At 37.6% G+C, this 72089-nt stretch overlaps 1 long non-coding RNA gene across 2 annotated transcripts; it reads left to right on the plus strand.

Moving 5' to 3' along the window:
- The first annotated feature begins 14243 nt into the window (after positions 1–14243).
- On the plus strand, positions 14244–32753 carry LOC145522361 (uncharacterized). Of its 2 annotated transcripts, none has more exons than XR_014066000.1 (4): positions 14244–14450; positions 17306–17426; positions 22236–22428; positions 32454–32753. It is a non-coding gene; the product is annotated as an uncharacterized LOC145522361 (long non-coding RNA). The 2 variants fall into 2 exon arrangements; XR_014066001.1 differs by lacking the exons at positions 22236–22428; positions 32454–32753 and adding exons at positions 15790–16638; positions 19278–19863.
- The last annotated feature ends 39336 nt before the right edge of the window (positions 32754–72089 follow it).

Genomic DNA, 72089 nt, shown 5'->3' on the forward strand with positions numbered 1-72089 from the left:
CTGAACTGAACTGAACTGAGAATTTAATGTGTTTCTCAATGACTTACACCATTATATAATTGCCTCCACTGAGGGAATTTCATGAATACAGTGTGATATTACACTGTTGGTCATGTTATATTATACAGTAAATGTAATAGGTCTTTGCAGATGTGAGATATGTAACCAACTGATTATGGGTTGGTCAAAGGGAGATTTCTTTGGGTGGATCTTACCTAATCAGACGAGTGTTTTAAATGAGAGTTTAGTCATTCCCTAAGCTCAGCAAATCCAAGCAGTAAAGACTATCTGCTGGCTTCTTCTAGGCCCTATCTACAGTCAGTGAGCCAGTGTATCAGGGGACCAGTAAAGACATGCCAAAACAGCTGACACAGAAACTTAGAGGTGACAAATACGGTTGTTTCAGGCTCAAAGTTTATATTATCGAGCTACACAGCAATAAGAACTAAAAATAATGCTACTATATGATCCAGCAATTCTACTACTGGGCATATATTCTGAGGAAACCATAATTCGAAAAGACACATGCATGCCAGTGTTCATTGCAGCACTATCTACAACAGCCAGGACATGAAATCAATCTAGATGTCCTTCGACAGAAGGATGGATAAAGAAGATGTGGTCCATATATATAATAGAATATTGCTCAATCATAAAAAGGAACAAAGTTGAGTCATTTGTAGAGTTGTGTATGGACCTAAGAAACTCATACAGAGTGAAGTAAGTCAGAAAGAGAAAAGCAAATATCATCTATTAATGAATATATGTGAATCTAGAAAAATGGTAGAGAGAACTTATTCGCAGAGCAGAAATAGAGATGCAGACTTAGAGAACAGACTGGTAGACGTGTGAGGGAGGAGGATTGGATGAACAGGGAGATTAGGATTAACCCATATGCACCATGTGTAAAATAGATAGCTAGTGGGACGCTGCTGTATAGCACAGGAAGCTCAGCTTGGTGTCTTGTGATGACCTAGATGGGTGAGATGGGGTGTGGGAGAGAGGCTCAAGAGAGAGAGGATATACATATGGCTGATTCACTTCATTATACATCAGAAATTAACACAACATTGTAAAGCAACTATACCTCAATTAAATAACATAATAGAAATATGTAGAGACACACATATAGACCATTTGCTTATTTGCTACAAGTTTTAGGCACACTTAAGTAAATTTCTTCAGAACTGAGATCACTTAATGCAAAGTTATCTGCTGATTGAATAAAATATTATACACAGAAGTAGAAATGAGTTCCTAATTATTAGCACAGAAAGTTCTCTTAATCAAATGAACCTCTTTGTCAAGCAAATTGTCTTCTCTCTGTGTGTTCTTTGACAGAAACCACAGGCTCTCTAAGGAGGGAAAATAATCCTGAATCCACCTCTGATCTTTGAAAATCCTGCACATTAATAAGAATAGTGACCACAAACTCTGACTCTCAGGATATTGCCGAATGGCTTTCAACTGACCAAGTTTTTAAACAGTTATGAGCAGTACGTTTGCAAACTCTGGAAGTCTATGAATTATAAATGTTCATAATGGAGAGGGAGGTTCATAGATTAAAGCAGTGGGATTTCCTCAGGAGCAAATTAAGTTTTTATGCCCACACCCCAAAACCTGACCACTTTATCCATAGAGCCTTGGAATCATCTTACTCATTTTTGATATTATAACATATATGTTGTCTATACATGATTGTTGAAAGCAAACATTTAAGAATTTATATCTGCTTCTTGAATGTCAAGTACCTCCTTTCACAATATTTCCTTTTTCTTACTTCTTTAGAAATTTAATTTTATCTAAGTGATACTTTGATAGTCTTCATTGTTTTCAAAGACCTGGCATTCTGAAAGACACAGGACATGTATCTCTCATCATTACCCATATTGTTTGCACTTGAGACTTTTCTGCTTAGATACTAATTTTTTCATTCTAATTTTTACTTCTCAAAATGTGCAGCCAGGACGCATGATATCAGCATCTAATGGACCCTCTGTTTCCCATTTGGAGAAGTGTTCTTTTCAGAAAAGTAGTAATAGGAAGAGCGATTTCCTGCCAAGTGTAGCTAGTTTTCCTGAAGGAGGGCATGGCAGCCTACTCCAGTATTCTTGCCTGGAAAATCCCTTGAACAGAGGAATTCAGAAGATCCCTCTGAAGATCCAGAAGATTCCACAGAAGATCGCTGTGGACTATAGCAGGCTATAGTCACAAAGAGCTGGGTCACAGGGTCACAAAGAGCGAACAAGACTGAAATGACTTAGCACGCGTGCACACATGCAGCTCGTTTTGACTCCTACAGGGTTTGACACTGAACCAGTTGCTTGTTTAGGGGTATTTGATTGAACACATTCAAGTCTTCATTGCCTCATCTCTAAAGTACTGGTGATAACGACTGTCCTGACCTTTGAGTATGAGAAAATTCTAGTGAAAATGCATTTCTCGATTTTTATATAAAATGTATTTGGTTGGACCATACTGAATTTCAAGATCTGTGTTGTATGTGTGACTCTTTCAGTAACACAGTGCCAGGACTCAATGTTTATCCTGTGAATAAATAGATTTTTCATCTTCAGAGACTCTGTAGGCTCCTTCCTCCCCTCTATATTTCAGTGCCCTCAGTAGCAGGAGCATCTTTATCCCCATTATATCACATTCCAGAGTCCTCTCTCCGGCCACAGGTTTCACCATTTCAAGATTTCTCCTTCTTGTTTGAGTGTCCCCTCATCATATCTGGGACCTAACTCAGGACCTCTGAATTTGCTACCAGGCAGTGTCCCACGCCCACCTACCACCACCATGGCTTAGTTTACCAAGCCCTCTCCAAAATGTAGCAGAGGTGCAATAATTCCAGCTGCTTCTGGCGTATTTTCTGTGGGTACCATCTAGAATCCTCTACTTATTTCCATATAAATGTTTCCATTTTCTTCCTTTTTTCTACCAGGTTGCCTAGCACTGGAAAAACTGTCATGTAAATGAAAATTAATTTAAGTAGAAGATATATATCTACTAATCACGAGTGCTTAAGGAATTTGTTTGGTTCTATTGGGCTTCCTATTGGATTTTTAACGGTCTGGATCACTTTCCATACTTCTCAAACATTAATTCTTGTTTTAATTTCATTTTTGTATATTTACATAATTCAAATATTTGCATTTTTAATTTCTTCGGGTTTTTATTTGAAAAATTCTTGCTATTTTCACCCATATTTTTTCTTTCCTTTATCAAAGCACTCTAATATTCCCCTAATCTTTGTTTACTAGCATTATTAGCGTCATCCTAACCAAAACCACTGTCCTAATGGTGTATTTTCGATTATCTACAATATTTCACCACAGTTGTTATACCCCAAGAGGAAAGTCCCATTTTTTCTTTTATGACCAAGCAAATATTCTCTGTGACATCCTTCATAATGCCCAGAGACATATCTGAGCATTTTTTTGCGTGTGATTCTCATTTCTCAATCACTGTATGGAATCTACTTATCCATATATTATACATTTAAAAATATACATAAATATAAAATAAGATTAGATACTGAGAGTCGTGCATTAAGACTGAGTTGGCTATATTTCCAGGTTTACTGCTCTCAAGTCCTCCTTTCATGGCAATTATTGTCTAAATTAATAGCTTTCAAATTTTATCAGCACTTTTCAACCTTAATCAAGTGCTAATAAATACATTTTGGAGGGAATTGAGCACATTGAATGTGCCTTAAAAATCCTTGTTTCTATGAAAGTTTTTAAATGAGTTTTTAATGAGACCGTTAGCTTAATACTTTTCTTCCAATTTGATTGAATAGACATATTCTTATGGCTAAAAACAATATGTCCTCATTTGGACAACTTAGTACAGGTCACTATTTAGACAGGTGCCAATCTACCTATGATCTGTCTTGAGGCAGACACCACCTGCAGTAGACATCATCACTAAGGGAAGTGATTTCTTGTACAAAGAGCTCAACTCCATTTTGAAAAATTTTTATTTTATATTGGAGTACATGAAACTGTTAGTCTCCCAGGCACATCTGACTCTGCGACCCCATGGACTGTAGCCAACCAGGCTCCTTTGTCCATGGAATTCTCCAAGCAAGAATACTGGAGTGAATTGCCATTCACTTCCCCAGGGAATCTTCCTGACTCAGGATTGAACCTAGTCTCCTGCAGCAGCCAGATTCTCTACCATCTGAGCCACCAGGGAAATCCCATATTGGAGTATAGTATATTTATACTTTCAGATGTGCAACAAAGTGATTTAGTTGTACATATACACATCTCTTTTTTTCAGATTCTTTTCCCATGTAGATTATTACGGAGTATTGGGTATAGTTCTGTGTGCTATATAGTAGGTCCTTGCTATTATCAATTTTGTATATATTAATGTGTATCTGTTAATCCCAAACACCTAATTTATCCCCCTCTACCTTTCCCCTTTGGTAAGCATAAGTTTGTTTTCTATGTCTGTGAGTCTATTTGTGTTTTGTAAATAAATTCATTTATATCTTTTCTGTAGATTCCACATGTAAGTGATATTCTGATATTTGTCTTTCTCTGTCTACCTTACTTCACTTAGTATGATAATCTCTATATCCATTCATGTTGCTGCAAATGGAATCACCTCATTCTTTTTATGGCTGAGCAGTGTTCTACTGCATATGTATATATACCCCATTCATCTCTCAATGGACATTAGGTTACTTCCATGTCTTAACTATGGTAAATAATGCTGCAATGAACATGGGGGCTCATATATTTTTTTGAGTTATGGTTTTTTCTCAGATATATACCCACTAACTCTAATTTTGATGTCAACTTTTATCCCTCATCCTTCCTTACTACCTGTTTTGCTTACATGTAAGCAAGTTTATTAAAAAGTCTCAGTTCCTTCCTTTCTTGTCAGTGGTAAGTACAAACCACACCAGCCCCATCCTTCTAGGCACAGAAAAAATTCTCATCCCAGTGCCATCTACTAGTCAAGATAAAATTCCCAAACGGGTTTCCTACCCCAACTCTTCCAATCCTTTCTCCATCCATCTTGGGAAGACTGACCTTCTCTCCCCACAAAGCCTCTTCATGTAAACAATAAACATTTTCATTCCCTCTTAAAGTGTGTGTGTAGTGTCATGAATCTTAACATCCTCACCAATTTTAGGTTAAGGATTTCACTGTGTATCTGTGGACTAGTTAAAACATTAGCAAAAAAAAAAAAATTAAACTATTGATCATTACAAACAAAAATGCTTAGGATCATGTTTTAGTACTTATTATAGGCAAGCTATTTGGATGACATTAAAAGCAGCAGCTATTTGTCAGAAGACTTTTTTTAACAAAAATAAAACTGATTTAAGTAAAAAAAAAAAAGCATTTTCTGAAAAGACCATTAATGGTTCTCAAAATTTGAAGACAAGTTAATTAGGGATCACAGAAACCTTACCAATATGTTTGTAACATTTGGCTTTTGATCTCAGACTATTCTATGAATATGGTCTTTTGCACTTGGCTCACTCAGAATTTGATGTCTCTCATTTGCTATCCTGATATATGAGTTCAGGTTCTTCAGATGACAGCAGATTGCTGAATTCCATAGAAATAGGAGCATGAACTCAAATGCCACCAGCGTAAATATGATTACTCTAAATCTCTGTGTAAATCAACTGCATTCTCTCTTAAGTAAGTGTTAAGTGTAGTCGCTCAGTTGTGTCTGACTCTTTGCAATCCTATCGACTGTATGTAGCCTCTAGGCTCCTCCATCTATGGGATTTTCCAGACAAGAATATTGGAGTGGTTTGCCAATTTCTTTTCCAGGGGAATCTTCAGGACCCAGGGATCCAACTCACGCCTCCCGCATTTCGGGCAGGCTCTTTATCATCTGAGCCACAAGAGAATCCCAGGACATTCTCTCTTACTACAGACCAAATTAGGCTAATGTCTTGAAGGATAAGGTCCCTAGCAGAGTCAGGCTTAACATTACTTGAACAAGAGGGAGAGAGAAAGCAGTTTTTTCTATCTGTTTCAGTTATAGAATGGAGAAGGCAATGGCAACCCACTCCAGTATTCTTGTCTGGAGAGTCCCAGGGACGGCGGAGCCTGGTGGGCTGCCTTCTATGGGGTCACACAGAGTCGGACACCACTGAAGTGACTTAGGAGCAGCAGCAGCAGCAGCAGTTACAGAAACCTGACGAGATGGTCCAATTAATCTTCATCAACTCACATGCTCATCTGATGGCCTAATCCCTGCACCAAGGGTGAGGTATCAAAAGTGGCCCATCTGTGGTCAGTTGTACCCTTTCTGCAGCTAGGAATGCTATGCATGCATCCATCATGTGAGAGCTGGAACAGAGACAGGGCGGTCTCAGAGGCAAGAAGTATCTACACAAATGTGGACACTGGGAGAGTCATTTTATGAAGAGTCTCCATCATAATTTAGTGTACTGTTCTCATAAACATTGATCTTTTTCTTCTGAAACAAAATAGATTTCTCAAATTAAAATAAGAAAACTCTGACTCAGAGAGATTTTCAAGAAACCTCTCCTTTTTGACTAATAACTAGTGGACCAAAAATTTATTTCCAAGCTTTTATGATTTCAAGATTGTAAAAGATTTCAAAATGTATCCTCATATACAATGTTCATGGTGTCTTTTAGAGATCTACTGCTTATCTCATGGATGGGGAAAACTCCTATCCTAGCTAATGTATGAGACAAACCACATGTTTAGAATAAGAGTATATTCATCTCAAATTTCAACTATGGATCACAGCCTAGCAGATATAAAAATATAAAATGTGATTCCTCATATGTCCTTTCCTGTGTGTTTCTTAGTTTCTGATCTACAATGTATTCATTAAATAGACATCTTAGGAGATGCATATTTTTAAAAGGATTACACTCTCAAAACGCATTTATTTTTAGAAGAAGTAAAATTATAATTTACTTTTTATGTTTGAGCTACACAAATTTCATTTCTGTTCTGTCTTTTTAAAAGCTATCAATACCTTTTCCTCACAAAGAAATGTTAGTGATCTTTCAATTTCCAAGACACTTATTCTCTATATTTTACCTTAGTTAGTATTCTAGTAATTCATGAGTCGCCATGCAGAGCCAACAAATGATTTTACTTAGCTTAGGTAGTCAGATGTGTCTTCTTGACTGGAACACACATGGCATGATTTGAATATTTCCACCTTCTTCTATGAGCATCTGAGAATACGTTAACTGTCTTGGTAAATTTAGTGAATAGTTTTCATGCTTTTTCCTGTATGCTGTTTCATACATAGAGGCTCTTTGAATAAGAGCTCATGTGACTCTATTTGAAATCGAAATTATAAATAACTGCTATTAATAATTTGAATAAAAGTGTTTTGGCTAAGTTATTATAATATTAAAAACAAAAAAAAGATTTTAGAAGGATGTATTTATTGAAGTATGATGGACATAAAATGAATTGCACCTATTTAAAGTGTGTGAGTTCATACATTTTGGTATGAGTGTACATCCATGAAATCATCACCAAATTCAAAATAATGAACACATTCACCATCCCAAACATTTCCTGAAGCCTCTTGGAAATACCGCTAGAGCCTCTGTACCATTTATTGAAAAGCTTATCATTTCTCCATTGAGCTACTTTTGTGCCTTTGTCGAAAATCATTTTTACATATATATGTGCATTTATTTGGGGAATTTTTTCTGTTCCATTAGTTTCTCTATATATGCTAATAGCACCCTTTTTTGATAGATTAATGTAACATTTCGTTAAATTTTGAAAGAAGATGCTCTTTTTAATCTTTCAATACAGCCAATTACATTAATTTATTTTATGATGTTAACTAACAATATAGTCCTGGAATAAACCACACTTTGCCATAATGTATATTTAATACATTATTGGATTCATTTGCAAAAACTTTCTTAAGATATTTTTGAATATACATTTATGTTCTTTAGGCTTGATTTTATTTCATGTGTATTTTGTAGTACATTATCTTGTCTTGATAACAGAATGTGTCAGCTTCATACTGCTGGGAAATTTTCCCCCCAATATCCATTTCTGAAATGTTTGGTAGAATCACCAGTGAAAATGCACATGCTTGGAGTTTTGTTTTTGTTTGTTTGTTTGTTTTTATATGAGTGATTTTACTAAACATTAATTGAAAATATAGAACTATCTTTTACAGTGAGTGTTGGTAGTTCATGACTTTCAAAGATTTTGCTCATTTCATCTAACATGTCAAATTTATTGGCATAAAATATTCAAAATATTTTGTTATTTTCCTTTTACTAGGTATAGATCTTCTGGTGATATCAACTCTGTCATTTCTAACATGGTGTAAATTGTGTTTTCTTTCTTGGTTTTCTGAAGAAAATGGCAACCCACTCTAGTGTTCTTGCCTCAGAAAGCCCATGGACAGAGGAGACTGGCAGGCTGCAGTGCATGGTGTTGTAAAGAGTCAGGCACGATTTAGTGACTAAACAACAGCAACATTTCTAACACGGAGTAAATTGTGCTTTCTTTTTTGGTTTCCTGGTCAATTTGATAGAGTTTTAACAACTTGCTTTATCTTCTCAAAAATCCAAATTTTAGTTTTTTTGGATTACTTTTTTAATGGAATAGTGGGGGTGCCTTTTTTCTTTCTTTCTTTTTTAACACTAAAAACATTTTGTATTGGAATGTAGATGAACAACAAAGGGACTCAGCCATGCATATGCATGTATACATTCTCCCCCAAACCCTCCTCCCAGCCAGGCTGGTACATAACATTGAGCAGAATTCCCTGTACCTTACAATAGGCTGGTTATTCAGGGACATTGGGAAGGTCATATACACATTGCTATATTTAAAATGGATAACCAAATTTTAGTTTTATTGCCTTTGTCTATTATATTTGTCTCCTTAATTGATTTCTGTCACTAATAGATTAGCTTTGCCTTCTGATCCTCTATGTGGTGTTAATATTTTTTACTTTCTTAAGGTAGAAATGGTGGTCTTTAAACTTGAAACTATCCTCTTTTTCTAATTTGTATACCTTGTAGCTGCATATTGAAATATTTAGTATGTTGTGTTTTCATTAATATTCAGTTAACATAGCTTTTAATTTCCCTTTTATTGTTTTATTCATGGATTATTTGTAATTGTTTTATATTTATTTCAACTATTTGGATAATTTCTTATATATTTCTGTTTATCAATTTCCAGTATAATTCCTTTATATTCAGAGAACTTGTGTTGTATGATTTGAATTTTTTTTAATTCACTTAAACATTTTAGTTTTTTCTTTTTTGCATGTGGGAGGTCAGATTCAGTTCCTTTTTCTCAGTCTTGGTATGAAGTTGAACTCCGTGTAGGGTTTTAAATCACATGAGAAGAAAGTGTGGGCTGAATAAATGTTTACTCTCTATAAAAGTATACACAAGCATTTGTCAATAATGAGTTTTTCAATTTAAATAAATTATAGATTTTTGGAAGAATCTATAAGAACTACTAAAATTATATATTCTTATTTTAGGGAAAAATAAATATAATATACATTTTATTGCCAATGTATTTATTTAGTACTCCTAGATAAATGCTTGTTTAAAGAGCTATGGTTTTCTTTCTTATGGGTGAAATATTTGATTCTTTGCTGACTGAGTCACCAGTGAAGCCCAAAATCTTTCATTTACTACTATTTTAGGCTTCCTAGTTAGCTCAGTGGGTTAGGAACCTGCTTGCAATGAGATGAGGGAGACATGGGTTCAATCCCTGTGTCAGGAAGATCCCCTGAAGGAGGGCATGGCAACCCACTCCAGTATTCTTGCCTGGAGAATCCCATGGACAGAGGAGCCTGGTGCGCTACAGTCCAGGGGGTCGCAAAGAGTTAGACACGACTGAAGCGACTGTGCATGCATGCACTATTTTCGATTGCAGTTTAAAAATCTGATCATTACTTCAAAAGGTGCTTCAATAATGCAAGTGTAATATACACCTTTAGGCAGAACTCCATACAGAGGGTGTTACCATGCACGACACCAATGACTTTAAAGTTCTTGACCTGAGACCTCTGTGCAACACTGTATTTGATCAAAGAACAACTAGGCGCTATTGTCTTCTGTGCATGCTTTTCAATGCAATTGGCCGACCAACCAAAACTTAAGCCCGCTCCATTCCTTAATGTGTTCTCAGCTGCAAACTGGCTTTATAGCTCCCAGCCCACTGGGATGTGAGGATGTGCTGAGATGAGCTGTGAAAGGCACCAAGTCATAACAACATCCACTCGGTAACCTCCCTTCTTACTCTTCAAAGGAAAATCACCTTCCATCCAGCAGTGATCTTGGCCTCTTTTAGTTAGATAAAACTAAAGTACAGTTTCTCCAATTTAAATTCCAGACACAACATTTAGATACTGCCAAGTATAAAGCAACCTTAGTAAAAAAGAAAGAAAAAAAAGCACCATAAATACAGTGCAAAAAGATTGGTTGTGGCCATCATGAAAAGCAGAAAATAAGCACCCTACTCAGTTCATAAACAAAAGCAAACATCCAAGGTCCTGAATGTTTCGGACTGTGATTTGTGGGTTGCTGGTGCCACAATTCAGAAGGACACAGACACTGCCACCCAGGTTCTCATTATTCTTAGCTTCATGTTTTCATTCACTGTCTCCAATTTTATAAAAAACAAGCAAAGAAAGATTGTGGCAACACTGATTAATTGTTTTTATTCCAAAATCACAGATTAAAAAAAAACTTTCCCATCGATGCATGTAGACTACAATGTCTTTACTCTTTAATCCTGAATGTTTAAAGATAATCATCACTTTCTCATGTAGTATGATATTGTTGATGTACTTATAATTACTTTTAGAAGATAGTTTTTAGGGAACGTTTGGGAAATGCATATAAATACTGAAAATAAGCCCAAAGCTACAACTATTTATATTTTCCATCTTCTCCTTGGCTTTATCTTAATGCATGTAAACATTACACATGACCCTACTGTTACCTGGCACATTCAATTTAAATGTTGTCCATCTAGAGGAATTTTGAAACACAATGTTTATTTCATTTTTAGTTGTCCAATGTGGGGGAATTTAGCTGTTTCTAATTACTCACTGTTTTCATAGTCATTTGTTATAAAAATCTTTGAACAGGTTTTTTTCCCCCTTTGACCATGTGTTTCCTTATAAATTTGTTGCTTGTTATTACAAGAAACAATAGATACACACATTTGGATTGATATTGATGCTTCTTGTAAAACTGCTCTCTGGAAAACACAAGACAGTTTATACTGACAACAGTGTTTGAATACTTCAGCTTATCCCTGTCAATACTAGATTGTATCTACTTTATTCATTTTTGCTTATATATAATAGAAACATGTTATAAAAATTATTATTTAGTACTATTAAGGAAAAAATTTTGTGTTTATTTCTTAAATATTTTCCTTCTAGCTATCAAAATATTATTTTATAGCAAGACACCTTAAAAATAGATGAGTACAAGTAAAAATCAATTAGCAATCTCATCTCCAAAAGGTAGATATATGATAAATATACAGACATTAAAAATATATACTTATATAGAAGCACAATACACATGTACATTTGTAGATTGACATGCATGTATGCATGCTTGTTACATACTATGGCATACACTATTTCTAGTGTGACAATACACTATGGGCATTGACTCTTGTTAATGGATTTCCTCACTCAATACTATTTTCATGCTATATGATATTCCATTTATTGTTGTATCTTCATTACTGACCCATTCTCATATCACTTAATGTTAAGTTGTACAATTTTGAGTAGTGTAAATTACATTTCAGTGCAAATTACTATCTGTACACACTTACATATATCTTTGGTTAATTCCTTAGAATAAATTCTTAAATGTGGAGTAGCTAAATTGTGGAAAAATTTGCCAGAAGAAAAAATCAGGACTTCTTCTCTCTCTCTTTTATTAGTACTTGTCATCAGGGAAATGCCACAATATTTGTAACACTGGCTCTAAGAAAAACTCACAATGTCATGTGAAGAGAAATTTGAGGAAAAGAAAATAAATAGAGGGGAAATCCTTTTCCCTAAGCCTCCTAGATTAGCATGAAAAAGACATAGACCTACCTATTAATCGTATGTATTAGTCTTCTCAGGCTGCTATGACAAAATACCATAAATTGGGTGACTTAAATAGTGGAAATTAATTTTCTCACAGTTCTGGAGGCTTGAAGTTCAAGATCAAAGTCCACAGGATTTGGTGTCTGAGGAGAGCTCTTTCCCTAGCATGTAGATGACCACTTTCTCACAGTGTCTTCACCTGGCAAGGAGAGAGAATGAGAGAGAAGGGCGAGGGTGCGTGTGGGGGTAGCTGTTCAATCGGATGTGAATATGGGTTCCCGCACTTGTGACCTCTTTTAACCTTAAATACTTGCTAAAGACTGTCTCCAGATACAGCTGCACAGGGGATAAGGGTAGCAACATATGAATTTTGAACGGACATTGTTCAGTCAATAGGACGTAATGTGTATTTTTTCTTAACTTGCACCCCAATGAGACTCTTTTTAATGAGCTTTCTGTGACAAAGAGAAGTCAAGGACATTAACATTTGGTCCCACTACTTTCCATCAACAGATCATGAACAGTGATAAAAGTCTTTATACAGTGCAATTGTTGTGCTTCTCAAAAATAGCATTAACATGGCTATAGTATTGGGACATTGCAAGGAGCAAATTAAATACTTATATGAAATTTCTTAGTACATTTCTTACCGAAGATCATGTACTTTCTCCCTTATTTCATCTTTAGGTGTTTCCTTTGTTCTTTTTAGGTTCCACATTGTTATATAGTTAGGAGATATACTGCATTATATAACACAGAGTCAGAGATTTGTTTAATCTACCATTTGTTCTCTGCCACATATAAGATCATACTCCTTAAAAAAATAAGAAACAAGTGAAGAAAACAAGACAGAGAAGGTAAGGAAAAATATTGAATGAAATTTCTTTAATGCTAATTTTGAGAAGTTAAGCATGATAATTATGAAGGAGTGTAGTTAAAAAAAAAAAACTTGATTTTAGGTATTTGGATTAATTTGACATTTTGGTGATAAAGCAGGGACCATCCCAAGCATGATGGTTATGTTAGCAAGCATGCTGCAATCTGCATAACCCAAGGCATCTTCATTCACGTGCCAAAGGAAACAACTGGGAAATATTGTCCTAGAGTTGCCATGAAAGGACGTTTAGCCTGAGATGAGATCACCCTGCCACCATTCTGAGGAGTGCTTCCGAAAGAGATGGCAGGTGGGAAGTTTGGATTAGGTTTTCTCATGTTGAGAGGGCCTCAGGATGCTATCACAAGTATGAGGAAGAGTCCTTGCCCCGATAGACTTTGCTCAAGCATAAATTCACAGAAAAATAAAACAAAAATCAAACAAATAGCTCAAGAAGGTCAGTGGTCATTTGCTACGTAACCAATCACCTCAAAGTGCAGAAGCTCCCAACTCTATGAGTCAGCAATTGGGGCTTAGCTTATATAGGATGGGTCATCTGTGCTATGTGTGTTTTGGCCAGGATCACTCACAGGTCAGAAATTAGCCAATTGTTGCTGGCTTTTTTTTTTTTAACTTAAAAAAAATTAATCTGTATTGAAGTATAACAGATTTACAATGTTATGTTAGCTTATGTTATACAGCAAAGTGAATCAGTTTTACATATAGATATGTCAACTCTTTTTTTTTTTAGATTTTTTCCCATACAGGCCATTACAAAGTTGTTAGGCAGTTAGAATAGGAAACAGGAGTCCAAAATGGTGGTGGCTAAAGACAAGAAAGGGAAAAGCCCGTGAAAATGAAACAAAGGAAGGTCAAAGGAAGGTCCGAGGACTGGAGTGAGAACTTCAGGTAGAACAGCATTCCTGGCTAAGCCCAATTTACATAGGGCAGGCTCAGGGGGAGGGAAAAAAATACATATAAAAAGCGGAGCCAAATCGCTCTCTCTCCCTTTTTCTCTCCCGCACGCTGGGGCGTTCTTCTCTTCGTGTTTTTGGGTTGACGGTCGGCAGGCCCTCATGCTTCAAGGATGGATTTTCCTGGTATTATCTAAATAAAATAGATATGTAACACTGGATTGTCTAAGAGCTATAACATGATCTGTCCAAGACCCGAGAGCTGTGACCCGCTGAGGGCTCTAATGTCCGTCACTCCAAATCTTTGTTGTGACGTGACAAGAACCGAGGAGCATACACTTGCGTGACATTTATGGTGCCGTGACTCGGATAAAACCTGACTGAAACAGCCTCGGCAGCGCGGCCCCTGCAAGGAGGAGGCCAGGCACAGTAGGCACCCAACTCAGCGAAAGCTCCCTTGGTAGAAGCGGAACCTGAAGAAAACCCAGTGCAAGAGGCCCATCGTGCTGGAAACCGGGACAGCAGAAATCTCATGCGGCTCAGTCTCAGATTACAGATCTCCGGTTAAGGTAAGAGGTCCTCCCTCCTATGGCTGGAGGGACATGCCTAACAAAATCTTAATTCCTTTACAACCTCTCGTTTCTTGTTTCCTCAAACCCCCCGTGAACAAATGGGAGACAGTGGGTGCAATTGAGGGACTCTGGAGAGGTTACTCCTCAGTATGTCCCAAAGGCACTCTCTGCTGGGCCCCAGTAGCTGTTACCCAAGCTGGCAGGACTTCTTCTGTCCTTACTCTTCCTTGTGCCAAGGATCAGGCCAATGAAAACTGTGAGCTCAGATCAGGTAATTAACAGATTCTCGGCAGGCTATGAAGGGGATCCCTTGGCATGTTTTTCCCACCGCTTTTTCCTCCTGTCCTTCAGCTCTCTCCTGGGACTCAAGCCTGGCCAAACCCCATAAAGCTCAGGCTCTGATGTCTCATTGCAAAAATTCAGTGAGAGACAAAGTGATAAGTAAGAGGTGGGATTTGTTAGGATTCAGAGAGAAGCCCACACTTGAGGGTGTAGGCCATTGCCGAAGGCAAGAGCTCCAGCCATGGAATTCGGCCTGGCTAGGCTTTGCCAGCCGGGTGAATTCATATGTTAATGAATCATCCCAATGGTTGGCGGATCATCTCAACCATTGGGGAATCACCAACTCCTCCCTCTTTTAACAGTACCTTAGAGCTGTCCTGCCACGTCTGGGTGTGTCTTTTGGCTTACAGTTTGGGGTTTAAGGTTTACTTAAATTTGACTTGTCATCTTGGATCCGATTGATTTTAAGCAGTTTACGTTATGCCCCTGTGCTATGTCATTCTTTCAAAGCCTGTGCTCCGCCTCCTTCTCTCCTGTTTCATGCTCCTTTCCTCAGCCCCATCTGGGCACCTCTACAATCTTCTGGAGGGGCCACCAAAAATAGCTGGCCCTTGGGAGGGAAATACTGTGTAATATCCAATCCCTCTAGATATTCAGGCTTTCATCTTCCATGTTTCCTACAACATGTGCAACATCAGCATCTCTCAGTGAACCCGCCAGGGCGGGCAACAGGTACACAATGCCTGCCAGAAGTCCATCAGTTGGCATCCCTTCAAAGGCAATTGGGTTTCCAGGGATAATGTTTGCCACATTGGGAGTTAGCCCTGTAGACCGTTTGGGCCCAAACCCCTTAATCCTACCTAGTACTGGTCATGCTGGAGATCTTGGGGATGCCCAACTCCAGTCCGGGGGTCCCAGGAGGTCATCACGCCTTAACCTGCCTAGGGATCTAGTCCTTGAAAGGTTGTCACACCTCAACTTGCTCGGGGATCCGCTAGTCCCAGGGGTTCCAGGAGGTTGTCACGCCTCGACCTGACCAGGGACTCAATTCTAGGGAGGCCGTCACACCTCGACCTGCATGGGGATTCGATCTCCTAGGAGGATGTCACGCCTCACCCTGCCTGGGGATCTGCAACCTGACCCAGGGACGCCTGGCTCTCAGGTTGCAACACTACTGTGTAGGATAAGCTTCAGAAAGACACCCCTAAGGAAGTCCACCCAAAAAAATTGAAGGAAGTCTATTACTTGTGGGACTGTGCCCAGTCTCAGCAATAACTCAGGAGCCCAATGAGAACCCCATTCGTTGCCTTTCTAGAAAGGCTAAAAGAGGCTCTCCAAAAGTTTACCAATCTGGACTTAGACTCTTACGAGGGACAGGTGATTTTAAAGGACAAATTCCTGTCCCAATATGCATCAGATATCAGAATTAAGTTACAACAGCTACAGCAGGAAGACCCTGCTGCCTCTCTAGATGAGATGATCCAGACAGCCACTAATACCTTTTCTAACAGAGAACAGGAGAAGGAGGCCAAGGCCCAGGAGAGGGAGAAAAGGAAAGAGACAAGGCATGCCCAGATGCTGGCCACCCTCCAGGGAAGCCCTATGGCAAACCCTGAGTCCTTGAAGGACAAGGCACGAGGCAAATGCCTAATATGTAGACAGGCGGGGCATTGGGACAAAGAGTGTCCAAACCATGACAAATCTCCTAGTACGGCTTTCCACAAATGCTGTCAACTGGGACATTGGGCGGCACTCTGGCCTCGGGACCCAAGAGCCTCAAGGTCAAGTGCCAAGCCTTCCCTCAAGATGGTTCAAGAGGACTGAAGCAGCCCGCTCCAGCCAGCCCGCCTGTCACAGATAACCATCACGGGGCTGGAGCCAAGGGTACAACTGGATGTGGCAGGTAGGTCCGAAAACTTCTTGGTTGACATGGGGGCTACCTGTTCTGTCCTGATCTCCTACTCCGGAGCCTTCTTCTCCCAAACCTGTACCATTTTGGGTGCTACAGGAAAAGCAACTACTAAAAGAGTCACTCAAGCATTTCTTTGTTGCTGGGATGGACAAATATTTTCCCACCAGTTTCTTGTGGGGAACTCTTCAAAAGAAGGCAGAAGCTACACTAAAACAAGCCTTAACTCAGGCACCTGCCTAGAGGTTGCCAGACCCAGAAAAGCATTCCAACTTTAGGTTCATGAAAGAGAGGGAATAGCCTTGGGAGTGTTAACTCAAAGGTTGGGATCTGAGCCCCAGCCTGTAGCTTACTCATCCAAGAGGCTTGATCCAACCGCCCGAGGCTGGCCCCCTGCCTTAAAATTTTGCAGCTATTGCAATCATGATAGAAGATGCTTTAAAACTATCCTTTGGGGGTAAACTAAGTCTTTTTACCAGCCACCAAGTAAGACAACTCCTAAATGGGAGAGGCCATTTATGGATGTGTAATCAAAGAATCCTCAGATATCAAGTAATGCTGATGAAAAATCCAGGCTTCACTATATCCCCTTGTGAGGTTCTTAATCCAGCCACCCTCCTGCCTGCCCCCAAGGGCTCTCTCCCCTTTCACTCTTGTCTAGAAACCTTGGACCACTGGACAAAACCCTGAGAGGGATTGTTGGAAGATCCTCTGACCAATCCTGAAAAAATCTGGTACACTGATGGAAGCAGCTTCACCTTAGATGAAAAGAGAAGAGCCAGGTATGCAGTAGTCTCCAATTTTGATATCATAGAGGCTAAGCCTCTGCCACCACGTACTTCAGCCCAATTAGCTGAGCTCATAGCCCTGACTCGAGCTTTAGAGCTGGGAAAAGGTAAAAGAGTAGCCATTTACACTGACTCCAAGTATGCCTTTCTGGTGCTACATGCACGTGCTTCTATTTGAAAAGAAAGGGGCCACTTGACCACCCGAGCCTCCCCAATCAAATATGGTGATCAAATTCTTAGACTCTTAGAGACAGTCCATCTTCCCACTGAGGTTTCAGTCTCCCATTGTGAAGGATACCAAAAAGGGAGCATGGAAGTGGCATGAGGAAACCAAACAGCTGATCAGGCAGCTAAGAGAGCAGCATTACAAAACAATGACCTAAGAGGGGTCGCCACCTTAGTTCCACAGACTAGTTTGCCAGAAACTCCTACATATACTGAAGGTGAGACTCTTAAAGCTAAGAGTGAGGGCTTTCAAGAAGATCATACATGGTGGTTGCAAAAGGAGGGACTCCTTTTTCTGCCTAGAAACCTCCAATGGAAGTTGGTTAACTCCTTACACGCCACCACTCATTTAGGAGAAAAGGCCCTCCAGAGATTACTAGAAAGGTCCTTCAGAGGAACAGGCCTCCAAACAACTGTAAGGCAAGTGGTCTCCTCTTGTCCCACTTGCCAATTAAACAACCCCCAAGGAGCTCTAAGACCCCAGCTGGCCCAGCCCACCCGACAACGTGGGGTCTACCCAGGAGAGGACTGGCAGATGGACTTCGCCCAGATGCCAGTTTCTCAAGGATATAAATACCTATTAGTCATGATAGATACATTCACAGGATGGATTGAAGGCTTTCCCACCCAGACTGAGAAGTCTGAGGAGGTGGTAAAAAAACTGTTCCACGAAATCATTCCAAGATTTGGTCTGCCCTGGTCACTACAAAGTGACAATGGGACATTATTTTCTTTTAAGGTCACCCAAGGGGTCTCTAAATCATTAGGCATTACTTATTATCTCCATTGTGCCTGGAGGCCTCAGTCTTCAGGGAAAGTAGAAAGAGCCAACCAATTCTTAAAATCAGCAATAAAAAAGATAACCCAGGAGACCTCCCTGGGATGGAAGGAGGCTTTACCAATAGCCCTCCTCTACACCTGTATTGCCCCCAAGGAACAGATTGGTCTTTGTCCTTATGAGATGCTATATGGGAGACCTTTTGTTTATGTCAATGACCTCTTCCTAGATCCAGAGGTTCAGACCCTCCAGTCTTATACCATGGCCATTGCACAATTCCAACAGGACATATGCTTGTGGGGTATGAACCAGGACCCAAATGATTCTAAGGAGTCACCACTATATGCTCCAGGGACTCAAGTCCTAATTAAAATCTGGAAAGATGGGTCCCCAAAGGCTCAACTTGAGCCCACATGGAAGGGCCCCTATCCTGTAATACTTTCTACCCCCACAGCAGTCAAGGTACCAGGACATGACTCCTGGATTCACTACTCACGAGTCAAGCCATGGAGAAAAACAGAAGAGGACACTCAATACACCTGTGAGGCCCTGAGAGATCTCAGATACCTATTCAGAACTACAAATATGTGCCATTCTAATGAACATCCCCAAAATCTGGTTTCTGGGGATAAGATTTCTCAGGACAGCTCTAAAGAGCCAACACAGTTTGACAGACAGGAGATAAATCTTCTGATCCCTGAACAAGGAGAGACTTGAGCCATCCTGGCGATGGGAATTGAGACTTGGCTAATGCCCCTACTAGTTCTTGTTATACCATATTGATGCTGCTTATGATTGTTCCCTGTAATATCAATTGTCTAACCTGTTTTGTCTCTGCTCAGGTCAACAAGCTACAACATGCAGTGCCAGTTCAACTAAGATATAAAACTATAGCTGACCATGGAAAATATCACTCACTCTTAGATGGACACCGCTATGAGGACTCTGAGGCCTGAGACTAGCAAGAGGGGGAGGCCCAATACCACTCGCCATCCCAGTTCAGCAGGAAGTAGCCAGAAAGACCTCTACGCCCCTATTCCCAAAGAATTGGGCCTCCCATCTCTTGAGGGGGGAATGTTAGGTAGTTAAAATAGGAACAGGAGTCCAAAATGGCGGTGGCTAAAGACAAGAAAGGGAAAAGCCCATGAAAATGAAACAAATGAAGGTCAAAGGAAGGTCCGAGGACCGGAGTGAGAACTTCAGGTAGAACAGCACTCCTGGCTAAGCCCAATTTACATAGGGCATGCTCAGGAGGAGGGAAAATATATATATATATAAAGCGGAGCCAAAGCGCTCTCTCTCCCTTTTTCTCTCCCGCACGCTGGGGCGTTCTTCTCTTCGTGTTTTTGGGTTGACGGTCGGCAGGCCCTCATGCTTCAAGGATGGATTTTTCTGGTATTATCTAAATAAAATAGAGCAGTAACACTGGTTTGTCTAAGAGGTATAATATGGTCTGTCCAAGACCCGAGAGCCATGACCCGCTGAGGGCTCTAATGTCCGTCACTCCAAATCTTTATTGTGACGTGACAAGAACCGAGGAGTATACACTTGCGTGACATTTAGTATTGAGTAGAGTTCCCTGGGCTATATAGTAGATTCTCATATATTTCACAGTGGGCAGTGGGTGAGCAGGGGTGATGGAAGAAACTGAAGCATTTGCTGCTAAGTGCAACAGTCTAGTCAAAATCTTCTCAATATGCTGGTAGCAGAGTTATTGAAAGTGGAGAGAGAGAAAGCGATATCCAATGTACAAGCACCTTTAAAGTCTCTTCATTATACTGGCTCTTGTCCCAAAAGTCATGTGGCCACGCCCAAAGTCAATGTGAGAGAAAAACTCTCCAAGCATCCAACAGCCTGGATTCTGTGTAAAAGGCACAGTGGAGACTATGGACATTTCTTCAGACCACCAAATTATGAATTGGTTTTACTTTTCATGTACAAACCTCAACAATTGTTCAAAACTAGAGCACATATTTGGCACTTCACACATAGTTCTTAAATTAATAATAATGTATTTACTCTGCAGACTTCCCTGGTGGCTCAGACAGTAAAGTGTCTGCCTACAGTGTGGGAGACCTGGGTTCAATCCCTGGGTCGGGAAGATCTCCTGGAGAAGGAAATGGCAATCCACTCCAGTATTCTTGCTTGTAAAATCCCATGGATGGAGGAGCCTGCTACAGTCCATGGGGTCGCAAAGAGTCGGACACGACTGAGCAACTTCACTCACTCACTCATTTACTCTGTGCCAACCACTGTTCTAATTGCTTACCATGCATTATTCTTCCCTAGAAATCCCCAAAATATTCCAAAGCTTACATTATCTTCAGGGTAATCATGGGCATAATGATGGTACATAATATGCCAGCATTCACTCAACTAATGAATGTGGAGTCAGGGCAAGCTTCAAACCAAGTCAAGTAACCACACAATACATGACCTCCTAATAAACTGATCCATTGAAGAAGAAAGGAATGGTGTTTAACTGAAGGAAAGAGGGAGGAGGGAGAGAATAAAGAAGAAGCAAGGAAGGAAGAAAGGGAAGGCAAAAGGAAATGAGGAAAGAAGGAAGGATGGAGGAAAGGAAGTGAGGAAGGAAGAGAGGGGGAAGGAGATGGAGGCAGTCAGGAAGGAAGGAGCAGACTTTCTAGAAGCTTATGCAATTAAACACAGGTTACATTTGAGGTAAATAATCTCCTAGTAGGACTTGAAGTCCAATCCACGAACGTTAATTTTTAGCCCCTGATGGCACAGTTGAACATGATGTAAACTGCTAAAAGTGTGAAGAGGCTAATACCTGCCACATCACTCGGCAGATTGTCTATCCAGGAATCAGAAACCAAAGATTTAGGAGGAACATTTCACTGATACAAGTGACCTCTATTTTTGAGAACCCAAATAAATAAACTGTAACATCATTCTCCCAATATGGAGGATAGGCATTTTGAACACATATATACACACACACACTCATATACACACATATTCACACATACACATATATATTTAATGGCCTAGTGAAATAATTTAGTAAGGAATCCAATTACCTTTCAACCCCAAAAAGAACAACTTAAGTCCTGCTTATTTATGTTTCATATGAAGTTATAAAATGTCTAGATAAAAATCTCAATGGTGAGCACAGACTGCCTGGTGTACAATAGATTTGTGCAGTTAAGATAAGGACACATACAAATTAAAACTAAGCCAAAGTTTCATCCACCCTGTGACTGGTAGAATGGCTAGCATAAGATGGCAAAAGCACTCATATTGTGTGACTCCATTTATTTGAAATTCTAGAAAAGGCAGTACTCTAGACACATAGTATATCTGTACTTGCCAGAGGTGAGAGGTTAGGAGAGATGATTAAGAACAGTGGGGCATGAATTAGATGTTTGAGTGGTAGAAATATTCTATATAATATATGGCTATATATATTTTTCAAAACTCACTGCTTTGCACATTTGAAATTAGTAAATGTTACTGTATGTTTAAAAAATAATGGCTAGTCTTTCCAATAATTATGGTCATTAGAATTTATTAACTATACAACTTAAAAATATACACCCTCATAAGCATTTTTAATTCATATATTAATTTTGAATTAGACAGCAGGTATTTATCCACACTCAAAGAAATCTAAAAACATTTTAAAAAAGGAAACTGAAGTTCTGAGAAACACACAATACAATTAACAGCTTCTGGCTGCTCCTCACTTGGTGACATGTTTGTTGCTATTGATTCATTGAATATGTATCTTTGTTATGTAATTATCAGATACTTGTGCATTCATTTTCTGACCACAGGAAAGTCATGACCAGCTGAACTTAAGGAAATACAACCAAAAGTAGAGTAAGAAGAAAGAGAAAACTACTTTGAGGACAGTGAGTTTTTGCTGCTAAGTGTACTCTCTCCTAACTTCATTCAGAGAGGTTGTTTCCCAGTGTTTTATCCCTAGAATCCAGATATGAAAATTGTCAGCTCCAAGACTATTCCCAGGTAAAAATCCTAAAGTGATTAAAATGCATCTGTGACGCCCCCTATTCTGTGTTCTCCTTCATCATTGATAACCTGCAGGCCTTCACTCCCATCTTCCAGGATCTTTCATTTGCTGCATTTGATCCAAATGAATAAGTGGTATTTCATGATCCAGAACTTTCTTTTATGTTCCAATCCTCAAAATAACGAAAGTCTCCAAATCCTAGGAGAGAATTAAATGACTTCGGTAAATAAATATTAGCTAACTTTTATCCAATGTCAAGAAAGCCAATTCAGCTTTTTGCTCTGAAGGCTTTTCTTTCCACTTCTGTGCTCTGTGATAAAAGGTGACCACGTTCAAAATTAGCTGGAAGGCAGTTCATAAAAGTAGAAATTCTAGGTCTCTGTAAGCCTAGACTTACATGCAAGTCAAGGAAAAGAGAATGATGTTTTCTTTCTCAAGGCACTTGTGTCCTATCACTCAAGGAACCAAAATTTGAATGGTTCATATTTGTATTTGTTTTTTAAAGTGAACAATGCACATAGTCGCTGAAAATGTTGATTATTTGATGACCATCATAAAGCCAGTTTTTATTGGCTGGCTTTATGTCGTGTTATTTCAATATGCTAATTTTCTAACAAATTTAGGATTGCTTTTACACCCAGCGAAGGCTAAGTAACATCATTGTTACAATATGCCAAAAAGGGAAGGTTTAACAGCAATCTTAATAGAAGAAACACAGAAGAATTGACTCACCATATGGTGAATAACTTCAGATGTTCTGTGCTATGTTCATTCACATTCTATTTATTTCATGAGTATAATCAATTTCCTATTAACCATAGTGGAGTACTTAAGAACACAATAAATTTTTATGAAATAACTGATGATTTTTAGTATCAAATTTTGGAGCAAACTGTAAAATTAATCAACCCATAGGCATATTGTAGTTATAGTTAAATGATTTAATTGCTGACTATGAAAAAGTAGCATTGATAAAGATGATTCAAACCATGGTTAATCTCAATTGCAATTTAAAAAGTTGAAAGTAAAGTATAAAACAAATTTATCTCTCTTCTATTTAATTGCAACTTTTCAATATTAATATAGGAAATTATTTACAATAATTTCAAAATAAGCTTAATTTGAATTTGTTTGGTTCTCATGAGACAGTATAATACCTTATTGTACTGCTCAGAACCTCTTCCTACTTCCTTGGGTTCCTGGCAGTGGAAATTCTTCCAGTTACCGAGAGTGAGAGCCTACAGCCCTCAATTTGGTCCCTCAACTCAGGAACATGGCAAAACTGTCCATTAACCAAGTCCAGGTTATGTTCCCTAGGCAGCTTGTCCAATGCTGGATCAGGAGGGTTGTTCAGATCCAGAACTCCTGTAAGATCAGCTGAGGTGTTTTCTGCAACTTCACCTGTGTTCAACTTCTACTTTTGCTCAATATAGATCCCAAGGATATTTCCTAATAATTTCCAGCATGAAAATAATACTTTGGGTGATACAACATTGTAAAGCAACTATACTCTAATCAAAAAACAAAGAAACAAACACAAAACTATGGGTGATATATAGATTTTTATGTTCTTAAGTCTAGCATATAAGTCATGCTGACCCTTCAAATTAAAAGAAAACAAATTAAAATGCTGAATAAAATATAAAATATGATAAGATATTCATCTGGCCAGAAAATGCACAATTCTCTTACATTCTAAGTCAAAGCAAGAATTAAGATAAAAGAATGGAGCTAGTATTCAAGCTTTCCCCAAGAAATTTTTCCAAATAAAGGTGATGTTTGTAATCTTGCAGATGCAAGGGATACAAGAGACAAAATGGGTTTTTCTAGAAGTGGGCAGTTGTACAAAAAAAAAGAGAATGCTCTAGCAAATGTGAGGCTGTTACCCTTAGAAATTCTGGGTTGTTGGATCATCCTTGGCTAGTTAGAGACTGTGATAGAGTAGTGTTTAGGTATATGGGTTTCAAGAGGGTCCCCATCAACTCCAGAATTGGTAAGAGAACTCACTGTGCCTAAATAGTTTGCATAACAGTATTATTTATAATGAACATCTACGTTCTTTCTGGGATTCAGGAATTTGGTATGTAAGACATGATTAGATTCCAATAAAATCCTTGGGCATTGAGTCTCTAATGAGCTTCCCTGCTTAACAACATTTCATAGAGGTGGTCACAATCCAATGCTGGAGGATGTATGCACGTCCTGTGTGACACTTGGATGTTTGTGCCTTCTGATTCTCCTAGACTTTCTCCTATGTGCCACAGCTTTTGCTGATTTTCTTTGTATCTTTGTGATAAATCATAGCTGAGAGCATGACTATCTGCTGTGTTTATTGAGTCTTCCTAGTAAATCATCAAACCCGAGGGTGGTTTTAGAAACTCCCAATATGAGTCTTATTGTGATCTCTCAAAAGCATACATCATCTGTGTAAAGATGAACTAGTTAGAAGTACCAAAGGGAACAAAAGTATCACATCTTCCTCCAACCTTAACATGTTGTTGGTAAAAGAGTTAGAGGAATACATGATAGCATTGGAATCTAGACTAAGAAGAGGTATTGACAGAGAGGCAACATTTAAAGGAATTATAACTGAGATTTCTGACATAAACTCAGCGTTAGGAAGCTGAAACCAGCCCAGGCAGAATGATTATCATTTCCCTGACTACATGAAGAACATTTACTAGTTTATTTAAAAGAGTAATATGAAGTCAACCAATTGTTTTTGTGTACAGCTCCATGAATTTTATCACATGTATAAACCATCACATCAGAATACATGATTAGTTATTTCACTATAAAATATCTCCTGTGCTGTCTTTGTAATTGCATTATCTGTTTCCCAAATTCTGCATGACAATTATCTGTTCTGCATCACTATACCTTTGTTTTTCAAGAATGGTATTTAGTGGCATCTTTTCAAAGAGGCTTATTCCAACCAGCAACATGACTTTCAAAATGTTCAAAGTTGGTGCAGATCCATGTTTCTTTCCTCTTTAATTGCTGTGTAGTCTTCTATTGTATGGGTTTGCCACAATTTATTTAACCAGTAACCCTATGAAGGGAATATGGCTTGCTTCATTTTTTATGGAAAGAAGAAACATAGACATCCATGTACAGGTTTTGTGTGAATATATGTTTTCATTATACTAAATAAATATGTTTTCATATGGTAAGTATAAATTAATCTATAGCATCTAAACTTTCACCAACAATGTATCAGTTCTTTGCCAGCACTGATATTATCACTGTATTTTACTTTGGCCTTTTTAATAACTGTGCAGAGGAATCTCATCATTTTTTTTTTTTTTGTACTTTCCTAATGGGTAATGATGTAGCACATTTTTTTCTTTTCATTACTTATCATTCATAAATCCCTTTGGTGAAGTGTCTGTTCTAATCTTTGCTCTAATTTTCAGTTAGCATCTTACTATTTATTTTTTAGGATTTTTATATGTTATGCATATAAGTATTTTGGAAGATATGTGATTGAAAATTACTCTCTCTCATTCAGTATATTGGCTATTTTTTCTGTTTTTAAAATTTTTGTTGTTGAACTATAGCTGACTTACAATGCTGTGTTAATTTCTGCTATACAGCAAAATGATTCAGTTATACATATACATATCTGTACATTATTTTTTAATATTCTTTGCCATATGTTCTATCATAGGATATTGAATATAGTTCTCTGCTTTATAGTTGGACCTGTTTTTTTATCCATAATTTATATGAACAGCTAATTTATATTATTAACAGTGTCTTTCACAGACCAAGCTTTTGATTTGGATGAATTCCAATTCATCATCATCATTGTCATTATTTTATTACTAGTATTTTTTTTACAAATAGAAGTTTAGGTACACGTGTAGAAAAATCTTTGACTAAATTCAGATCATAATGTGTCTCCCTACTTTCTTTCAAATGTTGTGTATTCTTGTTTTACATTTAAATCTATTAATAAACCTGGGTAAGTTTTTATATAAAATATGAAATTTATTTTATGATTTATTTTTCTGCACATGAATACCCAGTCAGTTTGATTATATTCTTTGCAGCCAAAGATGGATAAGGTCTATACAGTCAGCAAAAACAAGACCAGGAGTGGACTGTGGCTCAGATCATGAACTGCTTATTGCTAAATTCAGACTTAAATTGAAGAAAGTAGGGAAAACCAGTAGATCATTCAGGTATGACTTAAGTCAAATCCCTTATGATTATACAGTGGAAGTGACAAATAGATTTAAGGGACTAGATCTGATAGACACAGTACCTGATAAACTATGGATGAAGGTTCATGACATTGTATAGGAGACAGGGATCAAGACCATCCCCATGGAAAAGAAATGCAAAAAAGCAAAATGGCTGTCTAAGGAGACCTTACAAATAGGTGTGAAAAGAGAAGTGAAAAGCAAAGGAGAAAAGAAAAGATATTCCCATCTGAATGCAGAGTTCCAAAGAATAGCAAGGAGAGATAAGAAGGACTTCCTCAGTGATCAATGCAAAGAAATAGAGGAAAACAACAGAATGGGAAAGATTAGAGATCTTTTCAAGAAAATTAGAGATATCAAGGGAACATTTCATGCAAAAATGGGCTTGATAAAGGACAGAAATGCTATGGACCTAACAGAAGCAAAAGATATTAAGAAGAGGTGGCAAGAATACACAGAAGAACTATACAAAAAAGATCTTCCCGACTCAGATAGTCACGATGGTGTGATCACTCACCTAGAGCCAGACATCCTGGAATGTGAAGTCAAGTGGGCCTTAGAAAGCATCACTACGAACAAAGCTAATGGAGGTGATGGAATTCCAGTTGAGCTATTTCAAATCCTCAAAGATAATGCTGTGAAAGTGCTGCACTCAATATGCCAGCAAATTTGGAAAACTCAGCAGTGGCCACAGGACTGGAAAAGGTCAGTTTTCATTCCAATCTCAAAGAAAGTCAATGCCAAAGAATGCTCAAACTACTGCACAATTGCACTCATCTCGCACGCTAGTAAAGTAATACTCAAAATTCTCCAAGCCAGGCTTCAGCAATACGTGAACCGTGAACTTCCAGACGTTCAAGCTGGTTTTACAAAAGACAGAGGAACCAGAGATCAAATTGCCAACATCTGATGGATCATCGAAAAAGCAAGAGAGTTCCAGAAAAACACCTATTTCTGTTTTATTGACTATGCCAAAGCCTTTGACTGTGTGGATCACAATAAACTGTGGAAAATTCTGAAAGAGATGGGAATACCAGACCACCTGACCTGCCTCTTGAGAAACCTGTATGCAGATCAGAAAGCAATAGTTAGAACTGGACATGGAACAACAGACTGGTTCCAAATAGGGGAAGGAGTCCATCAAGGCTGTATATTGCCACCCTGCTTATTTAACTTATACGCAGAGTACATCAAGAGAAACGCTGGGCTGGAAGAAATACAAGCTGGAATCAAGATTGCCGGGAGAAATATCAATAACCTCATATTTGCAGATGACACCACCCTTATGGCAGAAAGTGAAGAAGAACTAAAGAGCCTCTTGATGAAAGTGGAAGAGGAGAGTGAAAAGTTGGCTTAAACTCAACATTCAGAAAACTAAGATCATGGCATCTGGCCCCATCACTTCATGGCAAATGGATGAGGAAACAGTGGCTGATTTTATTTTTTGGGGCTCCAAAATCAGTGCAGATGGTGATTTTAGCCATGAAATTAAAAGACTTACTCCTTGGAAGGAAAGTTATGACCAACTTAGCCAACATATTAAAAAGTAGAGACATTACTTTGTCAAGAAAGGTCTGTCTAGTCAAGGCTATGGTTTTTCCAGTATTTATGTATTGATGTGAAAGTTGGACAGTGAAGAAAGCTGAGCACCAAAGAATTGATGCTTTTGGACTGTGGTGTTGGAGAAGACTCTTGCAAGTCCCTTGGACTGCAAGAAGATCCAACCAGTCCATCCTAAAGGAGATGTGCCCTGGGTGTTCATTGGAAGGACTGATGTTGAAGCTGAAACTCCAATACTTTGACCACTTCATGTGAAGAGTTGACTCATTTGAAAAGATTCTGATTCTGGGAAGGATTGAGGGCAGGAGGAGAAGCGGACGACCGGGGATGAGATGGCTGGATGGCATCACCGACTCAATGGACATGGGTTTGGGTAAACTCTGGGAGTTGGTGATGGACAAGGAGGCTTGGCGTGCTGTGATTCACGGGGTCGCAAAGCATCGGACTCGACTGAGCGACTGAACTGAAGCACACTTTATTGAAGATACTATCCTTTCTCCATTGAATCACCATGCACCTTTGCCAAAAACAATTTGGCCATATTTGTATAGACTTATTTCTGGACTCACTATCATTTTATTAGTCTGTGTGTCTGTTTTTACTAATGCCTAATTGTCTTTGTTGCTATCACTGTAGCATAGCTTAAAATAACGTAGTAAAATTTCTTAAACTTTATTGTTTTTATTTGTCAAGTTTTTTTTAGCTGTTCTAGTTCATTTGCTTTTTAATTTAAATTCTAGAATTAATTTAATTGTATTTGTAAACAATTCTACTGGCAATTTGATTGTTATTGTGTAATTCTGTCACTTTGGGTAAAACGTCTTACGTATTGCGTGTTCCAATCCATGAACATGGTATATCTATCCATTTATATATATCTTCTTTGACTTTTTTTCATGAGTGTATATACTTTCTGAATGCAAATCTTGCACAAATGCAAATAAATCTAATAAAATATTGAAATCACACAAAGTATGTATTCAAATTATAATCTAATTAATTTAGAACACATAAATAAATTAGAAATAGAGAAAAAAAAGTAACCCAAGAAATGCAGAAAACCCCAATCTTAGTAATTAAATAACACATTCCTCAATGTTATGTTATGTTATGTTCAACGAGGTATTACAAAGGAAACTTAAAAAAAGAAACATTAATTTAGACCTATCCATGATACTGTACACAAAAACTAACTTAAATTTTAACTTAAACTAAAATTTAAGCTAAACTAAAGTTGATAGCATAATGTCTACAAAAGCTACAAAAAATTTAGAAGAAAACACAGAAGAAAATCATTTTGTTTCTAAGCAATTCTAGCAAGCAAATATAATTCTTGCAAATGAAACCCAAAGCTCAATATATAAAAGAACATTTGTTAAATTTGAGATATACAATTTTTAAAAGATTTACATTTCACTATGAATATTTTCAAATCAATGATAAAAAAAAAGCAATTTAAAAATGGGCAAAGTCTGAATTGTCATTGCACCAAGTAAGTTATATACATAACCAATAAACGGAATAAAAGATGCTCAATTAGGGAAATGCAAATTAAAACAAGTTACCTTGTCACATGTCTTAGGATGAGCATATTCATAAAGACAGATGAAGATTTGGAGAAAATAGTACCTTCATACCTTGTTGGTAACAATGTAAGATGGTAGAATCATTTTGTAATCCATTTTGTCTTAAAGCCATTTTCTTAAAAGTTTAAAAATAACTTACCATACATCCCAATGGTTCTACTTGTAGGTACATACTTTGAAAAATGAAAATATACGTTCACACAAAGACTGTGCTGGCACATTAACAGCAGCATTGTATCTAATGACTGACAATTTGAAACAACCCAGATGTCACTAACTTTTATATGGATAAGAAAATGTGGTCATACAATAGAATATTTTTCAGCAATACAAAGAAATCAAATGCTACATGCTATAACCTGGATGAACCCAATAAAGCATAAATCTAGATGAATGAAGCCAAACAAAATATTACATATTTTATGATTCCAATTACAGAAAATGTTCAACAGAAGAAATCTGCAGTGTCAGAAATGAGATTAGTGTTTGTCTGCTGCTCAGAGGAAGAATGGAGAATGACTGTGAAATGGTTCTAAAACTACTTTATTGTAAAGGTTGCACGGCAACAAAAAATTCCTAAAAAAACATTTAATTTTACCATTAAAATGCATAAATAAATGTTTTGTTAACATATACTTTGTATTTTATTTTATCATTTTAAGTGTCTAAAATATTAATGGTAAGAAATAATATTTTGTTTATTTCTCTTAATTCTATCATATTTGTAATACATTCAAGATTTTGTTTTCTGATATTAGAGCCTCCTGCCCACTTCTTTCCTAGGAAATGATAGTAGACTACCTGCTTTGCTAGGATGTTTTCCCTGCAACTTTATCACCTTTTCCTACTCAGCTAGGCTTAAGTCTACCTTGAATGAAGAGCATTCTCTTGTGTCATCTACTCTGAGTGATTGTGTGATATGATATGAGGACCCACTGAAGGTGGAAGTGCAGAACATATAGACCAGTGTAACTTTTATTACTCTCAGAGTGTGCCTATTGAGAAAGGAAAGACAAGATACCTCAGAAAGATTCCAGTGTTCCCTTACATGATAGTCAATATACTTTGTAGAACTTTAAAATAAATCTCAGAATATACTACCAGTATCTCAGTGGCTAAGAAAAAGTATGGCTAGGGGAATGAACATTGAGAAGTAAAGTGAAATGGAATGGAAATCAGGTTCTCTAGTCAAGCCATGTTATCAAGTCTTCCCAGAGTTTCAACAGGCTAGTGTCTGAGGCTTCTATTGGCTCAGAACAGAAGGAAGCCCTCTAATGACCACAAGTGATGTGAAGACATATTGAAATACACAGAGGATACATGTACTCCTCAAATAAGTGTGTGTGTTTAGTCATTCAGTTGTGTCTAACTCTTTGTGACCCCTCTTTGCTGGAGTGTAGCCAGCCAGGCTCCTCTCTCCATGGAATTTTCCAGGCAAGAATCCTGGAGTGGGTTGCTATTTCCTACTCCAAGGAATCTTCCTGATCCAGGGATTGAACCTGTGTCTCTTGTGTCTCCTGCATTGGTAGGTGGATTCTTTACCAGTGCACCACCTGGGAAGCCCACCGGTATATCTGCTCATATTAGTGTTGATATTTTCTTGCAATTGGAACAGTCTCTCAAGTAATGTGTTATAAGTGAGGTATTGAGCAATAATCCATTGTGTATATGTACCACATCTTCAGGAATGGAATTGGGTCATTTGTAGTGATATGGAAGGACATCAACACTGTCATACAGAGTGAAGTAAGTCAGAAAGAGAAAAATATCATATATTACGGCATATATGTGAAATCTAGAAAAATGCTACAGATGAATCTGTTTGCAGAAGATGGGATGGATTAGATTCAGATTGACATATATACACTACCATGTGTAAAATAGATAGCTAGTGGGAGACTGCTATATAGCACAGGGAGCTCAGCTTGGTGCTCTGTGGTGACTTACTTGGGTGGGATGCAGGGCTGGGTGGAAGGTTCAAGATGGAGAGCATATATGCATTCATATAGCTGGTTAACTTTGCTTTACAGCAGAAACTAACACAATGTCATAAAGCAAATATATCACAGTTTTTAAAGAGTGAGATGCTAATTATCCAACTAGGTGCTTGTAGCCAGAAATTCTAAGAAAAATATGACATTCACAGCCTTGTCTACCTTCTCATTTCCTTTGCATAAATATGAAGATAACTTCAGCATATTTTTTTTATATTTCAAATTGATTTCTACACTACAGTGTGTTCAAAAGACAATGGTTGTCAAACACACAATCTTTATGTTCAAATTTGGTTACCTACTTCAATAAAGATTCATGAATATTCACAAAAGTCTGTTATGGCTTCAAATAAAACTTTTTAATTTGCTGAAACAAGATTTCCTTTGTATAAACTCTTCGATGATTGTCAATATAAATTTCAAATAAAGGATTGACAAATAACCAAGCAAGTGAGAAAAACAGGTATAATAATGGATTATATATACAGTTGGCATGAAATGCTGGGTTTATATAACATCCCTCAAGTCTGTCTGTATTTTATTCATTTGTTCTTTTTGTACTATCATATTTGAAGGGTTCACATTTAAATGTAGACCTACAAATCCTATCTTTAGGCATATAGACATACCTGTTATTCCAAATGCTATAACATTATTCCAAAATATATTTCAGGTTTTACAAAGGAAAGAAAGGAAAAGGAGAAGAGAAGAGAGGGAGAAAAAAAAAATAAAGCTCTGAAACAAAAAAGAACTACCTCTCTACAAAATAAAGAACTGGCAACCAAAGATGTCAGCATCACTTAGTTTTGGAAAAGAATACTTGGAGTGATACAGCAAGTAATTATGTTATTTTCTTTCAAAGATGTTATTGTTGAGCTTTTATTTCACTGATGATTTTTATACCAACAAAAACAAAAACAAGAGACCTTCTCTGTTGTAAACCCATGTATATTATAAAATTTATTTGAACCAATGTTGATGTCTGTGGATCCTTTCCCAACTTCCCACAGGACTTCTGCCATGGGGCACCAGGTCAAATTACTTCTGAACTTGCTTACTTCTTTGCATGAGCCTACATGTTAATCATCATCAAAATAATTTTCTGGTCACAGGTTTTTTTTTTTTTTGGAGGCAGCAGGATTGCCTATGCATAAATTAGGGGGCATAAGAAGCCACCATTTATAGTAATTGTAATGCAAGGAAACTGTTTATATCTAACTTATACCACAGACATCCCATAGATATTGAAGATTTTTTAAATGCTTCAACTCTTTCTAAAAAGAATATGGCTGTGAAAGAAAGGAAACATCTAGATAATGACAAAGCTATTGAGAAGACTTTGAGGAAATATAAAAATTGTGAAAAAGTTTATAGTTAGCAGAATAAGAAAAGATATGAAAAATTTAATTTGATTTCTTCAGTTTCTAAAAAAGGAAACATTAAGAAGCTAAAGGTCAGTACTGTTTACAAGAACCTAGACATGGAGACAACCTAAATGTCTATAAACAGAGGAGTGAATAAAGTGGATGTAGTACATATATACAATGGAATATTATTCAGCCATAAAAAGGAAGGAGATAGTGCCATTTGCAGCAACATGGATGGACCTGGAGATTATCATACTAAGTGAAGTAACCCAGAAAGATACATATCATATGGTATCACTTGTGTGTGGAATCTAAAAAAAAAAAAATGATACAAGTAGATTTATTTATAAAACAAATAGACTCCCAGATATAGAAAACAAACTCCTGGTTACCAAAGGGGAAAGGCGGGGGAGGGATAAATTAGGATTATGGGGTTAACAGATACGCACTAATATATAAAAAAGATTATCAACAAGATCCTATGGTACAGCACAGGAAACTATTTTGAATATCCTGTAATAACCTATAAGGGAAAATAATCTGAAAAACAACACACACAAACACGCACACACACACACACATATATATATCACTTTGCTGTATACCTGAAACATTGTAAATCACCTATACTTCAATAAAAATGAAATTAATGAAAAAAATAAAACCAATAGACTCAGAATTTGGAATTTAAATTTAATTCTATATTAAGTCTATTCTTAAGAAGAGTAAAGAATCTAAAGGACATTTTAAAATATTATATAGAATAATCAGAAAAACTACTGTGTATATTTTTCATTCTAGTTTTAGCTAAATTATCAAAAATTATTTACAAAAGGAAGAGTTATGCTGAATAATCAAAAAGATGCTAATAGAGAAACTAAATTTATCAAATCACACAGAATTTTTGCTTAATTTCTGCTTAATCTCTTGTTTAAAGTAATCTTCATAAAATTCTTATTAAAACATCTCTATGCCTATGTCAATTGTATTACATTCATCATAAATACCGGAGAAGGCAATGGCACCCCACTTCAGTACTCTTGCCTGGAAAATCCCATAGACAGAGGAGCCTGGTAGGCTTCAGTCCATGGGGTCGCTAGGAGTCGGACACGACTGAGCGACTTCACTTTCACTTTTCACTATCATGCATTGGAGAAGGAAATGGCAACCCACTCCAGTGTTCTTGCCTGGAAAATCCCAGGGACAGGGGAGCCTGGTGGGCTTCCATCTATGGGGTCGCACAGAGTCGGACACGACTGAAGCGACTTAGCAGCAGCAGCAGTAGCAGCATCATAAATACACAGTTCCTTAAAATGAAAATGTTGATTCAAAATGTTATTTAAATGTCTTTATTGGTCTGTTGTGCCTGGTATTTAAAAGCATATATCCACACAAAAACTGCACACACATGTCCTTAGCAAATTTATTTGTAATTGCCAAAAGAGTGATATGTCTCCTTTTCTGCCAGGAGCTAAAACATAAACTGTAGTACATCTATGCCATAAAAAACTACTCAGACATAATAAGGACATTGATACACACAGCAGCTTAGGTGGGTTTCAAATGCATCACACTGACTGAATAAAGCTAATAACAAAATGCCCTTTGATTTCTTTTACACAATATTCTTAATGTGACAAATTTATAATGATGGGAAAGAGATCATTTCTTTTTCCTTTGTGCCTTTTGTACTGCTACCAATCATATTGGTAGTTCCTGTATGTGATAAAATTTCATTGACTACACACACACACATACACACACACACATACACACACACACATACTGGTAATGACTGATGAAATCTAAATGGGGTCTGTAGTTTGTTTTTATGAATTTTTTATGAATCATGTTTTTGTTGTCATGTCTAAGAGTTTTTGCTGAAATCTAAATCATGAAGCCTTTCTCCTATTTTATTCTAGACACTTTATGATTGTATATTTTACACGCAGATTTACAGTCTATTTTGAGTTAAACTTTGTATAAGATATGATGGCATCTCTTAAGTAAAACCTTTCAACAAAACCATTTGGATGGAGAATCAGAGACGAGACTCACTCAGTTCCTTTACTCTTCTGATTGACAGGACCCTGTCTGTAACCTGCTGACACAGCTCTGATCACACTTTGAAGAACACAGGTGGCTTGAGAAAACAAAACTCAACCTGGAGGTGAAGGGCTCCTTCTAGTATTAGCAACTTCTTTCTTTTCAAGCATATTATTTTACACCAGGCACAAAGCAGACATTGTTCTGAATATTAGGGCATTAAAGAGAAGTGAGAAGTGGTCTTTGCTGTCACCTTCTTGTTCTAAATGAGGCATCACAGGTTGAAGGTCACAGTGGTTGGTCCACACACAGTACACAAGAAGAGTACACTTCAGAGTGAAGGAAGGATTCAGACAGAGTCAACAACAGAGCTTCTCAGTAAAGAAGGTGGAGGGAGGTATTGAAGGAGGTGCAAGGGCAGAGGGGGGCACGGAGAGTTGAGGACATACAGACTTGTTTCAGGAGCAGTAACAAGTCATGCACAGATAAGCAAACCCATTATGGATGAATAAGTCTCTTAATTAGCAATTATTTTCCTTCAGTCTGTGTGGAGCCCTACTTCCACCTCTCTCATACAACTTTTGTAATATGTTCAATACATATCTTTGTGGTCATAAATATTCCTGTGTGTGTGCATGCTAAGTCGCTTCAGTCGTGTCCTACTCTGTGTGACTCTATGGACTGTAGTCCGCCAGGTTTCTCTGTCCATGAGATTTTCCAGGCAAATATACTGGAGTGGGTTGCCTTTTCCTCCTCCAGGGGATCTTCCCAATCAGTGATCAAACCCATGTCTCCTGCAGTTCCTGCATTGGCAGGCAGATTCTTTACCACTGAACAACCTGGGAAGCCCATGGGAAGTCCCATAAATAGTCCTAGAAAATGACTGTTTTATGTACCTATAATTTTCATGTATATAAATTACATGATGTGTGTGCATATACCTGTTTCTCCTTTTTTTTAAGCCAATCAACACTATGTTTTTAAGGAGGAGTCAGGTTACCATGTGTTCACGCAGTCTGCTTCTCCAATAATTGCATCACATGCTTTCCCTGATGCATGAGTCACCTGAGCATGTACCAGTAGGTTAATTCCAGCTCCCTGACAACGTGGACTGCAACATGGACTGCAGGGGCCATAGTGCAGGTGGCTACCCTCCAAACAATGTAGTGGAGGACTTTGATCTTCCTAAACTTCTGAGCAACAGCTAATTGTTCTAATATTTTCTCCTTTCAATTTGACTATTCCCTTTCTCTGGGACTTTATTATATAGGTAGTTGCACTTTCTAGATATTATAAGCATTTATCTACACCTTTCATGACTATGGGGATCCCTTGATAGTTCAGTTGGTAAAGAATCTTCAATTCTTTACTAACAATGTGGGAGACCTGGGTTTGATCCCTGGGTTGGGAAGATCCCCTGAAGAAGGGAAAGGCTACTGACTCCAGTATTCTGGCCTGGAGAATTCCATGGACTGTATAGGACACGACTGAGCAATTTTCACTTCACTTCATGCCTATAATATATTTTTATATATCTATCTTTCATCATTTTTGTCATCCCTTCTGTTAGAGACTGCTATCCCTAAGTACTAATTTGTTTTTTCAGCTATATTCATCTATTTATTCCATCTATAAGTTTTATGCAGCTACTTTATTTTTAGCAGCTGAATAAGACCCACTTCTTTTGATGATCTTGTTTATGTTGCTAATATTTTATCTCATCTTCTTACATATATTAAATTAAAAATTTCTTATCCTTTCCACACATTTTCCCTTTATTTTTTTAATTGAAGTATAGTTGATTTACAATGTTATGTTAGTTTCAAGTGTATAGCAAAGTGATTTAGTATATATATATATATATATATATCTTTTCAAATCCTTTCCTTTATGGGTTATTATAAGATATCAAATATAGTTCCTTGTGTTATATAGTAGGCCCTTTTTGGTTATCTATTTTATACAGAGTAGTTTTTAATTTGCTAATCCCAAATTCTGAATATATGCCTCCCCCCCACCACTTTCCACACATTTTCATTCAGATACTATGCTTGTTCACTTACTTGTCAATCTTTTAAGATAATCGTGTTTCTTGATTGTCTAGCTGTTCTTGTCTGTTGAGTGATATTTCCCTGGAGTTGGCTATCACCATCCTGTCTTATAATGTGTTTGGGGCAAGGACCAGTGATCAGAGTCTCTCCTGTCCCAAGTTAAGGAAAGATGTGTTAATCACTCATTCTGCTACTAATGTGGCAGGCAATTCCTTTGGTTAAATTGCCCCCTTTGATATTTTTTTGTGTTCTTAAGACAAAAGAACATGAGTTGGAATCAATGTCTTTATTTTGTAAGCGAGCTGTTGATGGTTTGAGAACAAGGGACAGCCCAAACAGAGCATGACAAATAATTTCTATTTTTATCAACTCTTTGTCTATCTTCACAACTCTTTGTAAAAGCACTGATGTTTCTGAGAGGACACACGCACCCCACTGTTCAGGTACTGCTACAGATCTTCACAATGAAGTGTCAGACAAAGCTTTGCTCATTGCGATACTAGAGGAAAACAAGAGCAAGTTTTATTTAGTTTTTTCCCTCACCTAACCTCTCAGCCCTGCACCAGGCAGCCCTTCACTCACCTTCTTCATCCCTGAGATCAAGGTGGCCTTTAGCTGCTCTGCTTTCACAAAGGTTCACCGGTTCTTGGAATCTGTTTTTCCCCATCAGTTTCTCTGTGTTCTTCACTGTTGATTCTGGGGGTCACAGTACACTACAGCTTGTTATCTTGGTGGGAAACTGCTCAGTGCTGGGTTTGGCTCACAGATGTGTTCAGTTTGACAAGCAAAGTGTTTTTATAAATTGGACTTGAATCCTGCACTTTTCACGTAGCCACTAACTGTTGTATGTCACTCAGCCTTGTTCACTTATCTGTGGGGCCTCCCTGCTTTTGAAGGGATAGGAGTCTGATCTCAGTTAGAATGTAGGGTAGTTTTAATGATTGGTGAGAGATTAAACTAAAAAGAACTGATCAAATAAAAATGTGAAGGAAATTGATAAATGTCAACTTAAAAAAAATGCACAATATGAGAGTTGTGAGTTAAGTTTATTTGGGCAAAAAGAGGACTATAGCCCAGGAGACAGCATTTCAGATAGCTCTGATAAATTGCTCTGGAAAGGTCTTTATAAATGTGACTTTGGTGAAGGGGGAGTACATGAGATCAAGCACTCCCCCCCCCCCGAATATTACTGCTAGTCATGAGGAGCATTTGCCACCATGCCGGAATTTAGTGCTTTTCTAGATATGAGGAGATGCAAAAATTGGGTTCATAAAATTTGCTCTTGAAAATATCTAACTATCTGAAGACCTATTCTGCCAGTCCTCCACCTCATGCACTGAACACAGAGTGCCTTGTTTCTGCTTTCCACGGTGAACTCCCTTCACGGAGTGTTGAAAGTCAGCAGCTGCAGCAGCACATATTTTAACCCTTGGAGACATAGATGGCAAGTGCCCATAGCAAGTGCCAATTTGTAGTCGGTACTAAGGACATGTGATGCCATATTTCCTCACAGAAAGAAATGAGGCTGTCGGAAGATGGAGTATAAGGGTGACTTGATCTGTATTTCAAATAAGTAAATCTGTGGTTAGTGCCAAGGAAGAGTTTCCAGAGGGAAACTGGAAGCACTGAGGGCAGGTAGACTATTACTGTTTTATTTCAGAGGAAAAAAAAAAAAAGTCTCAACTAGAAATCTAAATCCTGAAATTGAATAAAAAAAGTTGTAAGGGAAGAAGTAGCAGGACTAAGTGACAGCTATCTGAGAAATAAAATGAAACTCCCCAAAAAGACTTAGAATATTTTTGACTTGTGTAACAGAAGGTATCACTGCCTATTTACCGGAGTATTAAATACCAAATAAGTTAGCAGGCTTTTGCAACAGACAGGGCAACTTAGGAAATTGCATGAAACTAATGCAGCAAGTAGAACACCAAAGGAGGAATGGGCTCAAGGTCATATGTGAAAGGCCTGGGATGGGCAGAACTAGACAGAGAGTTAGGGTTTTCAAACTGTACTCCTGAGTGACTTGTGAAGTCAGTAACTCAATCCATTACTACAAAATGCTTCTGTAACCACAGAGATGTGCTTCTTCAAGACATGTATTGCATGCTAGCTTAGTGCTGTCCATCTCAAGAATGAGTTGTGAAGACAGTAACTCAATGCATTACTGCAGAATAGTATCAGGGTGCCTTCTGCAACCACAAAGATGTGCTTCTCCAAGATGTGTATTGCATGGTCGCTCAGGGCTGTCCATCTCAGTCATCACTGCTTCCACATGAGGACACAGTTCTCTGCTCTGCTCTTAGCTAATGACTGAGCCTAAGACTTGGAACAGGGCTTGTGCTAGTGCAGGACCATCCTGAGGGAGGCGGGGCTTTGCCAACAGAGATGCTGACTTGAGACCCCTCCATCAGCCTGGCAGACTATTCTTAGAACCATGCTGCAATCTGATCTTCTCCAAATGTCCCCTCCTTCACCTCCTTTCACTGGTGTCAGACCTGCAGCAGTTTCTCCCTATATCACCTCTTTCCCCCTTTACCCACTCAAAAGCATTTTTCCTAGTGAATTCTTTGCTTGTCTAAAATTATATTGATGGCTGATTCCATGCGGACCCAAACTAACACAGTGGGCCAAGGAAAGGGGGGGGGTGATAATTTTGTTTGGGAGGATGTTGACTTTGAGGTCACACCAGGATCTGCTGTTATAATATAAACAGACTATTGAAAATTATAACTTTGGGTGCAGTTTATCGTATCCATTGAGGTAAAACGTCTTCCCTATTTAGAGGTGTGTGAATTCAAGGCATTTTTTTTACTTCAAAATGTTGTGTGTGTATAATGTTAATAATTTTTCTCTGTCTAACTAGTTATCCTCATTGAGACTTAACAGACACAAAGGGCAGACTCTTTGAGTGAGGTTATTTATTCAGATTAAAGAAACATGAGACTGCCTATTTCCTTTTCAAGGTTTTAGACAGAGAATTGATTCTCAGTTGCAAAAATATTTTTAGCATATTTATACTTCAAGAAATGACTAGAAAAATTGCTCTTGTTGCTTCTGAGAATCCTTTCAGTTTCTCTAATGCCTCAAATATATTAATGAAATTAGAAATATGTTCCTTTACCTTTTAATATGGAAACCAAGTAATAATGATATTTCCTACATTGATTGAAAGCATGATGTGTGTCAGGTCCTGGAGTGAGTATTGAATTCTCCATCATGTGTCTGCTTACTTTCCCACTCTGGTCATCATGAATAATGTTCATTAACCTTTACCATCTCAGCACACACTAGGATAACACTTTTTACCTCCAGCATATTCTGTTAGGAACATAATTAATTCTACCAAAGAAATATGAGCAGAAGTGCATGTCAGTTCCAGCTCTGGTCTTCTGATTGGCCATGGAGTGTCTCTTTCAGTCTCTCTTGCTGCCTTAATAACAAGCAACTTCCCAAACATTGGTTGGCTTTGCAGCATGGGTTCTAGTGTGAGGAAATGTGGGTCAGAGCCACAGAGGACCCAAAGAGATATGTTGAGACCAAGAAATAACCCCTGGTGCACATCAATTATTAAAATTGAGTCATTATTTTCCTGTTACCATTTTGTAACTCACAGAGGAACTACTGCCTATTAGTGAAGAACTGCAATCAGAACAATAGACAAAGAGACACCTGGTGTTGTCTTAAGGACCCCCTGGATGGCAACAAGAAAACTGCCATTGAGGGCTGGAAGACAGGCTGTGATGAGCTTGGTAAAACTGTCTTCTGCAATAACGTAGAATGTGCAAAATGATCTACTATCTTTAGACTTCTAATAAGTAAAATTTAAAACTAAGATTGTCTTTAAGCAACAACTCAATTAAAAGCATTATGTGAAATGTTTCATCATGCAGGAGTAGAGACAGCTTTTAATTTATAGATGACAAAAGGGCTAGCTATAATATAAAATTTGTAAAGTTGGGTTATATGTAGGCTTAAAACTTTGAATGTAAAGAAGATAACATCTAGAAAAATCAAGCCTCAGTGTGATAGAGGATATTTTTCATACACATACCTGACAAAAGATTCCACACACACACACACACACACAAATTCAAAGACCTAATAAACACATGAAATGTTGTTACATTTTCTTATTCACTGAAACAAACAAACAAACAAACAAAATGCATCACACACACACAGTAAGACGATGCCTGTACTGGAATGGTTAGGAAAATGTCAATACCAAGTATTGGAAAGGATTTGTGTTGAGAGGAAATCTCATCCACTGCTGATACAATTTGATATATCTGCTTTTGAAAGGTGGCAGTACCAACTAAAATTGGATCATAGTTGATTAAAAAACCAACCAAAAATAGCTGCATATGTTCATCAAAAACATGAAAAATGTTTATAGCACTACTGTTGCTGCTGCTAAGTCGCGTAAGTCGTGTCCGACTCTACGACCCCATACACGGCAGCTCACCAAGCTCCCCAGTCCCTGGGATTCTCCAGACAAGAACACTGAGTGGGTTGCCATTTCCTTCTCCAATGCATGAAAGTGAAAAGTGAAAGTGAAGTCACTCAGTCGTGTCCGACTCTTAGCGACCCCATGGACTGCAGCCTACTAGGCTCCTCCATCCATGGGATTTTCCAGGCAAGAGTACTGGAGTGAGTTGCCATAGCACTACTATGATGGAGTAAAAAGTGAAAATTATTCATATTATCATAAGGATGGGCAAATGCACTTATTACATTCATAAAATAGGGCTACAGAAAAATAGAATCAGTGCTCACCCTAAGATAATATTGGTCAAAAGAAGACAGGGTACACAAAGGAACACAAACTGCATTATTCATCTTTAAAAATGTCATAAACAATCAAAGCTCATCAATGATGATAGAACCCAAGATAATGATTAACTGGAGAGGGGATGTTGATTGGAATGGAGGAGTGCTCTTTCTGAGAGGCTGAGTTCAGTTTTTTAATGTGGATGGGGAATACATCAGTGCATTTGTCATCTAATGCTCTAACTCTCAAATTGACATTTTCACCTTGCTATCTAACTAAAAAAATTAAAAAATAAAACAAGCTTTATGTCAAGGTCAGTTCAACCACAAATATCACCGAATTGTTATTATCTCTGAATTGATTAATCCTTGGTGTAATATACTTTGAGCCTAAATTTCAGCTCTGCATTTCTTTTTTGAGTAGTTTAACTATTTGTAAGAATTGATACCTTTATAATTATATTCTTTTTTAGTTATCTTCTAAAGATAAACATGAAAAAAAATCAATTTATATTTAACATGAAATATAACATTTCAAGTTTCAAAAAAAACATTAAAATGTTTTGTAGATACAATTGACATCTGTAATTAGTTAACTTTAAGTGAAGATATTATCCTCAATATTAGTCCATTGGACACTATTATAAATCCAAGGTAAACTATATAATATTAGTGATCTTATTTTACTTAGTATTGCATAACTTGCTTTTCATTATCCTAGAAATTATTTTATCATTACTCACAAATTTTTCCCAACCATACTAAATAGACTAAAATTAAAATAAAATTGAATTACCTACAACAATGCAACGGCAAATTAAATTATCAATATTACATCATCCTTTAGTTTTTTAATTGGATTGTCTAAAGTTATTTCATCATCTTCCAAGAAGTTATCAAATAAATTTGGAAATATGATCATTGTGGCATTTTTAAAGTAGAACTTGTTGAACACATTTGAGAATTGAGACATTAAAAAAAATACCCACCAAAAGAGAAAAGGGAATGATATTCTAAGCTATTATATGAATAAAAATGTAAATCCATAGAGACAGTAATATTTCATACACTAATGATGACAGTAAAGTTAATCATATAAGTTAAAGAGAGCAATACTTCAGATACTAATAAAGATGGTAAAAATTAATCATATAAGTGACATATCAGACTATATGTCATTACATTAAAATATCCTATATGTATTTTCTCAAAGTCAAGAAGTAGTGAGTGAAAGATGTGTGTCTAATGAGTGCATTTTTTTTTAATTTTATGGTGCTCATGCATCAAAATTTATTTAATAAGATTCATAAGTGGATAAATGCTAAAGGCAAGTGTGGTGGTTCATTGTATGTGTCAGTTTGGTGAGACTATTATTCAATTTAACAATTACCTAGATATTGTTATAAAGGTATTTTGTAGATGTGTTTAACATTCACAATTAGTAAAAGAGATTATCTTCAAAAGTTTGAGTGGGACTCTTCCAATTAGTTGAATGTCTTTATGATCCAAACTGAAGTTTCTAGAGTAAGAACAAATTACCAATTACTCCAAGCATTTTTGGATAGTGTTTCTAGCCTCCCCTTCATGATAATTGATGTTACTGATTTGCCGACCCAGCCCCTACAACTGAATAAGCCAATTCCTTGCAATCAGTCATATATACATATGTGATATATACATATATTCAAATATATATTAATATATATGAGAGAGAGAGATTCTATTGATTCTGTTACTGTGATCAATTTTATGCTAATACAGTAGAAGTATATAAAACATTTTGGAATTGTTGCAATTGATTGGAAAAGTGATTGCCAAACCTTTAAAATATGGTTATCAATCATTCTACATGGTGTTTATAAACTTAATAATGAAAATGTTTTGCAATTACAAACCAAAATGATAGGCAACCTCTCTACGAGAAAATTATGAGCTTTCAAATATCAAAAGCATTGTAGTTTGATGAATCAAGAAGATAAAGAACTAGAAGTATTGATAAGCTAGAATCTATTCCTGACTATTTAATATCAGGAATTAGTGTTTACAGGACTGATGTGCTCCAGATTCATTAATGTGAGTTGACGAGCAGTGAATTACATTCTAAGGGCATTTCCAATTTCACTGTCAGAAAAATACAAAATAAAACATGGTTTGCAATGTTCAAATTCTTATCAAAATTTTTAATATTTTTACCATCCCTTTGTTCTTAGTTCTGTAAATTATTTGTAAAATAATTTTAAGAATAAAAAAAAAATGTCCGCTGTGCCCAGATGACAAGAGCTGATGCCTGTTTTTCCTGGTACAGTGACCATTAAGATGATCCTTGGAAATAAATTTTGAATAAAATTTCTCAAGAGAAAGAGACTAAAGGCTTGACTCTCCTAAGATGCCTGTTAGATTCAAAATATCTTAAATAAACTGGAGAGAGTGGGCATATGTCACATAAATTGGAACGTGGATTTCAATTAAATAAAATCAATAAAAACCAGGTTCTTTATGAGACAACTGTTCTACCAAAAGACTTGAGTCCATACTTAAAAGTATGTGACTACTTGAGACTTAAAACCCACCCTGGGCTCACACATTACTATGAGAAGCAGATGAAAGAGTCTGTCGGGCCCCTAAGAAGAATATAGTACCAAATGTCCGAGTCAGGTTCAAATAGGATGATGAAGGAAGAGATTCTTGTGATGGGAAAAAAAGGGCTTTGGAAAATTGTGAACAGGAAAGTCCTTCCCAAGGAACAGGAACAGACCCTAGTAGGAAGATCTCCTCCTTGGGGAAAGAGGAGCCATCACACAACCTGTGGGGGAAAAAAAAGTCTATGATTGGCATCCAAATGGGATGTTACACTGAGATAATCTGCCTCATGCTCCACCACTGCCCAGTGAGAGTATTTGATTCATAAAGTTCTAGATGAGGAAAATCTGCTTCTACATCTAATATAGTCTAACAATGATCATACAATACCCAGAGGTCTGCATGTTGAGCTTGACGCTTTGATTTATTGGGATTTAGCGTTGCCTGTCTATTTCAGGGAGAGTGAGCCATCAGAAAAAAATAGATTCTTGTAGATGTTGACACTGTTCATCAAACATTTTAGAACGTTGAAAGCTAGCTCTTCCTGGTGAGATTTTGGTTGAAGTGACATCTATTTTTGTTGGATCCAAATATTTATTGCTTGTTGAAAACCCTCCACAGTTCCCTTTCTGCCTTCCATAGTGATAGGTGGAAATTAAAATAATGACTGTTCTGTCAGGCTTCATTTTAGAATAATCCCTAAGACAAATTGAAAATATGAGAAACAGCTCTTTGAATTTATCAAGCATCAATACTCTGAGACTATTTTTCCTATTCTGTCCTCCTCTGGTTGCCCTGCCTTGGTTTCCTCTGCTGACTTACTTTTCTCACAGCAGAATTCTACATTGTAACATCTGAGACTTTTTTCCTTTCCCATCTATATTTTCTCCTAATAGTACCTCATCCGTTCCAATGCCTTAGGATATCACCTATATCAGTGTGAAGATGCTCAAATTTATAGTCCTAATCTTGATCACTCATCTGATAATCATATTCACATTTTTAATTGAATATCTGCACTGTAATGTTTCATTGTCTAGGCATCTCAACTATTGATATCATCATAATGAAACTCTTGAGCACATCTCTTTCTCTTGAATTGCTTCAGCCAGAAAGATAGTAATCATTCTTAAATCCTTAATTTTCGCAACCATTCAGATTTGATCAATCAACAGAGCCTGAGAATTTTTTTTTTCCAAATTATATCTTAAATGTGTACTTTATTACCCATCCACACTGTCTCCACACTGTTTCCACACTGTGAAAACCTTGGGCTGAGTCCACAATGTCTTTGACTAAGATACTTTAGGAGGCTCCTGTGCTGCCACTTCTAGCCCATTTTCATTAACCAGAGTGATGATTTGTTACCAAATAGTATATATATATTATTCCTGGGTCAAGATGATACCCTGGAGAAGGGTAGGCTACCCACTCCAGTATTATACTTGGGCTTCCATGGTGACTCAGATAGTAAAGAACCTATCTGCGATGTGGGAGACCTGGGTTTGGTCCCTGGATTGGGAAGATCCCCTGGAGGAGGGCGTGGCAACTCACTTCAGTATTCTTGCCTGCAGAATCCTCATGGACAGCGGAGCCTGGCAAGCTACAGTCCATAAATTTTATATATATATATATAATATTATATATATTTATATATATATGTGATATTCTCCCTATTTTGATGTTTAGAAAAAGTCATCCAATGTCTTCACTTTGCTCTTAAAATAAAACCAACATCCCATACCTTGAAATCCTGTCCACTTTTCAAATCTTACTCAGCTTATTCTTCTTGCCTTACCACACCAAACATACTGGCCATTCTTCCTTTCATTGAAGATTCCCATCACTTTCTGAGTCACAGTTTTTTTTACTTCAATTAGGTTATACCAAGGATGGCACCTTCTTATCTTCCCATTTCAGTATCTATTTCCTCACACAGAAATTTTGTGGCCACTAAACTAGTTAACTATAAAGAAAGCTGAACACCGAAGAACTGATGCTTTTGAACTGTGGTGCTGGAGAAGACTCTTGAGATCCCTTGGACTTCAAGGAGATCTAATCACTCCATCCTAAAGGAAATCAGTCCTGAATATTCATTGGAAGGACTGATGCTGAAGCTGAAACTCCAATACTTTGGCCACCTGATGTGAAGAACTGACTCATTTGAAAAGACCCTGATGGTGGGAAAGATTGAAGGCAGGAGGAGAAGGGGATGACAGAGGATGAGACGGTTGGATGACATCACCAACTCAATGGACATGAGTTTGAGTAAACTCCGGGAGTTGATGATGAACAGTGAGGACTGGCATGCTGCAGTCCATGGGTTTCAAAGAGTCGGACACGACTGAGCAACTGAAATGAAACTAGTTAACTAAACTTAACTGTTCCACTAAACTAAAACACCTCTAAGTAGTCCCTTCATTGTTTGTACTCTTGAGCCCTTGTTGTTATTGTTTAATTGCTAAGTTGTGTCTGATTCTTTGTGACCCCATGGACTATAGCCTGCCAGACTCCTCTGTCGATGGGATTTCCCAGGCAAGATTTCTGGAGTAGGTTGCCTTTTCTTCTCCAGGGGATCTTTGTGACCCAGAGATTGAATGTGTGTCTCCTGCATTTTCAAGCATATTCTTTACCACTGAGTCACCAGAGAAGCCCATACTAGAACCAGGACCCTACTTATTACATTACCTGCATGGATTACTAGATTGTAGATATTGCATTATTTTTATTTTCCTTTTTTTTTCTGATGCCTTGTTTATTGTCTCCTCCAACATCATGTAAGCTCCACAATGATATGAACCATTGTCTGTGTTCTTCGCATTCCTACATATCCATAGCCCAGCACAATGCCAGGAGACAGGAGTTGCTCAAGGAAGACTTATTGAATAAATGCCTGTGTTTATTTTGCAATTCTTTTGTCATAATAATAAGTTATATGTTTCTTCAGTAATAAGCTAAATTAGTATGATAACATTTAAGAAAAAATGAATTATGTTTTTCAAACTCAAAGATTGCAAAGTCAATTTCCATTCCTCATTTAAAAAAATCCTTATTGTTCTGTCATAAAATTTTTAAGACATTAGTTCATCTTTCTTCATTAATCCCTTGTACAGTGTGATGAAAAACTCATATAATGATTTCTAAGCAAATTTTTGTACTTTCTTCAATATGGATATTTTTCACATAATGAGAATTCTAAACTGAATTGTATTTGCTTTGTATCCTCAGACTGGAAATAAAGCAAGAAATACAATACATAAGTAAATAGGTGGAAAGACATACACAAGTTAAAAAACAGTGAGAATAGCCTTCTGGAATAAAAAATAAGGAATTGGTAAAGTATAAGTGAGAATAGAGGGCACTTATCAGCCCGACCTCTCTCTCCAGGAGATGGCACATAAAAAGGAAACCTAGTGTGTTTGCTATGTTGTAGTTCCATTTATTCATTTGTCTCCCAGCTCTAGTAGCAAGCCCAGACACATTCATAAGGAATATGATTCAACACAAAGTCACTTCTACTCCTAAAATCCAAACATAAGGAAAATGGAATAAACATTTCCTAAATTATGTTATAAGCTATATAGCTTGTAAACACCTTAGTCTTGTAGGAATGTCATATGTATTTTCCAGTACACAAACCTTAAAATCCTTTGTCTACTCACTGTTATTAACCCACATGATTCACAGAGTTAAGATCCTGAGAAGCTGAAACAAATTCTTTATGAAAATAAGAATTAGTCAGAGGTAACCAAGATAGAAGGCTATGGCCAACCTAGATAGCATATTTAAAAGCAGAGACATTACTTTGCCAACAAAAGTCCGTCTAGTCAAGGCCATGGTTTTTCCAGTGGTCATGTATGGATGTGAGAGTTGGACGGTGAAGAAAGCTGAGTGCCGCAGAATTGATGCTTTTGAACTGTGGTGTTGGAGAAGACTCTTGAGAGTCCCTTGGATTTCAAGGAGATCCAATCAATCCATCCTAAAGGAGATCAATCCTGGGTGTTCATTGGAAGGTCTGATGTTGAAGCTGAAACTCCAATACTTTGGCCACCTCATGCGAAGTGTTAACTCATTGGAAAAGACCCTAATGCTGGGTAGGATTGGGGGCGGGAGGAGAAGGGGACGACAGAGGATGAGATGGTTGGATGGCATAACCGACTCAATGGACATGGGTTTGGGTAGACTCCGGGAGTTGGTGATGGACAGAGAGGCCTGGCGTGCTGCAGTTCATGGGGTCGGAAAGAGTCGGACACGACTGAGCGACTGAACTGAACTGAACTGAACCAAGATAGTGATATAGAAGGCTCTTCAATTCACTTTCTCATACAGATACACCAAATGTACAGCTATATGTGGAATATTTCCCTCTAAAAGAGATGTAGAAACTAGCTGAGTGGTTCCTATGTATTAGGAGAATGAGAAAATACCTATTGAAAAATAAACAGGTAAGATTGAGACACACTGTCACCAAAAAACTCATCCACCCTCTCCATTCCCAGTTCAGAGCTCAGCACAGAGGGAGCAAGCAAAATTGGCCATTTCCTAGTCTTTGTCTGACATGGATATACCTAAATATTTTACTAGCTGCTGTCTGTGGTCAGGTTTCTAACTTTAGCACAAATTAAGGGCTGGTTTGTGATCTCCCCCAAAGACTGGGAAAGTGGAGGGATAACTCTCCCCATTTTACCCTGCTCCAAAAGTAAAACCAAGTCACCAAAAACCCTTCGGGAGAAGCTTGTATACATATCATGTGTACCATAGCTTTTGAACCTGCCAGCAAAGGAAGAGGCTTCCAGATTGCCTGACTCTGGGATTCATGAGTCTTATAGGACTGTAGCAAACAAAGTAGCAAATATTAATTTAATAGGCATTGGAACAGTGCCCCACTCACTCCTTGGTGCAAGGGCGGTGGGTTATACACCTTGGCCCAGCTGAGGAGGAGTAGGCAAACAGTCATTTCTTTGAGAATCCAAAATTTCATCAGGCTCCATCCAGATGATGACCAAAACCTTCCTCTTCGGGGCAGTTCTTGGAACATCTTCAATTACTGAAAGCCATTAAGAACAAAGAAGGAAGCTTTGACAACTGGAAAAGTTTGAGAGGCAAGCAGCAGTTCAGGTTCAGATAATTGATTAGGTTCATCTACCAGAGACCATTATTTTAAGACTATATAGAAAAAATGAATAAATAAATATGTTACAAGCAAAATAAGACAAATATCCAGAAACAGAACCTAATGAAACAGAGATTAAAGTTTAAATTAACAGTTAACAAAGATGCTCATTAAGGTCAGGTGAGCAACGAATGAACAAAGAAAAAATTTCAGCAAAGAGACAGAAAATATTAAAAATTTGCAAACTGAAATCACAGAGCTAAATAATTCAATAACTGAACTAAAAACTTCCATAGAATTGTTCAACAGCAGACTGAATTAACCAGAAAAAAGGGAAAATGAATTCAAAGATAGGACAGTGGAAGTCATCCAATAAGAGAAGTAAAAAATAGTAATGGTAAAGAGTAAAATACTTTGAGAGACATATGAGACACCATCAAGAAAAAAATTAATTCATACCTATCAATAATTACTTTAGCTGTAAATGGACTAAATCCTCCAATCAAAAGTCGTAGAGTGAGGGGCGGTCCTAAGATGGCAGAGGAATAGGACGGGGAGACGACTTTCTCTCCCACAAATTCACCAAAAGAACATTTAAATGCTGAGCAAATTCCACAAAACAACTTGTGAATGCTGGCAGAGGACATAAGACACACAGAAAGGCAGCTCATAGTCTTTGAAAGGAGGTAGGACAAAATATAAAAGATAAAAAGAGAGGCAAAAGAGGTAGAGATGGAGACCCGTCCCAGGAAGAGAGTCTTAAAAAAGAGAGAAGTTTCCAAACACCAGGAAACACTCTCTCTGGCTGGTCTGTGCGAGACTTGGAATCAATTGCAAAGAGCGAAATAACTGGGAGGAAAGATGAATAATTAAAACCCGCGGTTTATGTACCTAACAGAAATTCCCAGCAGGTGCGCAGCGCAGATGCGCGCATCCCCAACTAGCAAGTGGGGGCTGGGCAGGGAGGGACGGGCTGCATTGTCTTGAGTAAGGACTGAGCGTGAATGCCCCGCGGGCAATCTGAAGGAACTAGATTGAGACAGCAACCTAGACCTTGGGAAAGCTTTCCCGTGAAAAGTCTTAACCTAAGACACCGCAAGGACCACTCACAGAACAAAGGACTGAGCAGAGTAAACCAGCTGCGGACCAGCCCATCCCCAGCAGGAGACAGGCAGGCTAGAGCAGCCAGAGCCAGAAGGACGGAATTGCAGCCCCAGAGAGGCATTCTATATCAAACTGCAAACAGACCTCGCTGCTAACCAGGATTTCTTGGGACTCTGGAGGGTTGATACCCACTGAGAGGGTCGCAGCCAGAGATCAGTTCCCCAGGGGAGAGCACGGCACACCTGGGAAGCTGTTCCCATTGTACACCCAGAAAACCGAGCAGCTGGGATGGAGAAAGGGAAAAAGGCGCAGCCCCCGACCGCACTAGCCAAAAACCTGGTCACCAGAGCTGCTCGGACCTGGGAAGGGCACAAAACCCAGGCTCAACCAAGTCTGTGCCTTTGTGAAGTACCCAGGAACCAGAACCTGAGTGGCTTAGACCTGAGAAGTACAGGCAACCCCAGGGGCCGCTTCAGACAGTTCCCAGCAGTGCAACCTAGAGCCTGAGCAGCGTAGACTGGGAAAGCACACACGCCGTGAGTGGGGCAAACCCAGTGTGGCAGAAATATTGTGAGCACATGTCAGTGAGATTTGTTGGCAGTGTTCCTCCCTCCCCACAGCACGACTGAACAAGTGAGACTAAAAAAAAAAGTGACCACCACCACCCCCCTTGTGCCAGGGTGGAAATTAGACACTGAAGAGACCAGTAAACAGAAGAAGCTAAAAGAAACAGAGGAAATAGCTTTGGAAGTGACAGATGAAACAGATTAAAACCCTGGAATTAGCACTGACTACATAGAAAGGAGCCTAAGAGACCTTGAGAAGTGCAAGCTGGACCAAGGAACTATCTGAAAATGAACTGACACCACACTGTCAATAACAGCTCCAGAGAAAGTCCTAGATATATTTTTACTATTATCATTTTTTAAATTTTTAAAACGTTTTTTATTATTTTTTTATTTTTTAAATTTTATTTTATTTTTATCTTTAAGTCCTCTATTACTCCTTCAATTTTCATTTTTATAACCTACTATTATCTTGCAAAAAAAAACACCCTATTTTTATTTTTTGTTTTCTGTTTTTTTGCTTTAAGACCTTATTTTTAAAGTAAACTTCATATATATGTATTTTATAATTTTTGTGACTTTGGTGGTTTTTTTTAAATTTTTTCCTTTTTTTTTTTGTTCTTTTCTCTTTTTTTTAATATGGTATTTCTGAGAACCTAACATCTACTCCAGAGTTTTAATATTTGCTTTTTAATATTTGTTATCAACTTTGTATCTTCAAGGACCCAATCTTCAGCACGCATTTTTACTTGGGAAAGAGATCACTGGCTTGATTGCTCTCTCCTCCTGTTAACTCTCATTTCTCTCCATGAGGTCACCTCCATCTCCGCACTCCTCCTTTTCTTCTCTACCCAAATCTGTGAATCTCTTGTGTGTTCTGAGCTATGGAGAACACTTAGAGAACTGATTATTGGCTGGATCTGTTGCTCCCATTTTGATTACCCCTTTTCTCCTTCTGGCCACCTCTATCTCCTTCTTCCCTTTTCTCTTCCCTGTATAACTCAGTAAACATCTCTGAGAGACCCAGACTGTGGAGAGCACATAGGGAAGGGATTACTAGCTAGATTGCTCTCTCCCCTTTTGATTCCCCTCTACTCCTCCTGGCCAACTCTATCTCCCTCCTCCCTATTCCCTACTCCATGTAACTCTGTGAACCTCTCCGGGTGTCCCTCACTGCGGAGAAACTTTTCATCATTAACCTAGATGTTTTATCAATGGTGCTGTATAGATGGAGAAGTCTTGAGGCTACTGTAAGAATAAGACTGAAAACTAGAGACAGGAGACTTAAGTCCAAATCTTGAGAACACCAGAGAACTCCTGAATCCAGGAAGCATTAAATGATAGGAGCTCATCAAATGCCATCATACCCACACTGAAACCAAGCACCACCCAAGGGCCAACAAGTTCCAGAGTAAGATATACCACACAAATTCTCTAGCAACACAGGAACATAGACCTGAGCTTCAATATACAGGCTGCTCAAAGTCACATCAAACCGATTGACATCTGAAAACACATTACTGGACCCTTCATTGCACTCCAGAGAGAAGAAATCAAGCTCCACCCACCAGAACACTGACACAAGGTTCCACAACCAGGAAACGTTGACAAGCCACCCATCTAACCCCACCCACAGTGAGGAACCTCCACAATAAAGAGGAACAACAAACTGCCAGAAAACAGAAAGGCCACCCCAAACACAGCAATATAAACAAGAGGAAAAGGCAGAGAAATACCCAGCAGGTGAAGGAACAGGATAAATGCCCGCCAAATTAAACAAAAGCAGAAGAGATAGGGAATCTACCTGATAAAGAATTCTGAATAATGATAGTGAAAATGATCCAAAATCTGGAAAACAAATTGGAGTTATAGATAAATAACCTGGAGACAAGGGTCAAGAAGATGTAAGAAAGGGTAACAAGGACTTAGAAGAAATAAAAAAAAGAGTCATTATATTAATGAATAATGCAATAAATGAGATCAAAAACACTCTGGAGGGAACCAACAGTAGAATAATGGAGGCAGAAGAAGGATAAGTGAGGTAGAAGATAGAATGATAGAAATAAATGAAACAGAGAAGAAAAAAGAAAAAAGAATTAAAAGAAATGAGCACAATCTCAGAGACCTCTGGGATAATGTTAAACACACCAACATACGAATCATAGGAGTCCCAGAAGAAGACAAAAAAGACCATGAGAAAATACTCGAGGAGATAATAGTTGAAAACTTCCCTAAAGTGGAGAAGGAAATAATCACCCAAGTCAAAGAAACCCAGAGAGTCCCAAACAGGATAAACCCAAGATGAAATACCCCAAGACACATGATAATCAAATTAACAAAGATCAAACACAAAGAACAAATATTAAAAGCAGCAAGGAAAAACAACAAATAACAAACAAGGGGATTCCCATAAGGATAACAGCTGATCTTTCAATACAAACTCTTCAGGACAGAAAGGAATGGCAGGACATACTTAAAGTTATGAAAGATAATAATCTACAACTCAGATTACTGTATCCTGCACGAATCTCATTCAAATACAAAGGAGAAATCAAAAGCTTTACAGACAAGCAAAAGCTCAGAAAATTCAGCACCACCAAACCAGCTCTCCAACAAATGCTAAAGGATCTTCTCTAGACAGGAAACACAGAAAGGGTGTATAATCTCGAACCCAAAACAATAAAGTAAATGACAATGGGATCATACTTATCAATAATTACCTTAAGTGTAAATGGGTTGAATGCCCCAAACAAAAAGACAAAGACTGGCTGAATGGATACAAAAACAAGACCCCTATATATGTTGTCGACAAGAGACCCATCTCAAATGAAGGGACACATACAGACTGAAAGTGAAGGGCTGGAAAAATATATTTCATGCAAATACAGACCAAAAGAAAGCAGCAGTAGCAATTCTCATATCAGATAAAATAGACTTTAAAACAAAGGCGGTGAAAAGAGACAAAGATGGACACTACATAATGATCAAAGGATCAATCCAAGAAGAAGATATAACAATTATAAATATGTATGCAGCCAACATAGGAGCACGGCAATATGTAAGGCAAATGCTAACAAGGATGAAAGGGAAAATTAACAATAATACAATAATAGTGGGAGACCTTAATACACCACTCACACCTATGGACAGATCAACTAAACAGAAAATTAACAAGGAAACACAAACTTTAAATGATACAATAGACCAGTTAGACATAATTGATATCTATAGGTCATTTCACCCCAAAACAATGAATTTCACTTTTTTCTCAGGCACACATCGAACGTTCTAGAGAATAGAGCACATCCTGGGCCATAAAACTAGTCTTGGTAAATTCAGAAAAAATTTAAATCATTCCAAGCATCTTTTCTGACCACAATGCAGTAAGATTAGATATCAATTACAGGAGAAAAACAACTAAAAACTCCAACACATGGAGGCTGAACAACACACTGCTGAATGACCAGCAAATCACAGAAGAAATCAAAAAAATCAAAATATGCATAGAAAGGAATGAAAATGAAAACACAACAACCCAAAACCTATGGGACACGGTAAAACAGTGTTAAGGGGAAGATTCATAGAAATACAGGCTCACCTCAGGAAACCAGAAAAAAGTCAAATAAATAACCTAACTCTACAGCTAAAGCAACTAGGAAAGGAAGAAATGAAGAACCCCAGGGTTAGTAGAAGGAAAGAAATCTTAAAAATTAGGGCAGAAATAAATGCAAAAGAAACAAAAGATACCATAGCAAAAATCAGGAAAGCAAAAAGCTGATTCTTTGAGAAAATAAATAAAATTGACAAGCCACTAGCCAGACTCATTAAGAAACAAAGGGATAAGAATCAAATCAACAAAATTAGAAATGAAAACGTAGAGATCGCAACAGACAACACAGAAATACAAAGGAACATAAGAGACTATTATCAGCAACTATATGCAAATAAATTGGACAACTTGGAAGAAATGGATAAATTCTTAGAAAAGTACAACTTCCCAAAACTGAACCAGGAAGAAATAGAAAATTGCAACAGACCCATCAGAAGCACAGAAATTGAAACTGTAATCAGAAATCTCCAGCAAACAAAAGCCCAGGACCGGATGGCTTCACAGAAAATTCTACCAAAAATTTAGAGAAGAACTAACACCTGTCTTACTCAAACTCTTCCAGAAAATTGCAGAGGAAGGTAAACTTCCAAACTCATTCTATGAGGCCACCATCACCCTAATACCAAAACCTGACAAAGATGCCACAAAAAGAGAAAACTACAGGCCAATATCACTGATGAACATAGCTGCAAAAATCCTTAACAAAATCCTAGCAAACAGAATCCAACAACATATTAAAAAGATCATACGTCATGACCAAGTGGGCTTTATCCCAGGGATGCAAGGATTCTTCAATATCCGCAAATCAATCGATGTAATACATCACATAAATACTTTGAAAAATAAAAACCATATGATTATTTCAATAGATGCAGATAAAGCCTTTGACAAAATTCAACACACATTTTTGATAAAAACCCTCCAAAAAGCAGGAATAGATGGAACATCCCTCAACATAATGAAAGCTATATATGAAAAACCCAGAGTAAACATTATCCTAAATGGTGAAAAACTGAAGGCATTTCCCCTAAAGTCAGGCACAAGACAAGCGTGTGCACTCTCACCACCACTATTCAACATAGTTTTGGAAGTTTTGGCCACAGCAATCAGAGCAGGAAAAGAAATAAAAGGAATCCAGATTGGAAAAGAAGAAGTAAAACTCTCACTGTTTGCAGATGACATGATCTTCTACATAGAAAACCCTAAAGACTCCACCAGAAAATTACTAGAGTTAATCAATGAATATGGTAAAGTTGCAGGATATAAAATTAACACACAGAAATCCCTTGCATTACTATACACTAACAATGAGAAAACAGAAAGAGAAATTAAGGAAACAATTCCATTCACCATCACAACGAAAAGAATAAAATACTTGGGAATATATCTACCTAAAGAAACAAAATAACTTTATATAGAAAACTATGCAACACTGATGAAAGAAATCAAAGAGGACACAAGTAGGTGGAGAAATACACCATCTTCATGTATTGGAAGAATCAATATAGTGAAAATGAGTATACTACCCAAAGCAATCTATAGATTCATTGCAATCCCTATCAAGCTTCCAAAGATATTCTTCAGAGAACTAGAACAAATAATTTCACAATTTGTGTGGAAATACATAAAACCTCGAATAGCCAAAGCAACCTTGAGAAAGAAGAATGGAACTGGAGGAATCAACCTGCCGGACTTCAGGCTATACTACAAAGCCACAGTCATCAAGAGAGTACGGAACTGGCACAAGGACAGAAATGTATATCGATGGAACAAAATAGAAAGTCCAGAGATAAATCCACGCCTATGGTTTATCCTATTGACACCTTACCTTTGACAAAGGAGGCAAGAATATACAATGGAGAAAAGACAATCTCTTTAACTTGTGTTGCTGGGAAAACTGGTCAACCACTTGTAAAAGTACGAAACTAGAACACTTTCTAACACCATACACAAAAAGAAACTCAAAATGGATTAAGGATCTAAACGTAAGACCAGAAACTATAAAACTCCTAGAGGAAAACAAAGGCAAAACACTGTCCGACATACACCACAGCAGGGTCCTCTATGACCCACCTCCCAGAATATTGGAAATAAAAGCAAAAATAAACAAATGGGACCTAATTAAAATTAAAAGCTTTTGCACAACAAAGGAAACTATAAGCAAGGTGAAAAGACAGCCTTCAGAATGGGAGAAAATAACAGCAAACGAAGCAACGGACAAACATTTAATCTCAAAAATATACAAGCAACTCCTGCAGCTCAGTTCCAGAAAAATAAACGACCCAATCAAAAAGTAGGCCAAAGAACTAAACAGACACTTCTCCAAAGAAGACATACAGATTACTAACAAGCACATGAAAAGATGCTCAACATCACTCATTATCAGAGATGTGCAAATCAAAACCACAATGAGGTACCATTTCACGCCTGTCAGAATGGCTGCTATCCAAAAGACTACAAGCAATAAACGCTGGAGAGGGTGTGGAGAAAAGGGAACCCTCTTACACTGTTGGTGGGAATGCAAACTAGTACAGCCACTATGAAGAACAGTGTGGATATTCCTCAAAAAACTGGAAGTAGAACTGCCATATGGCCCAGCAATCCCACTGGTGGGTATACACACTGCAGAAACCAGAATTGAGAGAGACACGTGTACCCCAATGTTCATCGCAGCCCTGTTTATAATAGCCAGGACATGGAAGCAGCCTAGATGCCCATCAGCAGATGAATGGATAAGGAAGCTGTGGTACATATACACAATGGAATATTACTCAGCCATTAAAAAGAATGCATTCGAATCAATTCTAATGAGGTGGGTGAAACTGGAGCCTATTTTACAGAGTGAAGTAAACCAGAAAGAAAAACACCAATGTGGTATACTAACATATATTTATGGTACTTAGTAAATTGGTAAAGATAATCCTGTATGCGTGACATCAAAAGAGACACGGATAAATAGAACAGTATTATGGGCTCTATGGAAGAGGGCGAGGGTGGCATGATATTGGAGAATGGCATTGAAGCAATGAAATTATCATATGTGAAAGGAATCCCCAGTCCAGGTTCGACACATGATACAGGGTGCTCGGGGCTGGTGCACTGGGACGACCCGGAGGGATGGGATGGGGAGGGAGGTTGAAGGGGGGTTCTGAAAGGGGAAAACATGTACACCCATGGTGGATTCATGTCAATGTATGGCAAAACAAATATAATATTGTAAAATTAAAAAACAGAAAAAAAGTCGTAGAGTGGTTGAATCAATATATAAAAAAATTCAGTGATATGCTGTATAAAGGAGATTTGCTTTGCCTTTAAGGACATGAAGACTAAAATGGAATGCATGGGAAAAAAAAATTCTGTTGAAGTGGGAACCAAAAGTAAGCAGGGAGGCTATACTTATGGCAGACAAAATAGATTTTAAGGCTACAAGTGTAACAGCAAACAAAGAGCTACTATATAATGATAAAGTGATCAATTCTTCAAGAAGGTATACCATTAGCAAATATTTCTGAACTCAATATGAGGACGTAAGTACATAAAGCAAATATGAACAGATATGAAATGAGAAATACCTAGCAATATGACAATAGCAGGGGCCTTTAGTACACCATTTTCAATGATGGATAGATTGTATGAACAAAAAATCAATTACAAAACATTAGACTCACACTACATATTGCATCAAATGAACCTAATAGCCATATATTCCATTCAACAGCAGGATATAAATTCTTCTCAAGCACAATGGAACATTCTCCAAGATAGAATATGTGATAATTCACAGAACATATGCTAATTCACAAAATAAATCTATGTAAAAACTGAAATAATACCAATTACCTTTGACAACACAAAGATATTAATGTAGAAATCAGTAACATGAATAAATTTGGAAAAATTTAAAATGTGCTAATTAAGCAACACACTTCTAAACAATCAATGGTCAAAACAGAAATCAAAATGAAAATTAAGAAAATATCTTGAAACATATGGGAAAGAAGCACAACATGCCAAAATGTATGGGACGCTGCAAAAACAGTCCTAAAAGGAAAGTTATAACAATAAAAAGCTTACATTTAGAAGAAAAAAACCCTCAAAATTGGATTAGTAAATTATAAGTCCTGAAGCTGTAACGTTTCTAGAAGAAAACATAAGGTTAAACTCCTTGACATTGGTCTTGGCAATAATTTTTGAATTTGCCACCAAAATCCAAAGCAAAAATCAGCAAGTGATTTAGTTTTGACTACATCAAAATAAAAAGCTTCTGCACACCAAAGAAAGCTATTAGCAAAATGTAAAGGCAACCTATTAAATGAAAGAAAATATTTACAAGCCTCATGTCCAATAAGAGATTGATATCCAAATATGCAAAGAACTCATATAACTCAATGGCAAATATACATATAACCTATTAAAAACAGGCAAAGATGTTGACCAAGCATTTTACAAAAAATGACATACAATTGATCAACAAGTACATGAATAAGTACTCAACATAACTAATCAACAGGGAAATGTAAATCAAAATTGCAGAGAGATGTCTTCTAATACCTGCTAGGATATCTATCATCAGAAAGCCAGTAAATAACAAGTATTGGTAAAGATGTGGGGAAAAAGGGAAAGTTTGGGGTAATATAAACCGAAACAACTACTATGGGAAAAATTCTGGATGTTCCTCAGGAAGCCAAAAATAGAACTACCATATAATCCATTTCTGGGTATACCCAAAGGAAACAAGATCATTATCTCAAAGAGATATGTATGTTTTCATGTTGATTTTAGCATTAGTCACAATAGGTAAGGTATGGAAATAACCTAAGAGTGGATGAACGAGTGAACAAAGAAAATATGATACACACAGAAAAACACAAATTCAGCTTTAAAAGAGAAGGAAATCCTGATATTTACACTATGAATGAACCTAGAAGGTATAATGCTAGGTGAAGTAATACAGACAAAGAATAATATAGTGTCACTTATATATGAATACCAAAAATAAAAATAAAGTAAAAGTCACACTGATATAAGCAAAGTAGAACTGTGGTAATCAGAGGCTAGAAGGTGAGGGAAATAAGAAGTTGTCAAAGGATTAAACCTATAGGATGAATAATATCTGAGGATCTAATATACACCATGATGATTGTAGTCAATAACACTGTATTATATAGCTGAAATTTGCAAAGATAGTTGGGCATAAATGTTTTCATCAAAAAAATAAAATAAACTGAATTGCTTACTGAATATAAGAATATTAGTTAGCAGGGAAAAAAAAAATATCAAGGATTCCTTCAGTAATGACAGGTGAACAGCAAAGAACCCAGGGCCAAGTCCCATCCCCATGGTGGGCACGGGGAATGTGGCACAAGGAAGACCTCTTCCCTGGGAGCCCAAGTGCAGTGACGAGTGTGTCAGTTTCCCAAAGGGAAGAATACTTTCACTTTGGTTCAGTTGTGTCCAACTCTGTGCCACCCTATGGGCTGTTGCCCAACAGGCTCCTCTATCCATAGGGTTTTCCAGGCAAGACTACTGAAGTGTGTTGCTGTATCCTACACCATGGGATCTTCTTGACCCAGGGATCGAATCTGCGTCTCTTATGTCTCCTAAATTGGCAGGCAGGTTCTTTACCACTAGTGCCACCTACACTTTTATCTCATGTAATAAGTCTTAATATATTTGACTAATATATAAACACTTAGAACTTTTCCAAGGTCCCCTCTCTTAGAAAATGTCGCATATAGAATTCAACTGATACAATGGGTCCAGTGTTTGTGTTGAAAAGTGCAATCCTTATCCCCAGCCCTCTACCAAAATCAGTGCTGAAACCCTAGCCCCAGTAGAATGGAATTAGGAATTGGGACCTTTGGGAGGTAATTAGTTCAAGAGGGTAGAGCCAATATGAATGGGGCCGGTGCCCCTAAGAGTGAGCTTCTCTTCTCTACATTTGGCCACTTGAGGATACAAGCATGTGGCCAGTTATTTGCAAACCAGAAAACAGACTCTAACCAGACACCAGATCATCTACCAGCTTATTACTGGACTCTCCATCCTTCACAACTGTGAACAATAAAATGTTTTGTTATTTAAGTCACCATGTCTTCATTTTCCTGCTATAGTAGCTCAAACTAAGGGTATTGAGAAGTAGGCTGCTGTTGTAACAAATACCTAAAAATGTGGAAGCAGCTTTTGAAATTGGATAATGGGTAAATGCTGAAAGAGTTTCCTGGGATGTGCTAGAAAAAGCCAACACTGCAATGAAGGGACAATTGAAGGTGACTTCAGTGAAGGCAAAGAAAGAATAGAGAATGAGAAATCTCCCATCTTCTTACCACATAGATAAATAAGCATGTGTATAATGTTGGTAGAAACATAAAACTGAGATCTCAGATGGAAATGTAGAGCATGCCATTGGATAGTGGATAAAAAAAATCAACCCTTGTTATTAAGTGTCTACAAATTTGGCTGAATTGCGTTCACCTTCCAGTGTTTTGTGGAAGGTAGTTCTTGAAAATTATGAAGCTTAATATTTCACTAAGGAGCTATCTAAGCATAGTGTTGAAGTGGCTCAGTTCCTCCTGACTAATTACAGTAAAATGAAAGAAGAGAGAAATGAATTGAAGATGGGATTGTTAAGCAAAAAAAAAAAAAAGAACCAGAACATAAATAGTTGGAAAAGTCTCAGCTCTGCATAATACAAATGATGAGAAAGTACACTTAGAGGGAAGGACACTGGGTATGACGCAGGAAATATTTGATAAGGTGGTGTGTGTGTGTGTCTGTGTGTGTGTGTGTGTGTGTGTGTGTGAACCAGGCACTTAATCAACCACCCCAGCAGGAAAGCTTCTTGTCTGAACTGAAGAGCAAAGGGCTGGATCAATGTTTTTATATACCTTAGATTCTACAAGATATAATGATAAATTGATTCCACTTTGAACTTGTGCTATTTTTCAATAAAAGGGAAGAATGCCCCTTAAGGCAATTGAGAGACCATCAGAATCACTGCCTGAATTTCAACAGGATGCACAGCCTCCAGCAGAAATCCTGGAGAGGCAAATTTTGCCCATAGCCATGAGTAGGCAGCAATTTATTGAGCCATGGGGGCGATATTGCTACTACAGGGGACCTGGAGAATCAAGCATTGAAACAAAGAGGATTATTCTCAAAACTTAAGGTCCTATGCAATTTGCCTTGCTAAGTTTGGACTCACTTGGAACACTTCATCCCTTCCTCATTTTTCTCACTTGAAATGGGAATGTCTATCATTGTGTTTCAGGAGTACATAACTAGTTTGGTTTCACAGGTTCACAGCCAGAAAGGAATTTTGGATAAATTTTAGCTCAATTGTCACTCACATCTGATTTAGATGACACTATAGACTTTGGAGTTGATGCTGGAATGAGGTAAGACTTTTGGGTCCTTTGGGATTAACTATAGTATGCATATGAGAAGAACATGCACTTTGAGATGCCAGAAGAGGAATGCTATGGATTGTATGTGTCACCATAAAATCCATCTTTTGAAGTTAAAATTCTATTCTCCACGGACATTAGGAGGAGAGGACTTTAGGAAAAATTAAATGATAAGGGTAGAACCCTCAGGATGATATCAGGATCCTTATAAGAAGAGACACAGGGAGCTTGTTCCTCTCTCTCTGCCCTCAGCCATGTGAGGGTACAAGGAGAAGATGGCCACATGCAGACCAGAAATAGGGCTCTCACAAGACACAAGCTGCTGGCTCCTTGACCTTGGACTTCAACTTCCAGAACTGTGATAAATAAATGTGTTTGGTTCAAGCTACTGAGGCTGTGCTATTCTTATGTAACAGCCCAAGCTAAGTGAGGCAACTTCTCCACCTATTTACACTGGAAACCAGCTATGTTCTCTTCATTCTTTATATTTTTTTTCAATTTTATTTATTTATTAAATTAAATTACAGCTCCCCACACCTCGTCTCATTTTAGGTTACTGTGTTCCTTTTACATAGCTGATATATGCTGTGAAACTATATTAAAAATAACAGTTGCTTGATTTCTGACTACTGCTTATTAAAAAGTAATTTTTTCCATTAAAAACTATTTTAAATTAGGCAGAGATATGTAGCCATGAAAAAGAATTTGAAACCTAGATTAAAAATGAAAATAAACACAGAGCCACCCCTCAAGCAGAGCCCTCAACCTTGTGACATTTTGTTCTAATATTTCTTCCTTGAGACATTTCATCCCCTAATTATAATTTGCCAGGATTATTAGATCTGTTAATGCGTGCGTGTGTGCTAAATCGCTTCAGTCGTGTCTGACTCTGTGACCCTATGGACGGTAGCCTGTCAGTCTCCTCTGTCCATGGGGATTCTCCAGGCAAGAATACTGAAGTGGACTACCACACTCTCCTCCAGGGGATCTTCCTGATCCAGGGAAGGAGCCTGGATCTCTTATCTCCAGCATTTGCTGGGAGGTTTTGTTTCATGATTTTTTTTTTTTTTTTTTTTACCATTAGCACCACCTGTAGGCATCAGATGTTTCAATAAATTATCAAATTTTGCCTGAAAAGGAATTTTTCCCAAATATTTTTTGTGTCCTACTTACAAAGTTTTCAGCCATGATGAAGAATAATTATTCGCTATAAGTTGTAAAATGAAACATCAATCGTTTGACATAATTAGGATAGCTGATCAGTCAGATGAAGATTACTGAAACAAAAGATGTCTTCAGGTCTCTTAAAAGTTGATGCTGAAAAATCCCACTTTTTGAATACATTGTCAATTTTTTTCTTGCTTTTTTTTTTCTTTCAACCTCTTTCATCATTTAGAGAGTCAGATTATTCAATTTCTTTTCTTCTCTTTTGCCTTTACCCCTATCTCTACTTTGGATTCCCAGGTGACAAAGAATATGCCTGCTAATGCAGGAGATTAAAGAGACTCAAGTTTGATTCCTGGGTCAGGAGGATCTCCTGAAGGAGGAAATGGCAACCCACTGCAGTATGCTTGCTGAGAAAATCCCATTGACAGAGGATCCTGGTGGGCTACAGTCCATGGGGTTCTAAACAGCTGGACAGGACTGACCATGCATGCACTTCCTCTACCTCATCTCCTCACTGCTCCTCCCTACCTTTAATTTTAGGTACATAAATGTGATATGATTTCCTATATTTAAAAAAATATTTGTCTATTTTCTTCTCATGTGGAAAACAACTTTCCCAGAAACACCTTTGTCAGATTGTCTTATTGCTACATTTAAACTCTGTACTCGCATTCTAGCATTTAGTTTGGCATCAATACCTGCTATATTTATAAATAACACATTTTTTCTTTTGTATGAGTACACATTTAAGTTTTTTTCTTTTTTAATTAAAATAGTTATCAATAAATCATCAGATTTTCCCAAAACTGCTGAGTTCTTTCAAAATGAATATATTGGGATTTTTAAGAATATCTCTATTTGTTTCCTTGATTATTCTATGGTTCATGATTTTGGACAATTTGCTCCATTTCATAAGACTGTTGTTTGTACCTGATGTTCTTAATCAGACTCAGATAATTTCTTATCCTCAATTTTACTTATTTCTGTGAATTCCTTGATTACTGTGATAAGAAATTAATGTTACAATTGATGCATTATGTCTAACTGTAAAGCTTTAAAGTATTCTTGTTTATTCCTCACAACATCCCTGTAGTGTAAGCAAACAAGATATTAATTTGAAAGGAGAATTTCACCAGTTTTATCTCATATGAACATACTGTGTGGCAGGCATTGGAGAGATAGGGAACCAAACAGATAAAAATGTGTGCACATATCACCTAGCCTAGTGGAGTAAAGGAAGTAAATGCATAATCTCATAGGTAATACTAAATACTGAGAAACAAGGAGAAAACTTTAAATATTATGGAGAGAATTTTGGCTGTGAGTCAGGGAAACCTCACTGAGAAAGTGATTTTTTACAGGCTGAAAAGAGGAGAACGAGATAGCCATGAAGATTTTTGGACCTTTCAAGGTGCTTGGATCAGTGAATGCAGACATCCTAAGGTGGGCACATGTATAATGTGTTTAAGGATCAGCAATAAAACCTGCGTGGCTGAATTGAGAAATGCTATTAAGAGACAAAATCAGAAAATTGAGAATGAGACAGATCATGTTGTGCCTGGAATGTCATAGGATGGATGTTGGTGATCTTTTGAGAGAGAATTTTTTAGATTATATTTTTGAAAGATCGTTATGGCCACCAAGTTGAAAGTAAATCTTAAGGGCATAAGAACAGTAAAAAGAGAACTCATTCAGAAACCTATTATGAGAATTTATCCAAGTTATGGTAATGTCTTTGTCTAAACCAGTGGTTATCAATGAGGTGAGATGTGGCTGAATGCTGGTTATTTTCAAAGGTAGGTGAATTAGAGCCTGCTGATAAACCACAAGTGAGCTATGACTTAAAGAGAGGACTCAGTAATAACCAAAGGGGGAAAAAATGTATTGTCTTTCACTGACATGGAAAAATCTAAAGAGAAATTAGTTTGCTGAATATAGGGGATAGATAACAGGATTTGACATGCTGATTTGATATACTTATTAGACATCCAGGTAAATGTCATGAAAGCCATTGAAAATAAAGGTACAAAGTTCAAAAGTGAGGTCCAATGTTAAGAACAAGCATTTCAGAATGACCAGCTTTACATGATATTTAAAGCTCAGAGTCTGAATGAGTTTACCTAGTGAATGAGTGTAAGCAGAAAAGAACTGAGAAGTCTTTAGAAGCTGCAGCATTCAGAAGTCCCAGCTAGAAGGAGAAACCAGCAGAAGGTAATAAGAAACATAGAAGAAAATCACTGACTTTGTTATCACAGAAATAAATACAGAGAATATTTCTATAGGGAAGCAAGACATAACACTGTCCAATGTGCCACTAATCCAATAGTGATGACAATGCAAAATAGTGATTGCAAAATAAGTGACAAGAGAGAAGGCAGAATACAAGGCTTAGGTGCTGGTTGGTAAGTAGATATAGTGGTGAGAGATGATGGCATTAGTTCTCCTCTGATTGCTCTAATTTTCTTGTGAAAGTTAAAGAAGGATGTTGGTAGAAGCTGTGTTGGAAGTTTGAGGAGAGAAGAGTCAATACAGAACAGTCTAGGAAAGAGGGAAGGAGGATGGTTTAGGGGAGTGTGGTTGTCTGGAAACAAGAGGAGTCCCACTTAGGTTAGACAGCTTGATTTCAGGGAAATTCAGGCAGTGTGGTTGGTGCTTTTTCTGCATTCATGTTTAGTGACCTGGTTGCCATTTAGAGCCCTGAATGGAGATTAGGATTTAATTAAGAGAAAGAGAGCAAGAGAGTGGATGCTGAATATAAGGAGCGTGTATGCATTTGTGTGTTGTGTTAGTTGCTCAGATATGTCTGACTCTTTGCAACCCCATGGACTGTAGTTCCTCTGTCCATGGGATTCTCCAGGCAAGAATACCGGAGTGGGTAGCCATGCCCTTCTCCAAGGGATCGTCCCAACACAAGGATTGAACCCGAGTCTCCTGCCTTGGCAGGCAGATTCTTTACCATCTGAGCCTCCAATAAATCCCACAAGATGCATAGGCAACTGTAAGTATTATAAACCTGAGTACAAAGCAGATGTAATGCTTTAGCTCTTGATTCCAAAAGAAAATGAATACAACAGTAAAAGCAATAAAAGTTTATATTAATAAAACAAAGGGATTGTATGTTTCTGGGATATCTGACCAATCTCTACGTCTCAATCTGAGTCTTCATTATTTTAATTCAATAAGGTATAAATTTGCTTGTTTGTTTCTTCATTGTCACTTTTTTTTCAATAAATACATATATCATTTTGCAACAAAAATGTAAATTTTGAAAAAATATATTTAATAAAGGAAATATATTATTTAAAATAGACCTATTGCATTTTTCTTTTTTTTTTATTTTACCATTTTGAAAGTTAATAAAATCTAACTAATGTTCCAGGCTTCATGGAAAATTTGGGTGTCAAAGAAAGGCTTTTAAGGTTTACCCACACCTGGGTCATGTATGCAGGTCATACATGCAGGTCAGGAAGCAACAGTTAGAAATGGACATGGAACAACAGACTGGTTCCAAATAGGAAAAGGAGTATGTCAAGGCTGTGTATTGTCACCCTGCTTATTTAACTTATATGCAGAGTACATCATGAGAAACCGTGGGCCGGATGAAGCACAAGCTGCAATCAAGATTGCCAGGAGAAATATCAATAACCTCAGATATGCAGATGACACCACCCTTATGGTGGAAAGTGAAGAAGAACTAAAGAGCTTCTCAATGAAAATGAAAGAGGAAAGTGAAAAAGTTGGCTTAAAGCTCAACATTCAGAAAACTAAGATCATGGAATCCGGTCCCATCACTTCATGGCGGATAGATGGGGACACAGTGGAAACAGTGTCAAACTTTATTTTGGGGGCTCCAAAATCACTGCAGATGGTGACTGCAGCCATGAAATTAAAAGACGCTTACTCCTTGTCAGGAAAGTTATGACCAACCTAGATAACATATTAAAAAGCAGAGACATTACTTTGCCAACAAAGGTCTGTTTAGTTAAGGCTATGGTTTTTCCAGTGCTCATGTATGGATGTGAGAGTTGGACTATAAAGAAAGCTGAGCACTGAAGAATTGATGCTTTTGAACTGGTGTTGGAGAAGACTCTTGAGAGTCCCTTGGACTGTAAGGAGATCCAACCAGTCCATCCTAAAGAAGATCAGTCCTGGGTGTTCATTGGAAGGACTGATGTTGAAGCTGAAACTCCAATACTTTGGCCACCTGATGCAAAGAGCTGACTCCTTGGAAAAGACCCTGATTCTGGGAAGGATTGGAGGCAGGAGGAGAAGGGGACGACAGAGGATGAGATGGCTGGATGGCAACACCGACTCGATGGACATGAGTTTGGGTAAACTCTGGGAGTTGGTGGTGGACAGGGAGGCCTGGCGTGCTGCGATTCATGGGGTCGCAAAGAGTCGGACACAACAGCGACTGAACTGAACTGAAAGGTACTTCTTAGCATACAAAACTCTAATCAAACTTTGTCTTTACTCATTATAATTCTCTAAATCTATTTTCTTTCAAAACATTTTTTCAATGCTTCATAGAAAAATGTTCCTAAGAACAGGCTTTAGAAACTCCCTTGTCCTGTGTGTTCTGTGCAATGACCCCTCACTGGCTTGTGGATGGCCCCCTCCTGTGTCTGCAGGACTTTCTGACAGGATGACTCTGCCCTTCCCTCCCCTGCTGCAAGAGGCCCAGCTATATCCCTCTAAAGTGCTTCCTGAAGGAGAGGGCCTCTGGCATCATGAAATGTGCCAGAAATTTCATTGTTCAAAAATAATATGTGATCCAAATTCACACTGGAGATTCTTGATAGGTATTTTCAAAATCCATAGGAGAAATGTCTTGTCTTCCAAATCCCATGCATATCCTAGGGTTCCTGGAATAAATAGGATACTTAGTATTATTTTTCACTATCAGATGGTTAAGTTTTTCAACTACATTGAAGGGCACCCCTTATCTTGGATATTGTGCCAGGTCTGAATCTTGTAAACAATTCACCTGGCACATTATTACACTGTCTTCTTCAGGAGACACACTAATGGTTCTCCAATGCTGTGCTGGGTTTGCTGTTTCCAGTTATAGTGCCATTCTTTGTATTTTAGGTATATCTTACATCAGCATGTAACCAAACATAAATGGATCATAAAGATATTAAATATTTAAGGTCTTATAACAGTCCTATAACAGAACTGGTTCTAACCAATCAACATGTGGCAATCATTCCTTGAGAACAGAGGCCAATTGCATACCCATTTACATAGAGAATCTTTGATTTACGTGTATTTTACAGTATTTCTCCTTCAGTTTAAGCACTATTTCCTTTCATTTAGCCCTTTGTGGAGACAAATTACATGACCACTTGCCTCAGAAACTAAACTTGCATAACACCTGAATACAGTTCGTGCATGCATGCTCAGTCACATCCAACTCTTTGAGACCCCATGAACTGTAGCCTATGAGGCTCCTCTGTCTGTCGGATTTTCTAGGCAAAATACTGGAGTGGGTTGCCGTTTCTTTCTCCAGGAGATCTTCTGACCCAGGTATCTAACCTGCATCTCTTACATCTCATGCATTGGCAGGCAGATTATTTACCACTGGTGCCACTTGGGAAGCCCTGAGTACAGTTATTAAATCTTAAATCTATGTGGGAGGAGTCTACATTAATTAATCATTTACTTCCATGAAATTATCTTTTTCTCAGCATTTAATCATTTCATCGAAATCCACTCTATTTTCCCCATGTATGCCATGTCTTCCTTTAGCTATGAAAGTGAGGAAATGACTAGAGAATCTCATCATAGTAAAAATCATAGAGGTCATGTCACCTAACTAACCATCTGCCATTTTAATGTTCACCATGATGTTTTATCTAGTGGTCATCAGATTTATCTGGATGCTTGGGGCAATGTAGAACTCATCATTCCACTTTTAGGCAGTCACAACTGATAAACATTTATATTGAGGCAAAATCAACTTACCTTCCTTTTCCCAGAATTGCTTTGGATAAGACTTCAAAGCCACAGGAAAAAAAAAAAAAAGTTGAATGTCATTTCTTCCCTCCTGTCTCCCAAATGACTACAAATATCAGTCTTCTACTCTTGTTTACTCTTCTATCCTCACCATTTACTTTGATATGTCTCCTATGGCATAATTTAAAACCATTTCCATTTTCATTACCAGTTCTGATTATACCCCCAAGCTTCTCTATTCCTCTAATTAACAAAGCTCTGATGTAATAGAATAACAATGGCATTGTTTGACTTGGCCAGAGGAGAATGGAATTGTCATCCACCTCATTTCACTGCATCATTAGTGATTCCATCAAATATAACACTTGCTTTTCAATGACCACATCTTGCTATGGAGCAGTACCTAGCTCACTATTAGCACAGATAAGATGTTCAGTATTGGAGAAGTTAGTGACATTTATTCACAGTTTCAATGTGATATTTTATCCTCTGTATCAAAGTCAGGCTGTGTGATATTTGCCTTTAGTGACCTGCCAACATACTTGAAACATTTTTTTTTATTTTTACTTTACCATCACTGATTTGAGATCATGTACTATCTTGGTTCTCTAATAAATTTTATCACTTATCTTCTTATGTCCTTCACTTATTAAATCACCGTCTTTTTGTCCAGTGCAAATGTTTTTATAAAAATGATGATGATTCATTTGTTTAGCAGTCTGACAAGGGCTATTTCTCTCCTAATCAGTATATATTTAGCTCCCAGCAATGAGACCTCAGTTACGGTCTATTTCCATGTTTAACTATGAGTAGTGGCTTAGCAGGAATTCAGATTAAGTTACTAAATCTTGACAGAAACGCTAAAGGCATTTTGCTTACCAAGTTGTTCAGTTTGAGTGCAAACATTAAATGGAGGTTGAAAATGAGAAGAAATCTATTCACTGAAAGATAATTTGAAACCTAGCAGATATATTAAGCAGAAAAATGGGTTAGAGATAAACAATGGAACAATTTCAAATTAAGAATAGCTATAAAAGGTGTGAAAATAAACATTCCTGATAACAAATGGCAAATCAACTGTAGAAAGTAGGCTTTTATTACATGAATTGGAGATAAAGGAGATAAAATTGTTGACTGTATGTGTGTATATGTTTAGAGTATGAAATTTTTCAAGACTGTCTTGCTACACCTGGCAGCTCATTATTAATCTGTGAATTAAGACCCATCAATTGCTCAGAACTGAAACCAGGAAACAGAGCTTGTGTAATCTTATTTATGTACATGTTGATTTTCCCATTCCTTATGCGTATTTATATATGAGCTGGGAAAGAGTCAGTTTACATCTGTTGCTTGTTGTAATTTTCAAGAGCACCTCACTTTATTTCAAACATGCGGTCCATTTGGATGGGTTATTAGAGACCCTGTTTATATCATATGTGTGGCCATAAAGAAAGTTTGGGGAGGCAAGGATGATGCTCTGGGTTTTGCGCAAGCATTAGAGATGTCTTGTGGTTCATTTGTGGAGGCTGTCACCCTTGCAGTTCTCAAACCCTGACCCCACCCCCAGCCCCCACCACAGCCTCCTTGGTTCCTAGTGAGTAGGAGCCAGGAAGACTGAAAGACTGAACCAGGGACATCTTGATTTTGATGTAAAAAGCTATTCAATTAGGTCCTGAAGGTATGGGTGATGTTTTTCAAAACAGTCAAGTTAATCCCAGACTTATTTATGGCTGTTAGAGACAAAGACATGTTCCTTGAACTTTAGATAATATACTTAACTTTCACATTTTCATATGCATGCCTGTGTAAAGCAGAAAAGGCAGAATAAAAGTGTACAAAAGCTCATGTCCCTCTCTCCCTACCATGTGAGGACATGGCAAGAAGGTGGCCATGTCTGAGTCACGAAGACAGACCTTACTAGAAACTGACCATGTAGGCTTGTTGATCTTGGAATTCTAGCCTCTACAATGATGAGAAATTAAGTGTTGGTTAAACCTCTCAGTCTGTGGTATTCAGTTATGGCTGCCCAAGTTGGCCTAAATACTGAGCATCCTGTGTTTTGTCTGGAAACCATAACTGTTGGCTTATTCTCTCCTGATTATAGCATTGTCAACATTATTTGTCATGCCCAGAGGTGGTTTTGGCTGGGGAAGTAGGCCATGAATGGGGCTGAGGTGGGAAGGATAAGAGATGGAGAAATTGAAAGATATCAAGAAATTTCCTATTCAAGTGTTACTAATTTTTGGGAAACTGCAGAACAAGGCATAGGCTGCTTTTATTGCTTCCTAGAAGGCACAAAAACACCTTTTCAGTGACCTAACCTGGTGTTATCCAACATGGCCTGGGGTCATGTTGGACAAGTTTTCCAAAATGTATGTAAGTTTGTCTACCATTGCCCTTGTAATCCAAATTTCCACATCTGTTTGCATGCAAATAAAGAGTATATGTTGGTAATTTCTGGATGAAGAATAAATAAAGGAAACTTACAAGCAGTCACAGTCAGAGCCAGTGAGATGCTTTTATATCAATCTCGAGAACTTCACTTTAATCTTTTTTCTCAATACCAGAAGC

The sequence above is a fragment of the Giraffa tippelskirchi genome, chromosome 10 (assembly GCF_054371585.1).
Source record: "Giraffa tippelskirchi isolate mGirTip1 chromosome 10, T2T-mGirTip1v1.2.pri, whole genome shotgun sequence".
NCBI lineage: Eukaryota > Metazoa > Chordata > Mammalia > Artiodactyla > Giraffidae > Giraffa > Giraffa tippelskirchi.